This window comes from Xenopus laevis, chromosome 8L (assembly GCF_017654675.1).
Source record: "Xenopus laevis strain J_2021 chromosome 8L, Xenopus_laevis_v10.1, whole genome shotgun sequence".
Lineage (NCBI taxonomy): Eukaryota > Metazoa > Chordata > Amphibia > Anura > Pipidae > Xenopus > Xenopus laevis.
This window is the reverse complement of record NC_054385.1, coordinates 85,431,022-85,503,110: the sequence shown is the minus strand read 5'-3', so window position 1 is coordinate 85,503,110 and position 72,089 is coordinate 85,431,022. Positions and strand designations below refer to the sequence as shown.

The 72,089-nt window shown below is 38.2% G+C and overlaps 4 protein-coding genes across 4 annotated transcripts; 1 reads left to right on the top strand and 3 right to left on the bottom strand.

Moving 5' to 3' along the window:
- Positions 1-854: 854 nt before the first annotated feature.
- gnpnat1.L (glucosamine-phosphate N-acetyltransferase 1 L homeolog) lies at positions 855-9,098 on the top strand (the record flags this gene model as incomplete). Its single annotated transcript, NM_001086365.1, is given in 6 exon segments — positions 855-899; positions 4,757-4,929; positions 5,280-5,342; positions 6,345-6,472; positions 7,085-7,146; positions 8,727-9,098. Coding segments are annotated over 5 exon segments (555 nt in total). The 3' UTR covers positions 8,875-9,098.
- Positions 9,099-13,076: 3,978 nt separating this feature from the next.
- styx.L (serine/threonine/tyrosine interacting protein L homeolog) lies at positions 13,077-29,108 on the bottom strand. The gene is given in 10 exon segments (NM_001096064.1): positions 13,077-13,804; positions 15,747-15,840; positions 16,638-16,710; positions 17,452-17,542; positions 18,886-18,922; positions 20,411-20,471; positions 23,330-23,427; positions 23,553-23,606; positions 25,314-25,346; positions 28,910-29,108. Coding segments are annotated over 10 exon segments (672 nt in total). The 5' UTR covers positions 28,967-29,108; the 3' UTR covers positions 13,077-13,730.
- A 4,987-nt stretch (positions 29,109-34,095) lies between these two features.
- psmc6.L (proteasome 26S subunit, ATPase 6 L homeolog) lies at positions 34,096-48,547 on the bottom strand. Its single transcript, XM_018230521.2, has 14 exons — positions 48,393-48,547; positions 46,795-46,874; positions 46,671-46,710; positions 46,247-46,299; positions 45,417-45,484; positions 44,564-44,678; positions 44,228-44,315; positions 38,770-38,831; positions 38,389-38,512; positions 38,044-38,105; positions 36,726-36,846; positions 36,547-36,627; positions 36,009-36,080; positions 34,096-34,571 (listed from the first exon to the last, which is right to left on the bottom strand). The coding sequence occupies exons 1-14, from the start codon at positions 48,517-48,519 to the stop codon at positions 34,453-34,455; spliced, it is 1,212 nt and encodes a 403-aa protein (XP_018086010.1). The 5' UTR covers positions 48,520-48,547; the 3' UTR covers positions 34,096-34,452.
- Positions 48,548-52,850: 4,303 nt separating this feature from the next.
- Positions 52,851-64,669, bottom strand: XB954544.L (galectin-3-like L homeolog). Its single transcript, XM_041573047.1, has 6 exons — positions 64,639-64,669; positions 63,560-63,606; positions 62,276-62,297; positions 59,985-60,073; positions 54,879-55,035; positions 52,851-53,297 (listed from the first exon to the last, which is right to left on the bottom strand). The coding sequence occupies exons 3-6, from the start codon at positions 62,288-62,290 to the stop codon at positions 53,142-53,144; spliced, it is 417 nt and encodes a 138-aa protein (XP_041428981.1). The 5' UTR covers positions 62,291-62,297; positions 63,560-63,606; positions 64,639-64,669; the 3' UTR covers positions 52,851-53,141.
- Positions 64,670-72,089: the final 7,420 nt, after the last annotated feature.

Genomic DNA, 72,089 nt, shown 5'->3' with positions numbered 1-72,089 from the left:
GACTGCAGCCCCATGTTGATCTGTTATTCCGATTAACTTTTTTTTTTTTTTTTTTAAATCTTGAACTAGCTGGTTTTGGGAGGATGATAGATTTCTGGATTTGGAGATCAAAGGGCATGTTTGATAACAATATTGTGTAAGTCTTGTACAATGTCATCTTTGCACATAGAAAACAGTACGTAACAATGTTGGCGATATTGTGTAACATTTCTGTGGTACCTCATTGCAGCCGTTTGGGCAAATAGTTTTATCTCCATTGAAGTCTGGTTATGGTTAAAGGGTTAATTGTATAGAGGTGAATGAAATGGTGAGTTGTAAGAAGCTGATGTTGCTGAAGCCTGTTCCTATATAAACACGGATGTTATATGAGCCTATGAGTGGTGACTATACAGGAAGCAGACTGCGGGGCCCCGCTCATATAATGAATATATTTACTGATGAGATTTTAGTCACATAGTTTAGAGGAGCCCTAAGATGATTTTGCTGCAGCTCCCACTAATTTATATTCTATTTACTCCCCTAGCTCTAGTTTCTCTGACTTTCCTGTATCCATTCCTAACCATATTAGAATCCTATTCACAGTTCCAGATGTGTCCCCCACAGGAAAGGCAAAACCTAATCACCCTTACTAACTCCACTGGTAACCATAGAGATCAGCTAGCCTGGGGAACGGACGATTTCATAACCTACACATTCGCAGTGGGTAACGTCATTTTATGGGCGGGGCGCGACATAGACGCCTAACTAACCATTCATTGATTGGCTGAGAAGTTAGGCTCGTCCACTGGGATGTTGACGTCACGCCACGTCGGTGTTTCTGCCAGTGCCGAGTGAGACGCAGGGGCCTAACAGCAGGAAGAGGTGTGAGCAGCACCGGCATCTGATTGTCGCTCTCCCGGGTGAGTACATCGCCGTTAGATTGTTAGTTATTTAGTCTTTTCGGTCTTTCTCTGAGAGAAGGGCAGCCACCTCGTTTGTAGTGATTAATATCATTCAGCGCAGTGGATATTCTAGGCTCCATCAGCTGACAGTCTCCTTACTCTGTGGTGGCACTTCCATATTCCATACACGTGATGTTAACAAAGTGGCGAGAATTCATTCTCCTCCTTTTATTAGTGTCTCCCGAGTATAACAAGTTCCCCCATGTGAAGTATTGTGTCTCCTAATGTCTGTCCATTGGCTGAGCCATCCCTGACTGAGGAGTGACGTGCTGTTCTGCCCCCTAGTGGCACCAATAGCAATATAAGCCTCTCAATGAATGAATGAATGAATGAATGCCAACACACACACAAGAGCATTCAAGTCTTTCAGTTAACTTTTAGTATATTATTGAATGGCCAATTCTAAGCAACTTTTCAATTGGTCTTCATTATTTATTTATTTTTATACTTATTAAATGATTTGCCTCCTTCTTCTGACTCTTTCCAGCTTTCAAATGGGGGTCGCTGACCCCATCTAAAATACAAATGCTCTGTAAGGCTACAAATGTATTGTTATCGCTGCTTTTTATTACTGATCCTTCTATTCAAATGGGGGTCGCTGACCCCATCTAAAAAACAAATGCTCTGTAAGGCTACAAATGTATTGTTATTGGTGCTTTTTATTACTGATCCTTCTATTCAAATGGGGGTCGCTGACCCCATCTAAAAAACAAATGCTCTGTAAGGCTACAAATGTATTGTTATTGGTGCTTTTTATTACTGATTCTTCTATTCGTATTCCAGTCTCTTATTCAAATCAGTTCATGCAATCAATTGGAAACTGGAGAGCTGCTGAGTAAAAAGCTAAATAACTCAGAAACCACAAATACAAACAAAGTGCAAGTTGTCTCAGAATATCATTTTCTACATCATGTTAAAAGTGAACTCCCCCTTTAAGGCTCAGTGATCAGGTGTGGCTGCTGTGCAACTTTCCGGGGTAACCCCCTTTATCAAGCATATCATGCTTGATAAAGGGGGTTACCCCGAAACGTTGCATGCTGCAAATCATTCAATAAATCAGCAAGGGTTTACCCTGCTGGCTGTACCTGTGTGCCAGTGAATTTTCTTCTGATCCGACATTACAAGGTGGGACTCCATTGCTGTGCACCAGGGATTATCCTAATTGAAGGCCGGGTGTGCGAGTGCAACTCGATTATTTTCGTGGTTGCAGATAGTCCCATCCCTAAAGCCATGCCTTTGTTAGATGTAGTAATATAGACTATATATTATATGGTACCATTTAGTACATTTCTACAGTTGTCTAATAGTCCCCTTCCAGCCCCAGAGATAATCAATGCACCCGTGTATTTGCTTAGCATTTTATCACTGGCAGATCTGCGAGCCCCCATGCTTCCAAGCCTTAAAAATGCATTTCTAGTGTTACACGTATTCTAATCTGAAGTAGACTGTGACAAAAGTGCAGGTTTTACTGGTTTCTCCTTTTACATGTGTTTTTCAGTCTTCCCGATTGCACAAAAAGTAGATACATTTTTGCTTTATGTCCTTTCTCTAGATTACAGTTTAGTAATATAATCACTGAATAGGAAACAAATGACTTATTTAAATCGCATGGGAACAGACAAATACAAAAAAAAACGGCTATTAACACTGGGGGGCACATTCGTTAACTTCGAGTGAAGGATTCGAAGTAAAAAAACGTAGAATTTCGAAGTGTTTTTTTGGCTACTTCTGCCATCGAATGGGCTACTTCGACCTTCGACTACAACTTCGAATCGAATGATTCGAACTAAAAATCGTTCGACTATTCGATAGTCGAAGTACTGTCTCTTTAAGAAAAAACTTCCCCCCCCTAGTTCGCTACCTAAAAGCTGCCGAACCCAATGTTAGCCTATGGGGTCGAAGGATAATCCTTCGATCGTTGGATTGAAATCCTTTGATTGAAGGATTTAATCCTTCGATTGAACGATTATTCCTTCGATTTTTTGCGCAAAATCTTTCGACTTCGATATTCTAAGGATTTTCATTCCCAGTCGAATATCGTTAATTAACCCTCGATATCCGACCCTTGATGAATTTGCCCCTGAGGGTTAGTTTATATATTATAAATAGGAAAAGGAATGATTACAGATTGCCTATACAAATAGCCTGGAGGTGTCCTTGTGGCATTGTGTATGTGGCACTTTGTTTGACATCACTCAAGGCTGGACCTGTTTATCATGAGGGAGGGGACACTAATGGAAGGTAACAAAACAGGACTTACATCTTGTTTGTCACAGGGGCGTAACACTGACACACAGAGCTCATACACTTTCCAGGCCTCCTGTTGCAAAAATGAGACCTTTTTTGTAGAGAAAAAAATGAAATGAAATTGTACAAAACAGTAAAGCTTATTGTAAAATAAGCATCATTCATTTTTTCCTCGTGAAAGTATGCATCTAAAACTTACTGTTTGCTGTTATAAAAGCAACTATTTTCTATATAATTAGGTCATTAAAAAAAGCAACTATTTTCTATATAATTAGAGATTTCTTAATTCTGAAGGTGAAAAACAGGACGTGAGTTTGCCGAGCCTCTACTTGCTGCCCTTGGCATGTGAAATACTACAAAACACCCCTAGGAAATTAATGATCTTAAAGAGGTGGTTCACCTTTAAGTTATCTTTTAAGATGTTATAAAATGGCCAATTCTAAGCAACTTTTCAGTTGATCTTCATTATTTACTTTTTATAGTTTAGTAATTATTTGCCTTTTTCTTCTGACTCTTTCCAGCTTTCAAATAGGGGTCGCTGACTCTATCTGAACACTCAAAAGCATGGTACTGAGCATTTGTCACTTGACTCCACCTGACAGTTGCAGGCAATTCCAATTTAAGGGAATGGGGGTGTACATTTTATTTTGTCCTCCATACACATTGCTATGCTTGGGTGACAAGACAATTTAAGTTGCCCTGTTTGCCATTACCCTAAGGTGGCCATAGATGTTACAATTACGATTAGGCGGGGATGCAATGAGCCTGTGACCACAAAATACATATAGACAAATACAAGAGTCCTCTGCACTCAACCCATAATCAATATATTTAAGACAGAGACATTTTGTGCATACTGCTACTGAAAAATGCCTTACCCTTTAAACAAAACAGGGATTGTTTGTCCATATATTGCAATATAATACACAAAAGCCATGAATATCTTGTAAATTATATCCTTATAAACGGTGAGTAGTGATGTCATCAGTTATAAACGGTGAGTAGTGATGTCATTTCTGTCACATGACTCACTAAAATTTGTGTATTATAATTAATAAAGTACCCCCAGTTGTAAAATATGAGGATATTATAAGTTACCTCGGAGTTCCATGACCTGTATAAAAACACTCGGCCTTCGGCCTCGTGTTTTTATATGGTCATGAAACTGCTCGGTAACTTATAATATCCTTATATTTTACAACAGGGGTACTTTATTCACTATATATTTAAGCTGGCCAACTACGTCAAAGTCATCCCATATCTGGCCAGTCCTATATCTATATAAATCTATATATCTCTATCTATCTATCTATCTATCTATATATACACACATACATTCACACATATGGGGCTATGTAATATAAGGCACTATGTTTGCCCAGGTGCAGTAACCCATACAACCATCATCAACAGACATTGGCTATGGGTTACTGCTCCTGGGCAAACTAAATGCTTTTTATTACATATAGGGGATAGAGCCTTTTCTCTCTGTCTCTAAACTCTGAAATTAAATGCGGACATGACTCTTGTTTTGTTATAGTTCTTTTTGTTCCTCCTGCTGACTTTAGGACTAGCCCTTGTATAAGCATGATACCTGATGAAACGCCACTGTTTGATCCTCGTCTACTGGAGGAACTTGACTGGAGCCAAAATATGGTGTCATTTCATCCCGCTATTTCTCCTGTGTGTCCTGGGGATGGACTCATTCTGCGACCTCTTTGTACAGCCGATTATAATAGAGGTATGTTTGTCCCTTGCACTTGTACTACAAACTGCCTGTAATTCATGTTTGACTCCTGAGTGTGCCAATGCCCACGTGTGGTATGCTGCAGGAGTTTCTAACAGTGTGACACATATAACAATATTAGATTGTTTTGGGTAATAGAAAAGAAAAATAGTTAAACCATTATTTAAAATATAAGGATATTAGAGCTCAAAAGCTATTGACTGCTTAACGCACACTTTATAATATAAGGATAGTAAAAGCCGTGTGAAACAACTGACAATTGCTAAACACTGTTTACAAGGGTATAGGTTGTTCATGATTGTTTAATATAGTAATATTCTAATGCAAGTCTTGTTCCTTTGCAGGGTTTTACCAGGTACTTGGCCAACTGACAAAAGTAGGGGATGTTTCTTCAGAGCAGTTCATCAGTAAGTACAGGGTCACATTTAGGAATCCGAACCCAATGTCCTTAATAAGTTAAAGGGGTGGTTCACCTTCAGGGTAACTTTTAGCATGTTCTAGAATGCCCCATTCTTAGCAACTTTTCCATTGCTCTTAAATTTAATTTTTTTTATTTGTTTGAATTATTTGCATTTATCTTTCCAGCTTTCAGATGAGGGTCACTGACCCACACTGACCAAAAACCTATTGCACCGCAAGCTACAGTTTTAATGTTTGTTGAAACTCTCATATATATTCAGGCACTCCCCTTTTCATTTCCCAGAATTGTATTCAATTCAGTGCCTAGTTGCTAGGTTAGATTGATCTTTAGCAACCAGATAGCTGATAATGCCAAATAAGAAGCTAAATAATTAACGTAAAAAATGAAGACTAATTTCATATTGACTCAAAATATCGCTTTCCACATCATATTAAAATTTAAAGGCGAACAACCCTTTAAAGCTCACTACAAGTATTCTATAAACTTTGAGAAGTGCTGTTAGAAGGTATATGACTTGCCTAGCTGGGCTTCTTCAAGAGTTTACATTATACCATATATTAAAAATATGTGCAAGACCCCTTAAAGGAGAACTAAATACTAAAGTTAAAAAACCCTACCGTATATATACACCCCTCTATCCTAAGTGTTACCCCAGGCAAATGCCCCTAACGTTTTACTTACCCCTCGGTGCAGAATTCTGCTGGAGCAGCACTATTAACTGATTCATTTTGAAAAAAAATGTTTTTTCTCATGACAGTATCACTTTAAGTTTATGACCTGGTGAAAGTGTTTAAAGTGACACTGGCACCTTTAAAATCCATGGGAACTTGTCAGTATTGCCCCCCCCCCTCGGCAGACGATCGTTGGAAACCACCGAGGCTTCAAGAAATAGAATCATCAAAGGAATAAAGCAAGGAAGAAGCAAATAGCTTAGGAGCGACTGTATCTAATTATTTACATAAAGAAACATATTATTTTTACTTTACAGAAAAATTTGACCACATGAAGAGAAGCGGTGATTACTTTGTAACTGTAGTAGAAGATTTAAATCTTGGCCAGATCGTAGCTACAGCCACTCTTATTGTGGAACATAAATTTATACGTGGATGTGCAAAGGTATGTCTGACTGTCACACTGATAGAGTATCCTTAACCACCTATCTTTCATTAACTTGCTGGTGCACTTCAAAGTGATTAGAATTATATACTGTATGTGTAGTATTATCATCATCATCATCATCATCCAGCTGTAGGAAACACCATTTCTCTGCATTCTGAATTACTCAATGAGATAAACAAAACAAATGAAATGGTTTCTCCTATACCCTGCTAGTGCCATGGCTTGTTTGGATTATACTGATAAATAGTCTCATTTTAAACCCACAGATCTGTATCTATAGATTGTATAACTGAAATGTACAGTCTATTGCTTGGGGTCACGTGTAACTAGTCAGTTAGAATACACCCCATTGTGGTTTGATTGCAGCGCTATCCAAGAGAGGCTTGAGAAAGGGCCCCGTGAGGCCGAAACGCTGAACCTTTTTGTCTACCTGCACATGAGCTAATAAAACCACAATGTTGAAAGTGAACTACAACTAACAGTGTGCTGCAGTCATTGGACTTTGTATCCATAGAGAGAGAATCATTGGCAACTCTCTTAAATCCTGCAGTGTATTGCATAGTGCTTGCTTTGTGTGATTATGAATAAAATACATGAATACTTTTGCAGAGAGGGCGCATAGAAGAGGTTGTTGTCAGTGATGAATGCAGAGGAAAACAACTTGGCAAATTGTGAGTATCCTTAATATACAAGCAACTTCTATGTGCGGTGTATTGTCACTCTATTAAAACATATGGGCACACTTACATCTTCCACAAGAACCTTATTTACATGATTATTTGGCTTGCTGTCAATAGGACAAAGGCAATGAAAGAGTGCCATATAGTCAGTACCCAGATGATTATGAAAGATGGCAGTATTCTGCACAAAACATTCTCTAATAAAGGAGTGATTTCTTGTGTTTGTGTGTCAAGGTAAGAGGGAGTCTAACTGTATTCAAGACTATGAACAGTGGCTAGTAGCATGCGTGCCAGCAGCACATCTTTAACAATCAATTTCTAATATAGAATGATTTTGCTTGTTCTCCCATTCAGCTGTATAGACATGAATTGGAATCTTATACTCGGCCTTGACATGTTGTAATTGAACTGGGCCATTCTGAATCACTCTGTTACTTTGGCCTTGTGCAGATTGAATCAAGTTTTGCCTTCGGTATTTCCATTTATTGTGACCCATCCGTCCTTTCTTATATATTTAATGCGATGCCTAGTTACTGCTGATGGAAAGTCTCCCCACAACAAGATGCTTCACCTTTATTAACTCTGCATGACACTGGCCTGTATGGCAGGAATGCCCACAAAGTTCAGTATGGAAGCACATCAGTATTTGCCGCTATAACTAGCACTGAGTATTGTTGCACTAGCATCATGCTGTGGGACTGCTTTTCAATAGCAGGGGATGGGTATCTTGTAAATGGATTGTGCCAAATGATCCCAGACACAAAGCTACAGTTACACAGGAGTGGCTTAGGATCATAAATGGCTGGTCTATGCTCTAGGGATGCACCGAATCCAGAATTCGGTCTTTTTCAGCAGGATTCGGTTGAATCCTTCTGCAGGCCGAACCAAATTTGCATATGCAAATTAGGGCGGGAAGGAAAATGCATGACTTTGTCACAAAACAAGGAAGTAAAAAATGTCCCCCTTCCCATCCCTAATTTGCATATGCAAATTAGGATTTGGTTCTGTATTTGGCCAATCTATCGTGAAGGATTCGGGGGTTCGGCCCAATCCAAAATAGTGGATTCGGTGCATCCCTACAATGCTCATCTCATTCTGTTTAGGAATCTGTGGCATTGTTAAAAAACTGTGGTGGACAAACATCATCCAACTAACCTGAACTGGGAGGAAATCTGCCAAAATGATACCAGAATAGTGTGCAAAGCTGGTACTCACCCTTAAAGCTGGTTTTGTCTCATTTTAAATCATGCTTTCTGTTATGGACAAATATAAGTCTGCTCTTTACTCCCTGTCACTACCAACCCTGTGTGTCTGCCCCTCTTGTGCATGCACTTCTGCCGAACAGAGGCAGCCGCAGGTCTCTAGCTGTAATTCTGTAGGAAATAAAGAAAAAGACACGGTTGTAAAAAAAAGTTTTTGCCTGCCTTCCATTATGTATAATTCTAGCATTGAGGTTCAGTGCTTGGAAAGTTTAGGAGATTTCAGTGGCATCTCTCCAGTGGGAAGCAGTGCAAATAGAACTTGGGATTTTTCTGACATGTTCATGGTTTAATAAGCGGCTGTCTTTGCAGGTTACTCTCTGTGCTGACACTGTTGAGCAAGAAACTAGACTGCTATAAAGTGACTTTGGAGTGCAAGCCCAAAAATGTTGCTTTCTATGAAAAATTTGGTTACGCTGCATCAGATGAGACCTACATGCAGAGCAGATTCTGTGATTAACCTCGCTGAAAAGTGCGACCCCCCCTCCAAGCAGGACTCCTGTGACGCTAGTAACATTTGATGTAACATAAAATCTGTAAATAATTCTTGCAATTTTACTTTTGTTTTTTTAAAGCGTAATTTGTTAATTGACTGTCCTTTATTGTAAATCTCAAAATATTTAAAGGGGTGGTTCTCTTCACTTATTGTTTTTCTTGTATTTTGTTTTTTTTTTAAAAAAAAAAGATCAGGACTGTCAAACGCCAAGAAAAAAGGTTTCTGCTGAGCAATAGCCCCGGGGCATGTTCCATAGACCAGGCATTGCTGCACCTCCATATGTACTGAGCTATGGAAAGATTTGCTTTGTACATATCATTTATTGCACATACCTCTCCTTAATAATAAAATAGCTTTCCCTCAATATGTTCAGAGTGAATGTTCTATATAAACATGTTACAGTATGTTTACAGTTCTTGAAGGGAATGTGGGTTTTTTTCACTATTTGTATAATCCTGTTCATTAGCAAATATTGGGCTTTATTGGCCTCACAGAAAAAAAAAATCCTAATTGGACATCTTTATATAATTCTCTGAAAGTACTCCTTTGTATACCTGACATTTTTCTAGTGGTGGATCAGTTATTTATTGAAATTTATTTAAGATAAAATAAATGATTTCTATAAATCACTAGTGTGTCTGTTTTTCTAATTGAGCGGTGGTAGGAATGACTTATCATATGAAAGGGGAGGAAATTGGTTAAGGTAATATAAATATATATCTGCAGATGATCAGTATTCATGTTATCCCAAGGTTCTCAGGTTCAGTGGTGTTTTTGTTGAAAAGCAAGATCCCTTGCACATTCTGACAGCTGCACAAAGCACAGGGATAATGAGCAGGATCATAAAAATACAAACAATAAAAGATGCCAAATGTTAGGCACCCCCAGTGATTATAATTACTTACCCGCTACTCCAGGCCAGTGCTCCTGTTAACAGAAAACTGCACCAACCTGGGAAAGGTCTGTGCGAGCACCACGGAGCAATCCTCTGCCTACTGCTTCTTTCTTTGCACTGGTGCATGTGTGTAAGAGTGAAAATTCAAATTTGAACCAAAAAAAAAAAAAAGCCAGCTGGTTTACTCTACTGCATAAGCACTCAGGTTATGAAACAAGAGGAGGAGATCACTGTGGTGCTAGCACAGACGTTCCCCAAACTGCTAACAGAAGCAGCAGGGTATTAGGTAAGCTATTACAACTAATAGGTGCCTAACGTTTGCCTTCATATTAGGAATACTTCACTTGATCATACTGAAATAAGACACTTTCTAAATATAATCAAATAAATTCTGTACCATTTCTGAAATAATCAAGTTATTCTTCACTCTTTCCCTCTGAGCATCTGTCAAGTATTCTCTTCATACAGGAGTGTTGGCTGTCAGATTTTGACAGATCGAATATATTTCTGGGGGAGGGGGCTCACTTTCGTAATATATGCTGTAGAGAGAGTATTTCTGGTGAATTTAAAAGTGAGCTCTGATATATTTTCTAGGCAAAAGGAGTCCCCCTCCCCCAAAGGTTGTATTAGACCTAACTGTAAAACAGACTCCTGCATCATAATGAAAAGACTGAAGCTGAAAGGGGATAGAAACCATATTTCAGATATGATTTCATTGATTCAATATGATGAGTTACATTTTCACAATAGATCCCCTTTAAGTCAATGCCTATTTCACCTTCCTTAGTTTAAATCTATTTACTTCAGAAGACTTTTAGATAAAGACACGTTATTTCTTCAGTCTCACGGTTGTAGTGGGTCTAAATCTCACCTTGACAACCCATTTTAGTCGTCATACACAGGTTGATAAAAGCTGTTGAGAGCAGGCCTATAGCGTAAGCCAAGCTTTACTATAACATCAATGTGTTTACATTCATTGTACTAGTATTTGTCAGCATGTCCATTAATGCTTTGCTCTGTTATACTTGCTTCTGCTACAGACATGGGAGTAAACAAAGTGGAATTTTGAAAGTAAAGTGTAGACATTACTGAAGGAGTTGAGTGCACAGCAGTTTCACTATGGTCCCACGTTATGTTTCAGGAGGGCACCGTGCTTACTCAAAGCTCTGTGCTGTGTAGTTCTTGTACATACATGAGCCTTTACTGCAGCAGTCTCCTGCCTTCCCCTCGTTGTTCCAGCATGAGTTACCTTTAGTACTAAGGCAGCCGGCTGGAATGGGAGCTTTGCGGTATTTTCCAAAGCTCAAAAAAAAAAGCTAATATAAAAAAACAAATATATTGAGGTACTCACAGGGTCACTTCCTCATCTAACAGGGCAGCAGCTGGATCCTAACTTCATAGGCTACTAACAAATCTCTATACAGTCATATGAAAAAGTTTGGGAACTCATCTTAATTCTTTGGAGTTTTGTTTATCATTGGCTGAGCTTTAAAAGTAGCAACTTCATTTTAATATATAACATGACTTATGAAAACAGTAGTATTTCAGCAGTAACAATGTTTATCGGATTAACAGAAAATATGCATCATAATAAAATTAGACAGGTGCACACATTCGGGCACCGCAACGGAGATATTAAATGAATACTTAGTTGAGCCTCCTTTTGCAAATGTAACAGCCTCTAGACGCCTCCTATAGCCTCTGGATGGAAGTATTTTTGACCATTTGTCCATACAAAATCTCTCCAGATCAGTTAAATTTGATGGCTGCCGAGCATGGACAGTCTGCTTCAAATCATCCCATAGATTTTCCATGATATTCAAGTCGGGGGACATTCCAGAATAATATACTTCTCCCTCTGCATAAATGCCTTTGTAGATTTCCAAGTGTGTTTAGGGTCATTGTCTTGTTGCAATATCCAACCCCTGCGTAACTTCAACTTTGTGACTGATACTTGAACATTATCCTGAAGGATCTGTTGATATTGGGTTGAATTCATCCAACCCTCGACTTTAACAAGGGCCCCAGTCCCTGAACCAGCCACACAGTCCCACAGCATGATGGAACCTCCACCAAATTTGACAGTAGGTAGCAGGTGTTTTTCTTGGAATGTGGTGTTCTTCTTCTGCCATGCAAAGCGCTTTTTGTTATGAACCAAATAACTACATTTTTGTCTCAGAAGTCCAAAGCACTTTGTTCCAAAATGACTGTGGCTTGTCTAAATGAGCTTTTGCATACAACAAGTGACTCTATGTTCTTTGTGCAAATTGCGCTGCATTGTAGAACGATGTACAGATACACCATCTGCAGCAAGATGTTCTTGCAGGTCTTTGGAGGTGATCTTTGGGTTGTCTGTAACCATTCTCACAATCCTCCGCATATGCTGCTCCTGTATTTTTCTTGGCCTGCCAGACCTGGGTTTTACAGCAACTGTGCCTGTGGCCTTCCATTTCCTGATTTCATTCCTTACAGCTGAAACTGACAGTTTAAACCTCTGAATAGCTTTTTGCAGCCTTCCCCTAAACCATGATACTGAACAATCTTTGTTTTCAGATCTTTTGAGAGTTGCTTTGAGGATCCCATGCTGTCACTCTTCAGAGGAGAGTCAAACAGAAGCACAACTTGCAATTGGCCACCTAAAATATCTTTTCTCATGATTGGACACACCTGCCTATGAAGTTCAAGGCTTAACAAGCTAATACAACCAAATTGGAGTTGCCAGTAATCAGTATTGAGCAGTTACATGCATTCAAATTAGCAAAATTACAAGGGTATCCACATTTTTGAACAGCCAGTTTTTCACATTTGATTTAATTTCATAAAACTGAATACTGATTCACTAAAAATCGTTGTTCAGAAAACACCCCAGTACTCAAATGTTCCTGGGAAATGAAAGACATGTCACTTATCTTTTTTGTTGAAAGTGGAGTAAATTATTATGCAGGCTGAGAGGGGTTCCCAAACTTTTTCATATCTCGGTCTGTCTATCTATCTCCTGGGGCCACCAAAAGATATTCTGCTAAGTCTTATAAAAAAAAAACTACTGTACATGAATTCTCATATGGTAAGAGGAGTTATTACAGGCCAATTAGGCATGATGCACATAAGCTCTTTTAATTGGCTGCTCATAAAAACCAATTACTTGGTGTGACCATAAGGAGGGTGCATAAGTTAGAGACAATCTATAAAGCTTCATGTGATTATTACTCAGAAGGCCCAGGCACATTTGTAAATCACATCGAAAAAAAAGGGACCAACCTTATAGTATACATTTAAATACAATTTCTTTGTTTATTTGGAAAACAACAGTTAAATTTGTTATGAATGAACGAGAAATCTTCGGGCCTAAGCCACAATATAAATTGCATATTAAAAAAGACTGGTATTTGGGAGGGATATAGGAACATTGTGTACAATCTGTTTCAATCATCAAGTATGCCTTAGTATAGAATTATTTGTTAAAAATTACAGAACTTCTAAACCTATAAAATGTATTTACAAAACACAAAAGTTTAGCAAACAGTTCATTACTAAAGACGTTTCTTATAAATTAAATAACTTTTTTTGTGTTTTCTTTTATAGAAACAGTCCTTTCTCCGGTCATTTGCATTGTGTTTCATGTAACCACGTTATCTTACAAATAAAGGAGAAAAAAAAAAAAAAAAGTTCAAGTATGAAAAAAGTGCATTATTGCAATATTACCTCTTCTCAAGTCCGAAAATATTTGGGGGTTTAGTAAAAGAGTTGTGTAAAACGTAGTAAAATGATCAGTGCCAATCACGCATCCATTAACAAAGCCCCATTATTGTCCATAAACTCCAAAAGCAGCAGAAACACGACTAGGCAAATGTGTATCTGGTGAGCGCTGTTCTTTTTTTAATCCATTCAGGGCTTCTGCTTCATCCTCTGCAATACTAACCATTGGTTATCCTTCATGGGCTGCAGACACCTGCATGTTTCCAAGTTCATCTTCATCATCAAGTGTCCTTTTGAGACTTCCTACATAGAACAGAGAATGTCAACTTCCAAACGTAAAAACTAGTCAACCAGTGGTTAAGGGTAGTGCGACATAGTGTCCTATGACTTCCTCGCTGCTACTAGCCAATCAAGGTCCTTACATTTTGACTAGTGTATAATTACCCATGGCATTCTATCCTGATTTCATGCCAGAGAGAGCCACGAGTAAATAAAGGAAAGCTCCCAGGTTATTGCTAAAGAACAAATAAAAGGCATTTGCATTAAAGGAATTGTTCAAGATAAAAAATAAAATCTGGGTAAATATATAGTAAGCTCAAAGTTATAAATGTTTCTCATACAGTTAGTTAGCCAAAAATGTAATGCATAAAGGCTGGAGTGACTGGATGTCTCAAATAATAGCCAGAACACTACTTCTTGCTTTGCATCACTCTCAGAGGGAACACACAAAAAGCCAAGCGTTATTGAATAGCCTTGATTCAAACTGCTGCTCCGTCACTGGCAACCACTGGAATAAGCTCAAATGTAGAATATGTAAATCAAAGGCTGATTATTGTGCATCCACACAACATGTTTCAGGCAGCAAGGGCCCTTTTTCAAGTGTTAAAAAACATGTGTGGATGCACAATAAACACTAATTAGTAGGGATGCACCGAATCCAGGATTCGGTTCGGGACTCGGCCGAATCCTTTTGCCTGGCCGAACCAAATCCTAATTTGCATATGCAAATTGGGGAGAGAAATCACGTGACTTTTTGTCACAAAACAAGGAAGTAAAAAAAGTTTTCCATTTCCCACCTTTAATTTGCATATGCAAATTAGGGTTCGGATTCGGTTCGGTATTCGGCTGAATCTTTCACAAAGGATTTGGGGGTTAGGCTGAATCCAAAAAAGTGGATTCGGTGCATCCCTACTAATTAGCAGGTCAGGGCCGGAACTAGGGGTAGGCAGAAGAGGCAGCTGCCTAGGGCGCAACGATTAGGGGGCCCTGGGCAGCTACCTCTTTTGCCTACCCCTAGACTGGACTCACCTGGAACTTTGCGTATGCAATGCGCCCCAAACGTTACTACGCATGCGCACCCGCGCCGTTACTGCGTATGCGCACCGGTGCGTGTGACGGAGGAAGGGAGGGGGCGAGCTGGCAGCTGGCCTGCCTTGGGCGCCCGGCTTGCCTGGCCCGCCTCTGTAGCAGGTACTCTGCTTCTTGCCTTTGATTCACATATTCTACATTTCAACTTCCTGCTTTGCAGCTCTCCTGGTTTCCACTGATTGGTTACCAGGCAGTAACCAATCAGTGACTTGAGGGGGGTCACATGGGTCATAAATGTTGATTTTAAAACTGAGCTGAATGCTGAGGATCAATTGCAAACTTACTGAACAGTTATGTCCGATGTGCCCCCCCCCCTTTCGAGTCACTGACTGACTCAGAGTTATAGAGCTGAAAAGCAGGAAGTTGTGTTCTGGCTATTATGTTAGACATCCAGTCACTCCCGCCTTTATACATTATATTTTTGGATAACTATATTAGAAACATTATTTATTTTGTACAGCCTATTTAAGCAGTTTTTATTTTTACACTGAACTGTTGCTTTAAAGCTGACACAACATGCCATTTAGCAGGGTTCTGGAGAACAGACACAATCACAGCTGAACATGTGTGTGTGTGTACGAGTTCTCCACAGGAAGTAGATCTCTTTGTGCTTAGATGTGTATTTGAGAAGGCCACAGTGACCAGAGTAAAGAAGTGCAAAGTGATCATGGAGAAGAGAGTGGGGAATAAATACCAGAGCAATGGCAACAGTAAGTAGAGAGTGAATGAGAAAGGCAAATAAATATGCAGGCACCAACCATAGGAAGAGAAAACAATAATAATATGAGTGTTTGTGGTATTATTGCTCATGGGTGTAGGTTTCCAATAGAGAGTGCATTAAAATGCCATTCGTTTAACAAAATAGTAGCTGCTTTACCAGTAGCACCAGACTGTATACACAACGGCCTTCCCAGCTGCAGAGGGGACATCATTTTGATGGTTAACTTTGCTAGATAGATGGCTTCATATTCCTAGAATAAATAACACAGGCCTCACATTGATAAATGCATCAAATAACTTAAAGATGAAATTGAGTTTTTGGGTCAGTAACGTTCATTCAAATTTTAGATGTTTGAGTTTTTTCTTATTCCAAAATATGTACATTCGAATTTATTAAATTAGAGTAAAAAAAAAAAAATCACAAATTCGAAATATGACCTCTGATGAATCTGCTCCTTAGAGTTAGCGAAAAATGAAAGTGTTTAAAGGAATAACAATATGATGTACTGTTTCCCTGCACTTGTAAAACTGGTGTATTTGCTACCGAAAGACTACTATAGTTTATATAAACAAGCTGCTGTGTAGCCATGAGGGCAGCCAATCAAGTACAGGATACACAGCAGATATCTGATAAGTTCTGAAGAATCCCATTGTATACTACAGAGCTTATCTGTTGTGTGCTGTGTAACCTGTGCCTTTTCTCCTTTTTCAGCTTTGAATGGCTGCCCCCATGGCTACACAAGCTTGTTTATATAAACTATAGTAGTCTTTCTGAAGCAAACACTTGAGTTTTACAGTGCAGCAAAACAGTACATTATATTTTCATTACTTTAAAATACTATTTTTTTGTGTTACTGTACCTTTAACTTCCATTGTTTCATCTGACTGCTTATTCTCTTATTTTCTGATGCAATGCATGAATGTAATTACAGACATATTGTAAGCATATACCCCCCAAGTCCTATTATCTATCACCCCTACCCATCATTTCTGCTTTCTGCACCCCCTCCCCATCCTTCCTTGTAAAAAAGAAAAAAAGTCAGGCTACCTGAAGCTGGTGAACAAATCCAGCATTGGGATTGATACAGAATCTTCTTTCCTGGACATATGTAAAGGCATCCCTTGATAGAAGGGGAGAAAGGCAGTTAGGTGCAGTTACATGAACATGTACACAATTTGGATTGCTCCGCCCTCAGGTTTGAAACACCTCTCAGTTGTGCAGAGGCAGATTACCCAGACCCACTAAGCCACCTGCACAACACTAGGAAATAGTAAAGACACAAGAAGTTGATAGGACCAGAGGGGGCTAGTAACAAATCAGTATATGTAACCTGAGGGATGGCACAAAAGTTGTCAGTCATCGTCTCAATGCCACCAATGGGAAATGCACTAAAGACTTGGAAATTAAGTAATCATAACAGTTTGATGTGTACATCCAGGCCTGGACTGGCAATCTGTTGAGTCTGGCAAATGAGTAGCTGTTAAAAGATGCAATAGACAGTCATTATTTATTGGGCCTGTGGGGGCTGTTTTGGCCTCTGTGTACTCATGTCGGGGACTATGTTAAGTCTCACTCCAGACCTGTGTACATGTAATCAATTTTCAAATATATACTGGCTAATCCTGTAACATGCAAAAATAAAGTATAAGGGGAACATGGGAGCTAATTTGGCCCACTGTGGCATGCAGTTGAATAATTTCTTCATACGGATTTGTCTGGGCACTAGAAAGCTGTGTGTAGAAGAAATTATATTTCTTGGATAGGGCCCCAACGCGTTCAGAATTAAGAAATATGTTGGTTCGTTTGCTATGTAAAATAACTGAGGGTGACCCAATAGGGAAAAGTGGACTTTTAAACATACCTGTATTTTATTCCAAACGTTTCCATTATATAAGCAATTACTAAGGCGGCACTTCTAGAGATCCCTGCATTGCCGTGGATAAGGACCTTTCCTGCACAAAGCAGACATAAGATGAATTCATGAGTTTGCAATCAAAATACAAATGCACAGAAACTGGTGCAATACCAGACATTAAGCTATCCTTTACCTCTAGACCCAGTCATTACCTCTAGACCCAGTCAATAAAAACTGTGTTTATTGTCGATAAATACAGTGTTTATTGTTCTTGCAGACTACTATTTTAGGCTTATACTGGATATACTAAATAATGTATAAAGATTAACTTCGGAATACATGTACTTTGTACAAAAAAACAAAACCAAGCCTCTAGATAAAACATGCATCTGAACAAATACACATGATATATTGTTTGTTCATGACCTGCCAAGATGGCTGTCCTTTCTTTTGAAGCTTTTGTTTATTCCTATTCGTGGGTTTCACCATTCTCTATGTTTGGGGGAAAATGATGTTGCATGACCCACAACACACATCTGTGAGTCACATGAGATGTCAGAATCTAGACCTCTGACCATCTACTGTATATAATTAACTGAATATTCTGTACCATTTCTGAATTAATCAAGTTACTCCCACTCAGGATCTGTCTCTCTACATGCAGAAGTGAGTCACAGTCAGTAGCAGTAGTATATAAATTGATTTTAATGAGCAAAAGGGTGTGAGAATATTGTTCAATGTTTCTACATGTGAGCAGAAAGCTCTTCAACCTTCCAAAGCACTTCAACTGCTTTCAGACAAGAGTATAGCTAGTTCTGTTCTATTAACAGTTGGATGGCCACATGAATCTAATAAATAAAAAAAAAAAACCTTTCTGTACACATTTTAAACAGTTAATTTGGTAGTGGCAGGGGTATCCTGTATCTTGTGCTACACTGTTGTAGCTAAGCTTGTCCATATGAATGGGAGTCTCTGACAAAACATCAGACAACATCCTAAAAAAATGCTAAAAAGAAAAGTGGCACTCCAACAAATATTCTTTTATCAAATTATTGTGCAAAACAGGCATTGTATACAAACAGCATACATACCAGTGTCAGTTCCACAATAAATATATAAAAGCCACCCACACCCAGCATAAACAGTAAGACAATGGATACTTCCAGCAATAGAATCACCCCAACGATTTGGCAAAAATCAATTGTCAAGGGGAATAACATCAGAAAGAGGCCATACAACTCAACAGAATACACCAATTTGATGGGAAAATAACTGCATTTGGGGTTGACGAAGGTATAATATATCCTATGCCCTCTGTTACTAACAGATATTTTTCATAATTATGGACAGAGCTGCAGATAACCAATGTGCTTAAACAGCTGTGTGTGGGTTTTGTTTCTATAGAAAGTACAAGAAGCAGTAAACTCATATGGGCATTACCTCCAGTTTGTAAACATCCATCAATAAATTCCTTGGACTGTATGGGGGGAAAAAGAAAAAATGATCATTTAGAAAAAGGATTTGATTCTTACAGATGTACAGTTATTAAATTGCATTTTAGAGAAAAGAACAGTTCAAAGGTGTAATGTCAACTAGGCGCAATGATATCGTACCCAATGTGGGTCCAGCTCTAATGCAATATGTCGGACAGCACTTCAGATTAAAGGGGTTGTTCACCTTCTTACACTTTTTTCATTTCAGTCTGTTTCAGATAGTTCACCAAAAAAAAAAAACTTTTTCCAATAACTAGATTTTCTATGTGTGTCAATTTTTCTAATATTGAAGTGTAAAGTTTCTTTTTTTTTTTAACCTTCCTTTGTCTTGCTCAGGGTTGGGGGCGACTTTTCTAAATTGATAAAATTCTTATCTTTGTCCCTGCTGAGCAGAATCACTGGGCTTCATTACAGGCAGCTGTTAGAATTGATACAATAGTTACTAATACTCCAGAGATGCTGCTGAGAAATGTATCAACTCAATGTTACAAAATTGTAACAGTTCAGAATCTGCACCTGAATTATTGAGCTGCCAGACTGAAATACCAGAGACAGGAACATTAAACTTAGATTTTGGGAAAAACGGTAAATAAAAAATGCAAAGAAATTGAAAAAGTCTTTATTTCTGGTGAACAATCTGAAACAATTCAACTGAAAGTGTGTTTGGAAGCTGAACAACCCTCTAAATTCCGGTCTCTAGTGTCTCGGTCTGGCAGCTCAGTAAACCAGGTGCAGAATCTAAACTGTTACAATTTGACACGTTTTAAACCAAAGACCTCTGCTTTGTCTGTATTACACATCCTCATTGTACCCCTGCCTAATGGTTTAAAATGTAGTGGTAAGCACAACTTTCCTTTTTTTGCTATAGTTTAAACAGTAGCCAGCCCAGGGGATACATAGTTGGTCAGCTTGAATATATTGCAATATATGGACAAACAATACCTGTTCTGCTTAAATCAAAGGGTATTTTTTAGTAGTTTAATGGACAAAATGTCTCAATGATAAACTTAAAATATTAGCACTATCTTCATTTTTACTTGATTATAAGAAAAGAATACTTGAATAGATGAGGCTCATCAAGCAAATCTCTGCATGTTGCCACACACAGGCCAACTGTTATTCAGCCGTTACCAAAATGACTGCCCACAGACAGTATCCACATTTACAAACCCTGTGGAATTTTTCATAATTGCAGTCAAACCTTTATGTTGTGTTTTCAGGGAGACACAAAAAAAAATAAAACTGCAGAAAAAAAATGGCAACTTCAATCAAGGTTTAACTATGGTGGGACCACAAAAAAAGTGGGAATCAAGCTGTAAAATGCTATAATTGAGGTTTGACTGAATCAACTAAGAGACAAATGTATTTTTCCTTAGTGTAAATTAATAGTCAGGCAATATGAAGTTGGGGTGGATCAGAAAGAAATAAAAAAACAACACAAATAATAATAATAAAAAAAAACAACAACTTACCATTGGGAAAAAGCGAATTATGTTTTCAACTGGATTATCGGCAATGTCCAGAACTAAGTACCTGGCAACAGAAATGGAATACAATAAAGAGGTAGCATTTATGTCAAACAAAATTTCACCTAGAACTATTGATGTTCCTTATTTAACAGAAAATGTAACAGGGTTTCAATAGCTCTGCATCTTGCAGTCCTCCTACAGTTCATAACCGTTGAAAAACTAGAAATTGGAGGTCAAAATTTGCTTTTTATTTTAGAAATTTTAGAAGAAAGGCGTACACATAAGCTAACAATTAGTATGAAATATAGTACACAGTTCAATAAAATAAAAAGCATTATTAATAAACATCTACCGGTATTATATAGAGATAAGATATTTAAACAATTACTTGAACCCGGTATCTGCGTTGTAGCGAGGAAGGCCCCTACACTGGGAATGAGATCAGCTCCCAGTATGTTTAGGGAAGAACAGAAATCTGGTACATGGTTACATAGCATTAGTATGTTCAGGTGTGGATCGAATAGATGTATCATTCATTTGAATGCAATGAGACACACAAAACATTTCAAATTAGGAATTATATAAACTGCAACACAAAGGCTGTGGTTTATCTAATAACCTGTTTGAAATGTCAGACAGTATGTGGGGTCCAATATTACAAAAATTAAAAACAGGGTAAGGGAACACCTCAATGCTATTAAAACTGGCAATAACGACCCAGTTTCGAGACATTTTAAGTAAAGTCGAGACATGAAATGGGTATCGGTGCAGGGCATAGATTATTGAGAACGGAGGTAAAGTGGATTTACAAACTACACACTAGGCAGCCGGAAGGGTTAAACTCGAGGTTTGATATAAGCTGCTACTTTTAGTTTACATGCACCAGGTGGATAATGGAATTGCTACACTGTTTAAAATCTTTCTAAGAAAAAGCAATGGTTGAATGTTACAATATTGTATCAAATTATCATGTGAGATTATGGAATGAAATATGACTGTTAAAAGTGCATACATACACTCAGAGCATGAATTATATTTAGATAAAAAGGATAACATATGTTAAATTCATATGAAATTAAATTGATGTATAAACTGACTATTTACAATGAACAGATTAACTTAATTGTTTTTAATTGATTTGTATTTTAAATTTGTCTTTTAGACAAATTTAAATATTTAACATATTAATGAGTAGGAGGGGTTTAAATAACATGCATGCCAATGAGAACTGAGGTCTCTGAGGAAGTGCGTAGACACGAACCGCATCAGACCTCAGGCGCTGAGATTTGTTAATCAGATGTTAAAATAAAGACTTGCATAATCTCAGAATCTTGTGTGTGCACCAGAATGGGGGACCCGATAGGCATAGAGGAGGGGCAGACAATGTTTGATTGACAGCTGAGATTTTTAAATGAGTTTACAACAGCTATGAATGCTTTAATAAAAAATAGAAATTGGATTTCATGTTTAATTTGAAAATAACTTTTATTATACAGATTTTTGTGTCTGGGTGACAGGTCCACTTTAAGTAGAATTCAGTTGTTTTATAAAAAAAGAATACAATCAAATAAACAGTAAAGAGGATCCCCGTGATAAACTACAGCATTCCCTTAAGTTTTCACACTGGTGAACATGTCTGCTTAACTATATATCTGATTTGCACTAAGAACACTTTCTTAATACAGGTATGGCATCAGTTATCAAGAAACCAGCTCCGAAAGGCCGTCTCCCGTAGACTTTATTATAATCAAATAATCCAAATTTTTAAAAACTGGATACAAACTAATATATAATTAATCCTTATGGGATGCAAAGCCAGCCTATTGGGTTAATTTAACGTTTACATGATTTTCTAGTAGACTTAAGACATGAAGATCCAAATTACGGAAAGATTCGTTATCCGGAAAACCCCAGGTACCTAGCATAAAAGGTCCCATACCTGTATGTATTTTACAGGGTATGTTTGTATAATGTAAGTACAGGTATGGGACCTTTTATCCAGAATGCTTGGGACCTGGGGTTTTCTGGATAACAGATCTTTTTATAATTTGGATCTTCATAGCTTAAGTCTAATAAAACATCATGTAAAAATGAATTAACCCCAATAGGTTGGCTTTGACTCACATAAGGATTAATTATAGCTTAGTTTGGATCAAGTACAAGATATAATTTTATTATTGCAGAGAAAAAAGTTGATTATTTTGATAAAATGGAATCTATGGGAGACTGCCTCTCTGTAATTTTGTAAAAACTGTAATGTGTCGATTGGAATATTATAAAAAACATTTTTTTCAAATATATTTATTGTCCCTGCTTGTAAGCTAAAAGGGTTTGCAGTGATTTATTTAAAACTGTAAGTTTGGAAGCAGATTTAATTTTTTGCACCCATGAAAATATTTTTCTTTTAAAAGTAATAGTGATAATTCTATGACTATTAAAGGAGTTCTTTCCAACAATGCATGCCCTGACCGGTAACCAATAAAATCATCGATGCAGAAGTGAATGAATGTGGTCCGGACATGCATAGTAGTGAAAAATAACTGCGCTGAGAGTTTTACCAATTGATGATCTTTGCATATGAGCTTAGGGCAAATGCTGACGGATTACCTGTATAAAGAAAGTGACTGATTCCTGTTTAATAAACGTATATGGGAATGTGCTTCTTTTGCAAAGTTCACCCATTGTGGAAGAACTTTGCAAAATTTGAACATCACATTAAAAATAAACGTTGAAATGGAAAATGTTTGATCAATGCATGTAGGAAACTTGCATACATATTATTTAATTATGAACTTTTTTTTTTTTTTAAATAGGGTAGAAACTTGTTAAAGAAACGAACAGCCTGCAGCCTTTTCTACTTCGCACTTTTAGACTGAAGCCTAAAAGTATATAGCATATGGCACTTCATATGAACAAACTTACCGAAATAACTGCTGAAAGTTTGGTTTAATAAAATTAGCTTCAATGTTTTGTCTGATGCAGATGACATGGGTTATGCCACATTTCTGAAATACGGAGAGCTGGAAAAGAAAGAAATGCCTTTTGAACACACCATTAGAGAAGCTTCAAACAATGAGATTTAGTCAGACATACAATCAGGAGTTAGAAACAGCTATAACAGAGTTTTAGCTTCTCCCTTCCATACCTTGCTTTTCATTGCTGCTGAATATGGACCCAAAAATAAGCCAGGTAAAATTTCCTTAAAAAGACAAAAAGTTGAAGAATGAGAACATGAGAATACATTTAATAGGGCAATTTTTAAAACAAAGTTTTAGCTGTTGTAGCTGGTCTCTAACAACTGCATGTAGGATAGAAGACACAGACCCTTAGGGATTAGAGAGTAGAAGGGTTTATAAGTGCCTGCTGCTGCTCCAACATTGAGAACCATCAAATTAAGGGGAATGTTTAGAGATAATTATGCACAACCCATTCTGTTTATGGACATGTATGAACATGCTGGACAGGCAAAGTTGTGGGTAATTATAAGCTAGGGCCAAAAATTTCTGCCCTACTACAGGCAGTAGCCAGTTCCACATTGAATTGACTTGGTGGGTTTCAGAGAAGAATAGCGAGTCTCTGCATTTTGAGCTGAAATCTATTTGCGACGAGCTGATTCAATGCGAAAGAAAGAGGAGGCTACTACCTGTGATCGGTCAGAAATCAGCTAGAAGATTGTGGCTAGCAATTTTTGGCCCCTGTGTGGCCCTAGTCTGATGGCTAAAGAAAAAAACATTGCATAAACACTGCTCAACTCTCCAATGCTTCAAACAGAACAATAGCGAAGATGATGTTGGAGAAGAATGCGGAAAGACATCAATAACGGGGAAGAGCACCCATGCCATATGCACATTGTATCGACATGCAGAACAACTATATCACCTGAGCTTACCAATCTAATGAAAAGGTAGTTTCATCATATGCTCCCCTTACCTGCTCCAACTAAACACTATCATATAGTCTCAAATTACTTAACCCTTCTCACAAGAAATCCTGTTAATGTCATACACATCTCTATTCATTATTGCATTCCTGTCCTTTCCAATGGACACTAAAACACTTTATGCCCAGGACTTCTTTCACTCCTGCAACTCTTTTTTAAGAAGTTGGGGTAGGTGTTCTCTTAACAACCAATAAAAACATTTCCTTTACCCCCATCCATCTAATTTCTACACTCAAGCTTTTTTTTCCCTTACTTCAAAATTCTACTGTTGTTGTGTACTTTTGCAATTTACATTCATTTTTTATCTTTAGCGGTTTTAGATGAGCGTTTTTACATTACTAATTCCAGGCTGTTGACTAAACTTAGAACTTCAACTCTACGTTAAGTGAACCCAGTCAGTGAATAGTCAGTGAATGGAAAATTACTGACAATCTTGGTCTTCAAGAGGGCTGCTGAGTTGAAGCCTAGCTAGCACAAAAAAATTCTAAAATGATAATCATCTTATAAAGCATGAATTTAAAAATGCAAAAGTGCTCAGAGAAACAACCTGAGTTAATTTAGATAATTTTTTTAAAAAGTTTACACCGCTTTAAATAAATAAATAAACAGAACATACTATATCACAAAAACATTGATCCCTCTGTCCAGCAAGTACTACAATCCCGACTTACAATAGTTTGGAAAACGTGTATGTTCATTGACTTATCTTTATTGGCTATATATACACACACATGTTCTTTCTACTGCCCTTCAAATTCCCCTTCCTAGTAGCGTGGTATTACTATATTTACATACAAGGACATTATACAAGAACCATGAGGTAATAAGTAATGTTGGGATGCTTTTGGAGCTTTATATGACAAATATGATATTAGCAGCATATTACTAATAAGAAAATTCCTTGCAAAAGGTGCAAGAATCTGACCGATAGTTTTTTGAAATTCTGTAAAAACCGTTAATACATACCTGCATTTCCCTTCTCATTGGATAGGCCCAGTCCTTTGGGAAAATAAACAAACAGCATGTAAATTGAATTGCAATGAATGTATAAAATGACGATAATAGGTTTAATAAAAATAATATGACCCAAAGCTCCATTTTGCATTAAAGTTTGTCCCATTAGCTTATGAGTACAAAGACTAAATATCATTAATATGAATGCCAAGGTTCTTCTGAATAATATAATTACTCAAGCATGTGGCATGTAGAGACCCCAAATCTGAACATTTTGCCCCCTGCAAACTAAACAGAGTTTCAGGTGTAGGTTTATTCAAAAGTTACAGAATTTAATTCAAAACCTGCAATTTACAAAAACCCAAACAATTTACAAATGTATGTAAGCAATGGGATTATTTGGGGGAACACGAAAATATGTTTAACAGCTCCTGACTACAGTGATACCAATTATCGCCAAGTAACTGAAAATGTGTGTGTGTTTCTAGACACACACACACAAAATTGCATTACAATTTTAATTTTGGCTACAGACACCAAGTGCAATTTTTGTGTGATATATATATAACAAAAAAAATCACACTCAACAGGCTCAGTTAGGGTAAATTATTATAACAGACAAGCAAAAGTAAATCCAACTTAGATCATATCATAGTGATCTTCCTCAGGGGGGAAAAAAACTAAGTGGTCTTTTTTTTGGTTATTTTGTACACATGTTTACCTGCACTCAGGCATTGTTTTGGTTTGGGGGGTACTAAGCACACTTTCTGAAACACTGGGGACAGTTAAATAATGTCCAGATTAATTGAATTTTTCATCCTTGAGGGAAAAGAAATGTCTTAAAATCCTCCTAAAATGTAGTCTTAGCAGTCAGTCTGGATAGCAAAATATAGCATAAAATATAATGAATAGAATACAGAAATATAGTATCAGTATCCTGTATATGTACAGAGAGACATTATTGGCATTTGACCTAAGTACATGTAGGAGGGTTTTGCACACCTTTACTTAAGAAGTCCCCATAAGGGGGGCTAGCCAATTGCTGGTCTTGTTTTGCATGGAAAATTGGAATTGTAGGCAGGCACCAATCCGGAACACCAAAGAGTAGAATCCAGGAGTCAAAGTGTTAGCTGGCAGTTCGGTATTGGCCAGGGGCGTTGGGTTCCCCAAGTCATCACCATGACTTTAGGCCCGATTTGCTGTTAATTGGTGCCAGAAGAGCCTGAGGTAGAGTAAGCCACAGTAGAAGTCAGTGTCAGGAAAGATCCTGTAATAGCTCACTCTAGGCGTGAAAGTTAGGATAAGGATATTTAGTAAATCAGTCAGTGAGGTTTAGAAGCCTCTGGTGTGATCCGCCAGTACAGGGACTTAAGCATTTAGGAATAGGAGATTCCTTAAGTAAGGCACCACTGTGAACATCTGCTAGGGCTTGGAACTAGTTCACCTATAAGTCAAGTACTACCTCTGGGCATTCACAATTGCTAGGCTTGTATAACATCATGTCTTATGATTAGGCTTGTATAACACCATGATTATGTCTTTAGTATGTGTAAAGTGATTGTTACTGTACCAACTGAAAAGTACCAGCAAATAGTTTGTTGAGAGATCCAGCAAATAAAGAGTTATCATTTGATGCAAGAACCAGTGGCACCCAAGCTAATGTGAGATCAGGGTCTGTGAGTGTGAGACTGAGTGGTTAAAGGGGACCTGTCACCCTAAAAAAAAAAATGTCCAAATCATTTTTGATCATGTTGGCTCCGAAAAATTAAGCTTACTTACACTGCATTTATTATTTAAATGTTTGCTTCAGTCTTGGAATTACACAATCACAGCACACAGGCAGGAGACATTTGGTGTACACTGATATTAAGACAAGTTGTGTAATCACCCAAAAATCTTGTGTATGTGCCTGAATGGAGGCCTAATACCCATACACATTGCCCTACACAATTATAGTGTGTGAGGAGGAAGGGGGGAATGTGGCCTCTATGCCTCAGGAATAGAGGGAGGTCAGGTAATATTTGATTGACAGCTCAGATATTTAAACACCTTTATAACAGGTATGGATGCTTTAATGAAAAAAAAACTATTTGGGTTCCATGTTTAATTTGCAAACGACTTTTGTTATACAGCTTTTTTTGTGTAAATGACAGGTCCACTTTAACTCTTCCCCCACAGCAAGGGCCTGAGAGAGTGCCCCATGCTATATACTGGGAGTTGCAGAGTCTTGTGCAGGCCAAGTCTGAGGTGCAGCATCTGAAGGTAATACAGTGTGAGCAACCCGTCTCCTAAACAGTGTTACATACAAAAAAATCTGAAAAACATAGAAAGCTCAGAATCATTGGACAATATGTATAAGCTGACTGGTTTACAAGGTGGGTCTAGGTCAGGTCCAGACTGAGAATCAAAATAGGCCCTGGCATTTCAGGTACACAAAGGCCCAATCAGCCCACACAGAGGCCCAAACAGCCCCCCATCAGCCCACTAAATAGTGACTTTCTATGGCACCTTATAGCATTTACCAGAACCCACAGATTGCCAATCCGGGCCTGGTCAAAGTGCTCATACCCCAGACCATTTTGCAATAGGGAGCAAACCACGAGTAGATGTAATAGTAGGCAGGTAACAATCCCAAACCTCAAGATGTAGAATCCAGGAAAGAATAATATTTGTAAATATATGTTCTTAATTTAAATTATGATTAGGCTGTTATTTTTAATCATAATGTCAACTTATTTTGATGAAAATGCCAGGCTTGTGGATTGTACATCTTGAGTTTCCATACATGTGCCTGAATACACAGTGTATTGCTCAGCAGATTGAAACACAGGCCACACGTCTATCTTCTCCTGGTAAGTACAGATCTGGGATTTGTTTGTGTATAGAAGGAACGCTTTTGTGTCTACTACTCTAAAAACATTTTACTTCTATATGGCTTTAGATACAGGTATTGGACCTATTATCCGGAATCATCGGGACCTGGGGCTTTCCGGATAACGGGTCTTTCCGTAATTTGGATCTTCACACCTTAAGACTACTTGAAAATCATGTAAACATTAAATAAACCCAATAAGCTGCTTTTATTTCGAATAAGGATTAATTATATCTTAGTTGGGATCAAGTACAAGCAACTGTTTTATTACTACAGAGAAAAAGGAAATCATTTTTAAAATTTTGGATTATTTGATTATAATGGAGTGTATGGGAGACGGCCTTTCCGTAATTCGGAACTTTCTGGATAACGGGTTTCCGGATAACGGATCCGTGTAATAGAGGAAGGAGTGAATGCAGGAGATGGCCAGCTGTGCATTAGTAAACAGCAACATGTGAGTTGAATTAAAGAGCAACAAATCGGCTAAACATGACTATCAGTAACAGAAGCCCAGTAATGGCAGCTCCACAGGCTGCAGCACAATCACACAGTTACAGGTTGCAGCCCCACTGCTGGAAGCCTGAGAGAAGTCACATCCACACACCGTTGCACAGCTAGAGAAATAATGGGGGAACAACTCAGGAAATCCTATATTGAGGAAGAAGAAGAAGGCTACAGAGTGGTCGGCTATGGGCAGCCCCTCCCTGCAGAAGCCGGCACAAATAACAGGCCTCACCTCAGCTTCTTCCTTGCACAGGGGCAGAGAAGGGAACTGCAACTTCACGTCCTCCATTCTCAGCAGCCTCAGCACTCGCCAGCCGGGAAAGGGCTTTGGTGTAGCAAGTGGCTCAATATGACAGACGCAACGCAACAACTAACCCGGCAATAGCATCACACTCTAGCGCCCCCGGCGCCATGCTGCAGCCTACAAACCGACGCGCACACAAAGCTCTCGGTGACGGGAGCGCGCACGTATAGTATCCCACGCTCAGGCGAGTTGCGTCAGTCTCTACATCAGGACTGTGAGCGGAGCCCTAGGCAAGCGATCAAAGCTAACCTCCCTTTGTGCTCAGGGTTGCCAGGTTGCCGGTTTTCCAGCCAAATGGGGCTACTAATTTAAAGCCAAGGCGGTTTTGAAATTACAAACTAGCAAAGGTGCGGATTTGGGCTACTTTTTGGGCCTTTGGTTACTTTGGAAGCCAGCCAAATAAGTTTTTTCTTGCCCTAATGTGCCATGCCTAAGTCTCCTCCCAGAGCATGTTGGATAATGTAGTTTTTGTGTAACAATTTCCCAACTGCCAAGTTTAATGTTGGACTATAATACCCAGCATGCAATGGGACGGACGTGTAGAAGTCGGGAGTTATCCGATTTTGGGATCTGTACCTAGGGTTGCCACCTGGCCGGTAAAACACCTGCCGGGGCCTGTATTGCAAATTTACCGGCAATGTAGCTGCCGGTAATTTGTAATACTTTTTACAAAATCGCTTGCCCGCCTATGAAAACTTACATTTTCTTCGGCTTCGGGCAGTGGCCCGCCTCTTTTGTGATGCTACCCTTGTGTCCCCTTTTGCGGCGCCCCTTGTCGTCTCCGCCCCTTTTTGCGTCACGTCCCGCCCCTTTATTTTCCACCCTCACCACTGGCCGGTAATTTTTTTTTAAGAGGTGGCAACCCTATCTGTACCCCAGTCTCCTGCACATTTTGCAGTGACTTTCCTCAATTTCAGACAATTTTGGAGCAAAAATCTGCTGGCCACCAAAATATCTGGAGGTTAAGCTGTTTTACCAATATTTATTGAAATTGTATATGTATTAGGGTTTTATGGGACCCCTATACCTCCTAGGCCCCCCTCTGTAGTTACGTCCCTGGTGACTCGTCCCAGCTTGCTTCATGGAAAAATTTGCGAATTTTCTAGGGATGAACCGAATCCACTATTTTGGATTCGGCCGAACCCCCAAATCCGTCGTAAAAGATTCAGCAGAATACCGAACCGAATCCTAATTTGCATATAAAAATTAGGGGTGGGAAGGGAATAAACATTTTTACTTCCTTGTTTTGTGACAAAAAGTCAACGATTTCCCTCCCGCCCCACTTTGCATATGCAAATTTGGATTTGGTTTGGCCGGGCAGACGGATTTAACCTAATACTGCTGTAGTCCTGGGTTTGCTTCCTCTGTAGTTACACCCCTGATGCTCCCCACCTCACCCCCAATTTTCTTGCAAACTTCTGTTAATACTAATCGAAAAAAGGTTTATTTGCCCTTATTAATTGGCTTCACGGAATCTTGTTTAGGTCAATCTTCACTTCTTTGTCATGGCAACAGGCCCTGCAACTGTAGAAATCTATAGGGGTTGGGGGCATGTTCTCTTTGCTACCTTCCTATTGTGTCCATGTGACCTCTGATGTATAGTGATCGTGATCTCTGATCATGGTGCAGGGTCCTTCAATTTTTCTGGGAACTCGCAGTACTACCCTGATTAGTGTTGCTTTCAGTTAATATACAACCAGTATACACTAATGGAGAAAGAAATCTCAGGTGTTGCAGCAGGCCTGCCATGTTTCACTTGCTGTTTGTCTGCCAGCTTGGGTTCACGTGCTTCTTACTTTACCCAATATATTCAGTCTCTGACTGCCCAGCTCATACTAATCTACACCCGTCAGCAGTTTGGCATGCAGTGCCAAGAGTTGTAGATCAGGAGCTAGTGTTTCAGTTTTTAGTATTGTATCTATACCATTATTATTAACAAATATTTATAAAAAATTAACATATTCCACAACACTGTTCAATAAATATTACATAAAAAAACAATACAAGAAGTAAAGGAGGCCCTGCCCAAACAAGCTTTCTCAAGTTATAGAGTAGAATTTCAGGCATTGTAGATTCTATGCATGTAGCTTCTAGCTAATTTTGTATGACTGTATGACTTGTATGCTGACTGCAAGCAGTGAAATGAAGGCACACTTTAGACTTGGACACAAAAAGCTCTTTCAAGAAACGTAAGTACTTTCTGCTGCCTCAAGCTACATGGAAAGAACTGTGTTATGCTGCTCCATGGTCAACTATATCTACCTTTGCTCGGTTTTAAGAACTAGATATAGAAGTAGCAAAAAGGGCACCCTTTGGTCATAAAGCACTGTCTTCAGTCTTGTCTGACTCATGTTTTAGTCAATTACTGCTGGGGTATATCCCATTGGTGGCCACTGGCATACAGAAGAACATCATAAACAGAAAATTCTATCCACAGTTAACTCTGTGGCTCTTCCTAACATTTAGTTGTTCCTCTCAGTAAGGTGGTTGGCCCAAATGGAACAATATTAAGGTAGCCATAGATGGGCATGGTTCCTTATATGGTATCTGTTTGTCCAGAAAATATGTATGTATGTTTAACTTTATAAGTAAAGTTCTTTATTTGTAAAGAACTAAACCCTAAATACAAATATGGATAAAAATGCAATGTTTTGTATTCTAAACTTATTGCACCAGCCTAAAGTGTCAACTTCTCAATAGCTGCAATGATCCAGGACTTCAAACTTGTCACATCACAGGGGGTCACCATCTTGGAAAGTGTCTGCGACACTCACATGCTCAGTGGGCTCTGACCAGTTGTTGAGAAGCTTAATTTAGGGGTTATTACCTATTATCTAGCAGAAAATTGGGTTGGCCTGTAATATAAGCTGACATTACAGGGCTGATTATTAAATTCTGATGCTAGTTGCACTGGTTTCTGTGCTGCCATGTAGTAATTATCTGTATTAATTACTAATCAGCCTTATACTGTGACATTTCTATTCTATGTGCACTGTATATTGTGAGTTGGTCCCTAAGCTCAGTAACGGACAGCAGCACAGAGCATGTGCAGTGAATCAGCAGAAAAGATGGGGAGCTACTGGGGCATCTTTGTAGACACAGATCTTTACTGCTCAAGGGCTGTGGTTGCCTTGGGCTGGTACAGAAGCACAAAACAATGTACAACATTTCGAGCCTTGTTCTTTAGTTAGGTTTTAGTTCTCGTTTAAGGAGCTGCAGTGCTGTACAATGCATAAAAGTATAATATATATATATATATATATATATATATATATATATATATATATATATATATATATATATTATACACCGGGCAGACAAATCACACAATGAATATATACAGAGCTCATATCAGAACAAAGTATTTAAGTGCTATGTGGTAAGAGACACAGTCCCTGCCACGTGGAGCTTACAGTTTACTAGGTTGGCCTGTACATAGCCACCTTTAATTACATCTAATCAATCAGACACTAATAAGTGCTCTTAGTAGGACTATACTAATTGCGAAGTAATCAGTGCAGCCCTATCTGGATTTTCTAGAAGCATTCCCAATTTGTCTTGCAATTCCTCACCAACTGGGTCAAATCGACTTTTAAAATATGAATAGCCATACATGTGTATGGCCACTTACCTTAAGTTTCTTTTCAGTCAGAAAGATCAGAATAGCAGAAAGCAAAGAGTTTATTTGCAAAATTTTATTTCAGACAAATAATTCTCAATCCGCTTGAATGCCAGGATTATATGTTGAAAAATGACCCTGATTTGCCATTTATGCCCAGATGCTTGGGCAGTATGATCTAAAATGGGTCTAAACTTCCCTACTAAATCTGGGCATGTATGGCCAGCTTTACTGGAGGTAATTTGCAAGTGGCAGTCTTGGCTACTGAATAATTTATTATTTAAAGGGGAACTCCGGCTTCCAAACCAAAATTTGGTTAAAAGAGGCCCACATAACACAGTAACCCCTAATATACCTGTTTCTTCAAAAAGTATGAATAAATGCCATTTTCTCTGCTGAAATCCAGCTGTTTAACAGTTCTTCTCTTTCTGCATTATTTGAAATCCTGGCAGGGAAGTAGGGACACTGATGTTACAAATGGTAACAACTTCTCCACATTTTACAGACCGTATGCAGGAACTACATAACCCAAAACGCATTGCACTGGGATGTTCTGTTCCTTATTGAAATCACATTTGCAGGGAATTGTGGGATTTGGAGGATGTAGTCTACGGACAGTTGGCTATTGATACAAAGTAACAGTAGTCAGCCAGCTCAGTAAAGTAGTAGACAGATCAGCAGAAGAGCAAGGGGCTAGGCTTATGGAACTGTCAGAAACCAAATATCATGAAAAGTCTGCATATTTTTAATTGATGTATATTACAAAGTTGCATGAAATTATGTTTACGTTTAAAAAAGCTCAAGTTATGTTTTTGTGGAGTTCCCCTTTAAAGAGGAACTATGCCAAAAGTGAAAATTTAATATAGGCTTCCTCACACCGAAGTGAAAAACTTTCTACATACAATCAAGTAAAATTCTGCATTGTTTCTGAAATAATCAACTTTATATTCACTATCCCTCTCTCAGCATCTGTTTCTCTTCATTCTGTCTTCATGCAGCAGTTGGGTGTCAGATAAATGATCCAATATATTTTATAGGGGGGCTCCCCTCTCCTAGCAGATGAATTGCAGCTCACTCAAATAACCGATTCCAGTACAAACAAAATAACGGGCTTTTGCACAAATTCTGCATTTTGAAAGATAGAAAGGATTTCTGGTGATTTTTTAAAGAGTAAGCACTAATACATCTTCTAGGTAAAAGGAGCCCCTCCTATAAGATATATTGGTTCATATTTAGAAAGTGTCTTATTTCAGTATGCCGATACCAATATAAAATTTTCATTTTTGCGATTTTTCCCCTTTGATGTACGAGAGCCATCAAGAGAATAGCACAACACCATGTATGTTGCAGGTGGGGAGCTTACCCCTTTTATTTAAAGTGACCACCTGTGCATCAACGTTTCGGGGGATTAACCCTCCTTTCGTCAGGATCTACACACAGCCATCATACAGCCCCATAGAATTTGAGTGAAAAGAAACACAATGCACACAAGTGGCGCATTTAAATGTTTATTTGAGTTTGGAAAGAAAAAGACAAAAGTCGGTTGATATAAAATACTTCTTACGAAACACAATAACTTTCCTAAAATCTGCTATGATGTTTCCCTTTTAGCACATCTCTACCTTGATCACCCAGTGTTTTGCAAAGCAAATCTTTCTGTAACAGGAACTGCAGTGGATGCGCAACTAGTGGAATACAGACAAAATAAACATTTTGTAGCAGACTTGTTCCAAAAATTACTGGATTACTAAATCTGACAATGTTTTATGTACTTTTAATAAAGATCAGACCCAGGAGGAACATATGAACCTCTTACATAACCACATATCACCCATGCAGTCTTTTGTCTATCTTAGACAGGTTTGTAGTCTAGTTTTGACTCTAGTTTCTTAGAATCTGCCACTTTTCGAACAGCTTTCATGAAGTCTTCCTGGACAACAAAGTCATGGTCTGCTCGGATTGCAAACATACCTGTTGGAGATCAAAATAAAGTAAAATATAGTTTAAAGTTCACTTTTAAGGCAAATGGGATTCATTTTTCCTTTTTTTTTTTATAGTTTCTGGATTATTTGGCTTCTTCTGCTGACTCTTTCCAGCTTTCAAATGGGGGTCATTGAACCAAATTAAAAACAAATACTCTGTAAGGCTACAAATCTATTATTGCTACTTTTTTTTTTTTTTTATTAGTCATCTTTCAGGTCAGGCCCTTTCTTATTATTCCATTCACTTATGCAAATCGATGCATGGTTGCTAGGGTAATTTGGACCCTAGCAACCATATTGCTGAAACTGCAAACTGGAAAACGGCTGAATAAAAAGCCAAATAACTCAAAAACCACAAATACAAAATGTCTCAGAAAACCTCTCTCTACATATGCTACACGTTACCTCAAAGATGAGCATCCCCTTTAAAGCAACATTTAAGGGAGGAATGAGTATTCCTTTTCATATTAAGGTGGGATTCATTTATAAAATATCACATTGTACACCATACAAGGCTCTGTCTCAATATCCAACGTAATTTTTAGCAGATAATATATGCTTTAACAGCCTTAAAGGAACAGTTCAGTGTGAAAATAAAAACTGCGTAAATAGATAGGCTGTATAAAATAAAGAATGTTTCTAATATAGTTAGCCAAAAATGTAATGTATAAAGGCTGGAGTCACTGGATGTCTAACATAATAGCCAGAACACTACTTCCTGCTTTTCAGCTCTCTAACTCTGAGTTAGTCAGCGACTTGAAGGGGGGCCACATGGTACATTTCTGTTCAGTGAGTTTGCAATTGATCCTCAGCATTCGGCTCATATTCAAAAGCAACAGATATGACCCATGTGGTCCCCCCTCAAGTCTCTGATTGGTTACTGCCTGGTAATCAGGGTAACTATTCAGTGTAAACCAAGAGAGCTGAAAAGCAGGAAGTAGTGTTCTGTCTATTATGTTAGACATCCAGTCACTCCAGCCTTTATACATTACATTTTTGGCTAACTAACTATATTAGAAACATTTTTTATTTTGCACAGCCTATTTACCCAGTTTTTATTCTTACACTGAACAATTCCTTTAAGAGATATAGAAAGCTAAAGCTTGGGTGTCTTGAGACAATACAGGAGAAGAATATGCAGACATTAACTACTGCTTTTGTAGGAGAGGAAATGTTGCAAAATTGAGTGATCCAATAAACGGTGCTCTATATATTTCTGGTCATCTTTAAAGAGGTATTTCACCCCTAAATGGTGAACTTGAGTGGTAAGGTGGGATTGAGCAATTAGGTTGAAAATAGTTGGCTTCCATACTATATAGCTCAGTGGACATCTTTAAAACAAAATACCTGGGTTTATAAGCATCTTTAAAAAAAAAAAATAATAATTGTAGAATGCCTTTTACTCCTTTCACAAAATTATTCTTACCCGCTTCTGTGCAGACATTCCTAAGGTCGGCTCCATTAAAACCATCTGAAAGCTTTACTATGGCTTCATAATCTAGAATAGATAAAAATGAACTTTCATTTCTAGCATGATTGTAATTTTAAAAAAAATTATAAACGTTGAAATCGAACCTTTTATTATTGTTATCATGTATTTTTAGAGTGCCAACACATTGCGCAGCGCTATAACTTTAACTATGTTTTCCCCCCCTTATAAACTATTAAGTATTATAGAAGTGAGTGAAATGGCAGTGGATACCATATGAATACAATGGCGTTTATTGTGCTAAAAACGAATTTACCACATTAGAGTGCGGATACACACCTGAACCCCACACCCACACCCACACACACACCCACCCACACGTGCTAAATTTAGTATTTACTTTTTCGAAAATAATATCAGATATATTACAAGGTACAATTTTTACAATTAAAGAGATTTAAAGTGTATGCATAAAGGTTTTTAAACAACGCATACAAGAATTATTTAATGTAAAAAATGAGTTTAAAGTACTTACCAATTTCACCATGTTTTGTTATGGGACCAGCATGGATTTTCAAAATATCTAACCTTGCCTGCTCATTGGGCAACTCAATATCTGCATAACGATTAGAAAAGAAGATACAAAAAAACATTAAAAACCAGGAGAAAAAAAAACCTTCAACAATACACAGAAACAAAGGTTTTCAAACTCACGTATTTTTCTGTCAAGTCTTCCAGGACGCAACAAGGCTGGATCCAAAGTGTCGGGCCTGTTGGTAGCCATTATCATTTTTACTCTATGCAAAGTATCAAATCCATCCATCTGGTTCAGCAACTAGGGAAAAAAAAGCAAACTTTACAGACCAGTATAGCCATAGTATTGACTTGAAGGAGGAACTTAGAATGAAGCAAGCGATGAACAACATATTGTAGTGCTAATATACTAAAGCTGCATACTTCGTGTTGACATCAACTGTTTCCATATGGTGGGGAAATTATTCACTATACTACATGTTTGGGGGGCGAGGCAAATTATAATAAAATTCTCTCATCCAAGGTGGTTACTGGAGCTCTTGAACAAGTTTGGCCATATAAAATTTCTTTGGAGTGCCAGCTGGGCTAAGAATAAAAGTCCTGTAAGAATTTTGTTTACTGCAATCTAAGACAAAACCTTGGAGATCAAAGCATAGTTGCACAGCAAGGTCAGTAATATTAACAGTCAGATCTTGAGTATTTTAGTGCAAATGCAGAGAGATTCCCTGTTTGGTGAGTGGTTCTTCATAAATGCACTGGCAGGGTCCAGGCAATTACCATTAATGGTATTGAATGCAAAATGTAAGAAACGCAACTGCCCTTAAAGGAGAACTAAAGCCTAACTAAAGAAGTATACCAGAAATGTTGTACATTACGTTTTGGACTTCTGTATCAGCCCAAGTCAACCACAGCCCTTTAGCAATAAAGATCTGTGTCTACAAATATGCCCCAGTAGCTCCCCATCTTCTTTTATGCGGATTCACTGCACATGCTCTGTGCTGCTGTAACTTACTGAGCTTAGGGACCAACTCACAATTTACTGTACACATAGAATAGAAATGTCACAATATAAGGCTGATAAGTACTTAATACAGTTAATTACTTCATGTCGGCATCAGAATTTTTAGAATCAGCCCTGTAGCATCTGCTTATTTTACAGACAAAGCTCATTTTCTGCTTGTGAATTTGCAATTACCCGTTAACTTAGCTTCTCAACAGCTGCTCAGAGCCCACTGAGCATGTGAGTGTTGCAGACTTTTTCAAAGATGGTGACCCCCTGTTATAAGATTGAAGTTGTGGATAATCGCTGCTATTGAGATGCGGAAACATTAGGCTGGTGCAATAAGTTCATTAAGTAAAATATGGCATTTTTAACCATATTTATTTTTAGGGTCTAGTTCTCCTTAAGGGGAAGAGTTTAGAAACAATGGTTTGCTGTACCAATAATCCAAAGAGTTATACATACACCTATAGAAATCAAGTGTTCGTTTAAGATTACCTCCATTAGAGTTCTCTGAATTTCTCGGTCAGCTGAGGTCCCCTCAGAAAACCGCCGCCCACCTTTAAATAAAATAATATTGTTGAAATCTGAAAATAGTTTACTCCTACAGATGCTCCCCCTCATACAATTAGAGTTATAATCAACTTTTTTTTATTCTTAAAAATATATACTTATAACGATCACAACACTACCCTACTAAAAAACAAAAACATTACCACTCTTCAGAATGGAGACAATAAACACAAAATCTTGTATAATCAAAAGATACATTTAATTATGTTTTACCCCAGCAATCTCATTTCACATATATTGCAGATTTTAATAATATTTTAAGTGGCTTACCAATGGCATCAATTTCATCCATAAAAATTATACATGGCTGGTGGTCCCTGGCATAATTAAACATTTCACGAATGAGTCTTGCACTTTCCCCAATGTATTTGTCTACAATTGAACTAGACACAACCTGAAATAGCAAAGATGAAAGTTGTTTTTAAATAATTTAAAAAAGCAGCACACAGGAATGAGTGGTATAAAGCAGCCTTATAAATTGCTATATAGACATTCATTCTGGTCCCATACTGGAGCTAATAAACCACTGACTAGGTTTTGAGTGGTGAAATCTTCTAATGTTGATCTGCGTATGGCTTTGTTTACAAAGAACACATTTGACCTGTTGATATCAAGTTTTTATTTAAAAAAAAAACCCAACAGTGACTGTACCTTTAAGAAATTGCAATCCAGTTGGCTGGCAACAGCTCTCGCAAGAAGAGTTTTTCCAGTACCTAATAAAAACATTTGGTATCAATGGGTTAGGTTGGTTACTTTAAAGTAATAGATAATGTAGATAAGTGGATAAAAAAAATGTTAAAGGGGACCCGTCACCCAAAAAAAATTATTCCAAATCCTATTTTATCATGTTAGTCAAGCAAAATTAACTTTAATTACACTGTATAAATTATCTGAATATTGTTTCCATCAGTCTGGGTGGGAACTCATAATTATAGTAACCAGGAAGGAGCCATTTTGTGGACACTGTTATTAAGGCAAGCCTTGTATGATCTCACAATCTTGTTTGTGCACCAGGGGACAGGGACCCAATGTTCATCCCCATGCCCTGGTTACACAATTAAATCGTTAACAGAGCTGGGGGAATGTGGAGAGAGCAGTGACATCTAGGAAGTGCTGAATGGAAAGTGAAAGTAATTGTTTGCCCCGCCTCTATGCCTAAGGAATAGAGGCGGGGTAGGCAAAATTTGATTGACAGCTGATATTTTTAAATGAGTTTACAACAGCTATGAATGCTTTAATAAAAAAAAGAAATTGGCTTTCACGTTTAATTTAAAAAGGACTTTTATTATGCAGATTTTTATGTCTGGGTGACGGGTCCACTTTAAAAGGGCTCAACATAAACACTAAAACCCTTTGAAAAGAATTGAATTTGACTACTTCAAGCATTTGAATTAATTCTGACAAAGTAACACACAAATCTGACAAATGTGTCAATTTCTAAACTTACTTTGGGCCACCCTATTTCCCAATTTCAAATACTTATACTGTATAAGGAAGACCTAGTTTCTCATCCATTAATTTGCAGTAAACCCTGAAAGAACTGCGGAGTTATACGTCAAGCCCACACTACATGCCCCAACATACATTCACTGCAAAACCTAGAGAGCTTCAAAGAGGTTATAATACTGTATGGTGTGGAAAAAACCGACTTGTAATGCAATGCATATTGATGTTTTTTCAGTCAAATTTACCTAAGTCAGCTTACCATTTGGTAAAGGCTTTATACAGTCTTCTACCCCTTAATCATAACTTGCACAAAACTTCAATTGCTTTAATCAGGTCTTCCTACCTTGTGGTTTTTAATCGAATAGTTTGGAAATTGTGACTATGCCTGATGTATTTTTGCCAGTCAAATACAATTTTATAAAATGTGACTTTTGTCTCACCAAGGCTGCAAGTGAGAAAACATTTAGAAAAATGGGAATCTAGGTAATACGTCAAATGGGTATCCCAAAAATACTTGGAAGAGAACAAGGTGCTCCAGAATGAGATATAAAGTGACTCACCGAACAGTGAAAGTGGTCCGGGTGCTCCAGCCCCAGACCCCCAGCTTTAGGGAGCGGTACAGCAATGAATATGGAAGCAGAGCTGACCGGCACTCAAAACGGATCCACAGGACCAAAGGAATTCAGTTAAAAAATAATTTTATTTGTAGAAAAATTAAAAGTATATTAGCATCTCCATCTACCCTACGAGTTACGCAACCCCACAGGGCACTTAGTCATGGGCTCTGATGTCAGCCACAGGATTTGAGCATATATAAAGCGACCAATCAGAAAAATGGGGGGAAAAACAGAACAAACATTTTTTAAAGAGACAGCACCTCTAAAGTCCTTTAGGAGGTTAGATATTGCAGGAAATGTGTTTAACATCATTTATCTTTATATAAAAAGATATATATAAAGAGAGAATATGGTGGAAAAAGAAAAATATATAATTACAGTATATTGACATACATAATAGTATCATAGAATGCACAGAACAGAAGAATATATATAAAATATATCTGAATACATCGAATTCTGAATTCATGCCATATCTGCCCATATATGAAAAAAAAGTGATACTTTTTCGGATAATATAAACAGTAGAATATACAAAATGAAACAATATATTAACTGTAACACAAAAAATGTGATTTATTTGATTACGTCTGAAATGTCAAAGTCAATACGTAGAAAAAACTTCACGTGAATTGAAAGAAAGAATTTGAGAGCATAAAATCGGTTATTAAAACCAAAAAAAGAAACAAATGTTTCTAAACATTTTCACTTATGCAATTCCGGAGATCTGAATTTCTTCAGTATTCAATTTATAGAAAAGGTACATCTTAATAGTCGGGGAGGTGATCTATCCAAAATTCTCGAAGGGAAGTATACTGGATTTTTTACCTTAAAACTAGAATACCATATGGCATGAATTCAGAATTCGATCTAACATGCTACTATTCTTGAGAAACTATCAACAAATCTGATAACATGATGTAACGTTGATTGAACAGAAATATCTATATGTATACAGATATATTTTATATATATATTCCTCTGTTCTGTGCATTCTATGCATTCTATGCAGGGCCGGACTGGGGGTTAAAAGCAGCCCACATGTAAACACGCGATGGTCTGACTTGTACACATTCACTGCCTTTTTCACTTAATTGTAATTCATGTAAAATATGTTATAAATTCTGCAGCCTTGTGCCTTTATATGGTCACAGAACAACCCCTCAGTGACTTCTAATATCCTTATAATTTACAATAGGGGGTACATTATCCCTTATAATACATGAGTGATACTCAGAGTTCCCTGTATAACTCAGCCTGCAGCCTTGTGCCTTTATATGGTCACAGAACAACCCCTCAGTCACTTCTAATATCCTTATCATTTACAGTAGGGGGTACCCTAAATCATTATGGTTAATATGGAAAAGGCCCCCATTACTGGATTCTTTCTGAAATAAAGATCAAGGAATTAAATCTTATGTTTTTACACTGGTTCCACTGATCGCTGACCTGTATATTGAACTTGGCATTTATCACACACGCACACGCGACCCCTCACCTTTATATTGGACTATGGCTTCTGTCTGGCACCCTGACCTCTGATTTGTGCTCTGGACTCATTTAATAAGCAGGTTCTACTCTCTGTCATTCTTCCACACTGCAGACTGTTCCATTACCCACCTTACGCAGTCCGTGGGCTCTGTGCCAGCAATACCCAACCACTTCATTGTCAGGGCCAGTCTTACCAACTGCGGGGTCCAATTAGGGCAACTTTGGCAGGGCCCCCCAGATTTAAAGTTGTCAGAATATTTCTTAAGGATTTTTATAGAATGTTTATTCTGTAGAAGAAAATAATGGGGCTTTGCCTCAGGCAATCACCAATGTTTGGGGACCTTTTTTGTTATCTCAAGTCATATTTAGTTTGCAAATAAGAAGTTAGACTACTGGGATAAAAAGATGGATCTACAATGAGCACTGAGAAAAGAGATTACACAACTTCATCTTTCAAACCACTGCAAAACTAAACAGAGAATAAAACATACCTTATTAACAAGATGAATTTAAAAACTAAATATTTTTGCTGCTCGCTTTGCACTAATAAAAGATGATAATGCAAGTACATATTATATGCAGCCTGACCTGACTAACTTTCTCCTGCCAGTCATGTCATGACTGTGTGTCGCATGGCGGGAAGGATAGTTCAGCAGGTAACGGTCCTCAGGGTCCATTCCTGCGTCATGCGTCCAATCCTGGTGTGTGCAGCCATGACACTATATAGCCATTTGGACCAGACCATGTTAAAAAATGAACGGGGGTGTACTGGATCGCATAAGGAAGGTTATTAATGGGGTTGTACAGGATCTAACAAACAAGGACAGGAGGGTTTCAGGGCGCGGGGCCCAATTGCGCCCAATCAGCCAAGGCCGGCCCTGGACATACGCATGTCCATCTCTTGGATTTTGCCAATGGGAGGTTGAATATTAGTGATTGGCGAGCAACATTCTTGTGCCAGCAGGATTAGAGGAGAAATGTACCAATGTAGAGCTACAACAGGTAGTGTAATGCTGAACATTAAATGGCAATGTACCAGTAGAAAGTAGTAGTAGTGCTATCCATTATGTGCCAACAAGATCTCAGCTTTATAAGCCACAGTGCCACCAGGAACACTGTCTTAGCTATGGAGTTAAGGCAGTGGACAGTCACAAATATGCTCTCAGCCCTTAAACACAGTATAAAAACACAAGGTACTGAACTATTGTCACCAGCTAAGTAACCCATTAGCTGCTCACTTGCTTTAGCTTGAGAGGGGACTGAGAACCTTTAAGCAGCTGCAGTATCTGCTGGAGGCCCTGCTCATCCAACTTCCACACACACAGCACGGCAGCAGCAGCAGAACAGCGACAAGTGGGAGGGACGGAGCTACAGTGGGAGTTGAAGGAGCGGCCCTAGAGCCTGCCAGACGCATTAAAAAGGCAGTTTCTTATTAGGAGTAAAGATCACGAGCGGCCCACTTAAAGGAAAATAAGAGCGGCCTCTCGGGCAATCGCCCGAAGAAACAGATTACCAGTCCGGGCCTGATTCTATGATACTATTATGTATGTCAATATACTGTTATTTTAATTGTTCTATTTTTCTTTTTCCACCATATTCTCTCTTTATATATCTTTTTATATAAAGATAAATGGTTTTAAACACATTTCCTGCAATATCTAACCTCGTAAAGGACTTTAGTGGTACTGTCTATTTAAACAAAAATTGTTCTGTTTTTCCCCCCATTTTTTCTGATTGGTCGCTTTATGTATATATGCTCACATCCTGTGGCTGACATCAGAGCCCATGACTAAGTGCCCTGAGGGGTGCGAAACGCCTAGGGTAGATGTAGATGCTAATATACTTTTAATTTTTCTACAAATAAAATTATTTTTTAACTGAATTCCTTTGGTCCTGTGGATCCGTTTTGAGTGCCGGTCAGCTCTGCTTCCATATTCGTTATCACAAAAATACAACTTTGCCAAAATTCTGTATCTCCTTGTGAAACTAACTCACTTGTAGCATTTTAGGGCCTGGCAGGCTCCTTTAAAGTACCAGTAACATCAATTTATTTTATTAAAAAATTTGTTAGTGTAGAACGAAAAAAAAAAAAAAATTAAACTTTTAAATCACTAAGTCTTTATTAAGAAATAACTTACCGAAACTCCGCTTGCGCTCCTCTTCAGAAAAGGCAACACAGTCACGATCCATCGTGCGGCGCTTGATTTCTCCTCCCCGCTTTCCTTATAGGAGATGGCCATGGAGGAGAAATAAAGCGTTGCATGATGGATCGTGTCGCCTTTTCTGAAGAGGCACGCAAGCAGAGTTTTGGTGTTGATGTTACTGATCCTTTAAGTATGATGAATTCAAACGCTTTAGGGAGAAAAAAATTGCAGCTAAATGTGTGTTATTTCCAAAATCATGTTTTTTTCCTACAGTCATATTTTTTTTTCCACAGTTTTCATATTTAAGAAATATCTTGAATTGCTTAATCTTGTAAAAAAAAATATCAATCTAACCTGCCTCTTTAATCTTTTCTCAGCAAAACAAAAGAAAATCAGAAAGCCACTACATACCTGGTGGGCCATAGAGAAGACAGCCCTTTGGAGGTATAATACCTACACGCTGAAACAATTCAGGGTTTGTAAGTGGCAGCTCAATAACCTGAAAATATGGGAACGAATGAGGGATGTTAATTGATTCAAAATAACATGGAATAAAATGCAATTACATTTGGGAACTTGTTTGTGAAACAGTTACACCTAGTTTTCAATGAGAATCACTTTGCATTGCAAACTTCTAACTGCAACATAGTCTCCCTGGGTGACAAGACCTTCAATGATTCAAAGAAAAGATTTCTGAGGCCCACATCAATATGATACATTATTATATAATATACAGTGTAAGGATACCTCTCGGAGTTCTCGGATCTGTTCTGAAAGTCCACCTATTTCAGAGTAAGAAACATCTCCAGGGTCCTCATGAGACATGTTGTACACAAGGGGATCCACTTCTCGTGGTAAATAACTGTATGAAAACAGCAAACAAAAATATATGTAAAAAAGCATCTAAAATATACATATAAACAAAGCACCCTGAGCTGTAAACAGTAAGGACAGTAAGAACCCACAACATCCCTTTAGCAGTCAAGACGGATTCCCCTCCTTGATGACTTCCATTTTACAATGGGGGGGGGGTGAATGATTCCCTATATATATACACACACAATGTTTATATTCAAAATAAAATTCAAAGTACTAGTTGGATTATTAATAGAAATGTAAATACATGGCAGCAAAAAAAAACAGTGCATTCTGCATCAGAATTTAATGTCTGCATTGTAGCATGCGCTTCTTTGACAGTTATCACTTTCTGGTGATATGACTATATTCAACATCCCCTAAGATTAGTTTATCACCAGCACATTGAACATGTGAAAAGCCACTATGAAAATGATAACATAAGATCAAAGATGGGGAGCTGCTGTGGACATATTTGAAAGCATGAAACATACTGTTAAAAAGTCACTGAACCTTGGACCTGGTAAAGTAAGTTCTGTACATAAAATAAATAATTTCTAGCTTTCATATGTGACTATAGTTTTTTTAGCTTTAAGCTCCAACACAACTCTTTACTAAGTCACACACACACAACACTATATATATATATATATATATATATATATATCTATATATATCTATCTATATCTATCTATCTATATATCGATATATCTATATATGCTAATACTAATAAGGGTGATCTTACCGCATTATAGTCAGAGTAGTCATATCAAGTGCAACTCTTGTTCCAGGCTTCAGTTTACTTTTATCAAGCTGTATTTTTAAGAAAGCAAAGCAACCCATTTGGATGTAAATTAAAAGGCAAACAAACCATCATCACAAAAAAATCTGAATTTCTAGCTTCTGACATCAAAACAATGGTCATTTTATTCAGGTTTCTAAATGTTTAAAAAAAAAACCTCCTGAAAACATAGGACCCATTTTATAACTTGGTGTAGCTGCACTGAAGTTAAAGGGCACTGATCCCCGAGTTCATATTCCCAATGATAAACAGCAAAGAAGTGCTGTAATTAAGACAATTCCTCGTTTTTTACCAGCACAGTGATGCAAGTCTAATCTCACCTTCCCACCTGCTAGAATCTAAATCGCTGGCGGGATGGCAATTGGAGTGTTTCGTTTTCCAAAGTCGCCAAAAGTTTCCTCATGAGGACTTTGGGCGACTTCCTAGTGCCATCTTGCTGGCAATTAAGATTCTAGCTGGCGGGGAGGCAGTTCGGGGAGATTAATCGCCCGAAGAAGAAGCAATTTGTCGCTGGGCGAATAATCTACTCCAGTAGCTTTGTGTGCCCCTGCCCTTAGCATTAGAAACTCTGACAGGTTGAGGAGACTGGCTGTTTTTGGAACTTTAAGTAACAATTAAAAAAAGCAGACATATTAATGAAAATGATCAACATGACCTATAGGTAAATGTTAATGCACATTAATATTTTGAAGAGTAATTTTTTTGTGTTGGTATCCCTTTAAGGTGCACAGGGAACTGTATGCAGTACAGAAACGACAAAAAATTAATATTACCTGCCGACGACAACCAACGACATATCTTGGCCCATTTGTTGCTTTAACAATGACTGAAAACACAAAACCCAATTCTGATTAAAACTTCTATAAAAAATGCCAAATTTTAATTGTCGTGTTTTAAAATGGAACTCCTTACAAAATGTTTTTGTTTTTGCACAATAAAAGATAATTTGATTCTAACAAATGTTCAAATATACATTACATTTGTGTGACATGCTTTTGAAGTAATTTGTGAATGTTACTGCTGCAAATGAAAACAGTATTTGTTTATCCCTTTCTGCTCCATGGTTTTGGGTGGAGATTGCCATTAATATTTGCAGCTCTGAAAGGTCTCCTAACACATGAAAGTGCAATGGTGGAAAATCTGTTTGGGTGCATAAATCATTTACATATTATTACTAATAATAAAAAAGAAACTTACATTTTTCTTCAGTTAGCTGCTTCAGAACTTCCCCAACAATCTAAAATAGAAGAAAATGAAATGATATACTCATACCTAATATCATACCTAATCAATATTTCCGCATAAAAAGATTCAGCCGTACCTGCCCAACACTCTGCAGTGCTTTAAGATCATTCTCTGACTTCTCATACTGTTTGGTGAGCTCCTTCAATTGTTCTCTTACTGCAGAAAAATAAAGTAGAGTTGCTATTTTTCCTCTTTAAATGGAAACCTAAAATAGTTGTTTCCCTTCCCTGTTTTAGGAGAGCTCCTGCTGAAAAGGCTTCAAAAACAGCAACCTGGCCACTAGTTAGGATGGCTGGGCGAAGTGTTAATCTGACATTTCCATTTGCAACTGCTTACAAAAGAGACCAAGTGAGGTTTCAACATCATTCACAATAAATATAGGAACTAAAAGTAGAGTAGGTATCGATATTCAAATTAGAAAAGGACTCAACGACCTATACCAAGAATCCCCCTTTAATACAATTAAATGACAACTACCTGTACACAAAATAACTATGTACTCCAAGCAACTTATTCCAGCAATGATCCACCAGTGCAAATGACTGTGCTGTGTGTACTAGGGATGCACAGAATCCAGGATTCGGCCTTTTTCAGCAGGATTCGGCTGAATCCTTCTGCCCAGCCAAACCAAATCTTAATTTGCACATGCAAATTAGGGGCGGGGAGGGAAATCGCGTGACTTTTTGTCAGAAAACAAGGAAGTAAAAAATGGTTTCCCCGTCCTGTCCCACCCCTAATTTGCATATGCCAATTAGGGTTCGGATTCGGTGCGGTCGAATCTTTAGCAAAGGATTCAGGGGTGCGGCTGAATCCAAAATACTGGATTTGGTGCATCACTATTGTGTACTGTACATTTCTACCTGTGTTAGAGGGGACTGACTTGAGCTTTAGGATGCTAATGTTCTAGGCATGCTGTTTTATAGAATATATATGTGTTATAGTTCTGCTGTCCCACTGGACTGAAGCTTTACAAAAACAATAATGTAAGGGTTAAGTTGACCTTGAATAGAAAAAGTATGGAGTTTACATAAGTGAGAAACAGAAGCCAAAACCCATAAAAATTCTAAAATGATCTGACCATTGGTATTAAAAGAAAAGAGCACAGGGATCTGGTATTAGCAAGCAATAAATGTGACAGATAGGAGGTGGATGAACACATCCCAATGTAATCACTGGAAAGTGTGAGTGTATTGAGGGAATGTAGCCTCTAGTGACAGCAGTGATGGCTGTCAGGCAGGACCAGTCATTCAGTGACAGAGGAATAATTGGGGAATAATTAGGGTACAACGGGGCAGTTCCTGGATTCCTGTGGGGAGACTACTACATGGTAGCGCTAAACAAGAAGCCGGTATCCGGTTCCCACAGCGTTACTCTATTGACAGAATCACGAGCAGACACACGCACAACTCGCACCTCTTCAACACAAAATGCGGCTTTATCGGATTAACAAAGAGCAGTTCCGTCGCATGTATGAAGGCAAAGTTGTCTGGAGCATGAACAACCCCCTCAGATAACATATACAGCTGCTGCCACACGGTGCTTCATTCAGATAGTAGAAGGCCCAAGCCGCCATGACAAAGCGACTTGGGGCATGAGATATATGAGGCGCTCACATACAATTTCAGCTTAGCTTTTCTCATCTGAGCCGTTGCCGGGGCTTCACCCAGCACTTACATTCCTTCAGCCGGCCGTCTATCTCCTTGTGCTCCAACAATTTCTTCCTGTAATCCTGCAGCGCCTTCTCCCGCGGGTCCGCCATGATGAGAAGCCGCTGCTCATAGGGAATGCCGGGAAGGGCCATAGCCGCTAGGGGAGCTCAGCAACAAACGAGAAGCGAATCAGTGCGCATAGGCGGCTAGAGAGGACCCTCAGTGGAAATGTTTGTCACTGCTCCCTCTCTGGAAGGAGGTTGCATTACAGCACAAGGAAAAGGGCCTGAGAATTCCCAAAACAATATCCTGTAGACGAGACATCACGGCCAGACGGCATCTCCTCAGGGACATAATAGTGCAGTACAGCGGCATTGCTGAGACATGACATAGTGTTGCTATCAGTGATCCTTCTATAATGAGCGAGCACACAAATTGTAATCTCTGTGCAAAAATGAGTACAGTTTAGTTACCCCTGCAGGATTGTAACTTCCTTTACATCAACCTTTAGTACATTCTACAGTGACCTATATACTAGTAGCTGAAAAGCTATTGCTCTGTGAGGCTACATTTTCATTTTTATTGCTACTTTTTTTTTTTTTTACAGTTAAGCTTACAAGTCTTATATACTGTTCATATTCAAGTCTTTCTCGAGCCACTGCCTGGTTGCTAGGGAGAACTGGACCCTAGCAACCAGATAGCTGCTGGCATTCCAACCAGAAGACCTGCTAAACAATGAGCTAAATAATTCAAAAAACACAAAATTAAAAAATGAAGACCAACTGCAAATTGTCTCCGCATATCACTGTCTAATATCATATTAAAAGTTAATTTATAAGGTGAACAACTCCTTTAGGGTGGACATACAATGGCTGATCCCCTGCATTATCCATCGCACATGAATACAGATGCACCATATGTGCGCTGACATGTATTTGCAGATTCATGTATTTGCAGTTTTAAGTTTCAAATTTGATAGATTATCTACTATCTGGCACATTTGCACCAATCTCATGTACAGAGGGGTAGGAGGGGGATACCTACATGCCAATCCCCTTACCAAGCCTCATGAATAAAGAGGTGCTGCTGAATGCACTGTATTCATGAGAGCAGCCATGATAAACTTAAAGGACCATCAAATTAAAAAAAAAATCATTAGTATACCACGAAAAAAACCCACCAAGACTAATTAAACTTTAAAATCACGCAGCCTTTATTAAGAAATAACTTACTGAAACTCTGCTTGTGCTCCTGTTCAGAAAAGGCGACCCATTGTGCGGTGCTCAATCTCTCCTCCCTGCCTTCCTTATAGGAGATAGCCACGGAGGAGACATCGAGCGTCGCTGTGTCACCTTTTCTGAAAAGGAGTTTCGGAAAGTTATTTCTTAAAAAAAGGCGATTTTAAAGTTTAATTAGTCTTGGTATTTTTTTTCGTGGTATACTAACACATTTTTTTACATATTTTTTTTGATGTTACTGATCCTTTAAGGGGGTCATTTACCAAAGTCAGGGCTGTGGCAGTTCTCTTCAATTTGAAGATTTTAAAATAGGCGGAACACATGGCCACTCCTTAATGAAGCCCAAAACTCCTCCCACAATCCACCAAACCCCTTCCATTCAAGTCCCATCTTTTTAGCACCCACAAATAGGGCTTTCCCATCTTGGGGCCCTCTTGGGGCCCTCCCTTGTCATAAGTGTAGTATCTCCTGTGCTATACATGGCAGCACTGAGTGTAAGGACCAAAGTGGAAATAGATTCAGGGTAGTGCCATGTTTTGTTTTGATTTTATTTAGAAATGGATTAAACTATTTTATAAAGACATAAAGAATGTTTCTGTTAAGTAATCCATAATATTACTAGTAATAAATACAAGGCCAATTACATGGAGAACATTGACTCTCTGTATGAAATGTGGCCCGGTTGTTTGGAGAAGCACATTCATTAAGTGGCTCTTCTGTTTACCAATATTTAATATAGAGCGAGTATCCAAATCCAGTGTAGGGGGTAAGCTGAGTATCTATAACTACGACCTAGGCTTCAATTCTTGTTGTGCTGGTGATTGGAATAATAGGCTTGAGTTATTTAGAACATCTGCCAATGTGAGCAAATTTGTCAACACACATACATAGCAAAAGAGTCACTTGTAGGATGAAAAAAACCACATGCCTATTGAGTTCAATGCTTTATCAGTGTTCTTATTTATCAAAGGAAGAAGAAAAACCCCATCTGAAGCCTCCCCAATTTGCCTCAGAAGGGGAAAAAAATTGTTCCAAGACTCCCAGTCACTGGATCAAGTTATTTCCAGTACCACAGTTTTTTCTCACTTTCTAAAGCGACATCCAACTCCTTCTTGAAGCCATCTATGGCAGGGGTCACCAACCTTTTTTGGACCGGGGACCGGTGGCAAAATTATTTTTTTCTCGGCCCAGTGCGGGAGTGTCCGTAGCCCGATTCTGGCCCGCGGCAGGCGGTTGGGGACCCCTGATCTATGCCACGTATCTGCCGATACAACTGATTCAGGGAGAGAATTCGCTCTCACCGTAAAAAACCCTTTTCAAATATTAAGAGCTAATTGATGTCCCTGTGTCTGCTGTAAGGAACTATCGGTAAATAAAGCATTGGAGTTTATTATATGGTCACCTTATATATATATACAGTATATACATAGTTATCATACTCCCTCTTATGTGTCGCTTCTCCAATACAACTCATTCCGCCTTTCTAAATAACTGAGAATTGCCATACCACCGTATAGTCTGAGCTGTAAACAGCACAGACATAGAGATGTTGTGCCTGCACACTGGACTGTCTGTGCTACCCTGTGCAGTTTGTATGTATTGTTCTGTGCTCTTGCGCAGCTTGTACTAGCAGTAATGCAACAAACAGAACACACAAGAGAGCACATAAAATTAGTCCTGCATGTGTTTTTGGAAGTAGTCATTCTGGTTGTATGTCTATGAATTTTTTCATTCATCCAGGTCATCTAGCAGAAATAAATCTAGAGCAACTGGGCTTGCTGATTAATAATTGAAGAAGTTTCACTATTCATCAGAGCAGCTTGTAAGGGTAGCAAGGGGTTAACTCTGTTACCATGGAAACCACTCTTCTTCAATAGATGGAAGTCCACACCACTTATTATAAAAACATGGAATATTTATTGTAACAACTTTAGTAACATCCTTGTAAGCATTGTAACATCCCAGGTCACATGCACAACTGTAAATTACTCCATCTCTTGCAAGGTGTTTACTCTTCAGTTCACGACCCCTCTCCAAGAGTCAACGGAACATCCGTTTGCAGGATCACTCACCTCCCGGTCCTAGCAGCCCGATGTATGCACTGCGTCCTCCTGCCCTACTCCGGGTAGGATTTCCCTTTTCACCTTCTGGTCCTACCAGTCCGGCATACGTCCTATGCCCCTCTGGCCTACTCCAGACAGGAATTTCTTGCCCCTCCTTCAGGATGTCTGTGTCTCCAAACACTGCTGCCCTCACTGGCAAAGCCTTGGCTCCTAAGCCGCTATCTCCTTGTTGGGGTCAAAGCTATCCATGCTAGATGTTACCTCACTATCTCAAGTACCTAGTACGTAACACGTATCCTTAGCACTAACTACTTCCAGCTGTCTTCACCAACCCCATGAATGTGGTTCCCCTTTTTATACCTTTTCTCAATTAACCATCCCTTTTACATTTACCTAGCATGTGCTGCTCCTACCTCTGTGCACGTGCCTTCCCTCTGTTAACCTCATGAAACCTCCCCAATTCACCTCTTTGACACCACTGCCATCGTGTGGTGATTCTGCACATTACACGTTAAACAATCATTCAACATTTTCAATCATTTTAACATTTTACATCATTCAAACATTTACTTAACACATACAATGTACACATATTCAGCACACAACCCAATCACCCTCTTACAAGCTTTATTCAGTTCAATTGACTGGTACGGTAAATAAAGCATTGAGGAGTTTATTATATGGTCACCTTATATATTTATAAATAGTTATCATACTCCCTTTTATGTGTCGCTTCTCCAATACAACTCATCCCGCCTTTCTAAATAACTGAGAATTTCCATACCACCATATAGTCTGAGCTGCAAACAGCACAGACATAGAGATGTTGTGCCTGCACACTGGACTGTCTGTGCTACCCTGTGCAGTTTGTATGTATTGTTCTGTGCTCTTGCGCCGATTGTACTAGCAGTAATGCAACAAACAGAACACACAAGAGAGCACATAAAATTAGTCCTGCATGTGTTTTTGGAAAAAATCATTCTGGTTGTACGTCTATGAATTTTTTCATTCATCCAGGTCATTTAGCAGAAGTAAATCTAGAGCAACTGGGCTTGCTGATTAATAATTGAAGATGTTTCACTATTCATCAGAGCAGCTTCTTCAGTTCAACTGACTGGTACGGGAAATCATTCTGGTTGATGTGATATCTCTATGAATAAAATGTTTCAGTGAACTGACATCTAGTGGGCAAAAAACAGTGCCTCCTAGGCTTTATTAATCAGTTACTTTTGAACAATGACCCACTCAAACATGGGGATACCAGGGTTTTTCTCAATAAGAAGAAAGTGTTTTAGGGTTTAGGCTGGTCTAACACTGCTCCTAGGTCCTTGTCCATTATGGATCAGCCTAATGGAGTCCCATTAAGGGTATATTAACATACACATTATGTATACAGAACATAAGAAACTCATCCAAAGACAGCCTTTTTTCATAATATATTTTGCAAGTATTCAACCATTTAGGTTCTCAAGTTTACATGGCTGTGACACTAATGTCATCGACTATAGTATCTGATACGACCTTGATTGCTGTAATGGCTGAGATAGGATGCATCCGAGCCTTAAATTCCACCAGAAATGTACCATTTAAAAATACTTTGAAGAAATTTTCTTCACATTGGAACTCAAGCTAAAAGAAAATAAGGTATAATTTTAATATATAGAAAGATGTGTTAAGAAACATCATAGTTGTAAAGGAACAGTAACATCAAAAAAGAAAAGTGTTTTAATGTAATACAAATATAATGCAGTGTTGCCCTGCAATGGTAAAACTGCTGTTTGCTTCAGAAACACTACTATTGTTTATATAAATAAGCTGCTGTGTAGCAATGGGGGCAGAAATTCAAAGGAGAAAAGGCTCAGGTTACACAGCAGATAACAGATAAGCTCTGTAGAACATAATGGTGTTATCTGTTATCCACTATTTAACCTGTGCCATATAGCCTTTTTCAATTTCCACAGTTTCTCCACAGCAGCTTCTTTATATGAACTATAGTAGTGTTTCTGAAGCAAACACATCAGTTTTACCAGTGCAGGGCAACAGTACATGATATTTTTATTACTTTCAAACACTTTTATTTTTCGGTGTTACTGTTTCTTTAACTACACAATAAATAAAATTATCAATAAAAGGTAATATAAATATATTATTAGCTACATTTTGTAACTTATAGCACACACTCGGAACACCAACAGACAACCTTAGCACACTAAGGGGGAGAGTTATAAATAATCATAGTTGCAAATCATGCAAAACTGCTGCAGAAAAAATGTGACTGCATTTTTTTCTGTAATTATGATTCTTGATTTGCTGCATTTTGTACCATTTATCAAATAAATTGTGAAAAATTACAAAGCACGTTGTCCTGTATGCAGGCAAAGCCATACCCCTGAATAATAAAACAACATTTAGGGGCCCATTTACTTAGCTCGAGTGAAGGAATAGAGGAAAAAACCGTCGAATTTCAAATGTTATTTTTGGCTACTTCGACCATCGAATGGGCTACTTCGACCTTCGACTTCGAATCGAACGATTCAAACTAAAAATCGTTTGACTATTCGACCATTCGATAGTCGAAGTATTGTCTCTTTAAGAAAAAACTTCGACCCCCTAGTTCGCCACCTAAAAGCTACCGAAGTCAATGTTAGCCTATGGGGAAGGTCCCCATAGGCTTTGGTAGCTTTTTTTGGTCGAACAAAAATCGTTCGATCGATGGATTAAATTCCTTCAAATCGAACAATTCAAAGGATTTAATCGTTTGATTGAACGAATAGCGCTAAATCCTTTGACTTCGACGTTCTAAATCGAAGGATTTAACTTTGACAGTCGAATATCGAGGGTTAATTAACCCTCGATATTTGACCTTAAGTAAATTTGCCCCTTAAAGTGAAGGTGAAAGGGGACATATCAACTAATTTGCACTTATGTGAGTGAACACTCTATTAACCCTTTAAGTGCCATAGTAAATATTTGGAGACGGCCCTAAAGAACCAAGATCAAAAAGTGCTGGCACCAAAAGAGTTAAATAATCTGGGATTTGCAGCATACCAGAATCTGTAAACCACATTTTGCCTATTATATAGGCAAAAACAGCATATATTTAAGATAATCCCCCAAAAGGTATTCTGTAATATAATTGGGGCATTTTAGCCTTCAGGTAAAGTAAATATCTCACTCCATGGTGTTGCTACCAGATTATGGAGGATTTACCTTAAACTTGCTGCCTTGTTTTATTGGGTTTCCTTTAATCCTTTCTTCAGTATTCCATATTGTGTTCTCACGTGTGTTAAGTACTATAACGTCTTCATAGTAGCGTGGATTGAAGTGGAAGAATATATCATCGTCTCTTATAAAATTGACTGCAAAGCTAGAAATAAAATATAAATCGTTGTTAGAAATGACTATACTCTCATCACATAAATATCGCCAGCATGTTTCGTTTTTTTTAATCAGTTACAGCGAACACACAAAACTAAACCTCAATTTTTTTCTGGTCAAGGTTTTTTGAGGGGATAACTTGAATGTTTAGTGAAAAAAAAACCTAGGATTTTTCAAGATTTCTTATACCCCAAAGCTTCTTAAAGTCCGAATGCCAAAATCCACCATCCCAAACCTGCTGAGGTCATGTATAAGTCAATGGCAGATGTCCCTTTTTACAATTTGAAGACATCGTGATCTGCGCTGGTTTTTGTCCGATAACCCAAAAAATGTGGGGTTTTTGGGCGATAACCTAAAAAAGCCAAGCTATTCGGGTGTCAGATCCCAAAAAAATGCATGATTCAAGTTTGTGGTCGATTGTATTGAGTCTTTTTCAGCAAAACATTTTTCAAGGGTTTTTTATTGATACATAAGTTAAAATTGTGGATGGGAGTTGGGTTGCGCTTGGTTTAATAAAAAGATGAGATACATTTGTGTTTTAGTAAATTGATTGTTTTATCCCATTAACTATTTGCAAAAATTTTCACATGAACTTTTAAGCAGACATATTTTGTGAAAAATAAGAATGTGCCAGTACAATATAGTCTCTTTTCCCAGGCTGTGCAGAGGAGCAGGGGCGCTCCACCAATGAGGTGAGTTGAGGCACTCTCCTCAGGCGGCAATGCTCCCCGTCCCGGTCTGTAAAAGTGAGTGCCGTGGGGAGAGGGGGGGGCAAAATGAAGCCTGCCTCAGGGTTTCACAGTAATACAATATAATAGTAGATGAGACTGAAAAAAAACTAAGGGAAAGTAGCCTGCGAACTGACCCAGAGGATAGGGGAAAATACATTAAATGCATGTATGTTGCAGTCTAAGATGTGATACAAATGAAGGCAGCACTCCAGTAAGACGGAATGGCATAATTATTTGGTAGGCAGTTAAGAATACAAGGCTTTTAGCCCCTTAAGGAGACTGTCACCAATATCCAATCACAATGGTTCTATTGAACTTTTCAGGTAGGTGTAGGCTGAAACTCACAGAGGTGTAAAGTTGTGATCTGGACCCGACTGCATCACACCTTCACAGTTTCAGCTAACACCTACCTGAATAGTTCAATGGAACTACCATTGACCGTTTTGTGCCACTAACCCCTTGCAATAACTTCTTCTAAAACCACTTATCCAGGATCAGTTCAGATGCAATGTAAATGGCCTACAAAATTAGGTGTTTTTAATTTATCCTATATGTAAAAACTTGATATCAATAAAATACCAAAATCAAATAGCTTTGTCTGTTTCTGCACATAATCAGCCAGAGCAGTATTATCTGTGACCGCATTAAATGTAAAATAAAATAATATGCAAAACACAATTTTTGCAAAGTTTGTTGAATTACTAATACCGTACCTACCAACACTGCCAAACAACTAGTCATTTTTGATCAGTCTCCACTCTAAACAATGCCCAGTTGGCAGTAGGGTACAAACAAAGCTGCCCATAACTACGTATGTTTCAGAAATTCAGGATATTTAGCAGGATTAACCCTTTTACATTTGGGATGCTAAACTACCCATTTTGCTGCATTAACAAGGTGGGCTCTGTTCATTCAAATGAATTAAATCACACATCCAAATATCCACTGTCTGCAAATATTCTTGTTTCCTGTGGGAACTTCTAACACATTGGCTTCTGTATTGCTCTGTGTCCTGAAAAGAAAAGCAGAGACAGAGCCTCCTTCACTTTGTTCACTGGTTGCTTCTAAGCATGGGAACGTTTCCTTACAATCTTTTCTAATGTTTGTACTATCTAGTATAGGTAAATCTAAAATAGTCATAATGGTGGAACTGTACCACAGGCATGTGGTTAATGTTGCCCTTTATTCTATGGGACAAGACTTTGGGGCATGTTTACTAAAGGGCCGATCGATGCCAGCTACCGCTTCACACACATCACACCACTTCACCAGGCGCAAATTCATTACCACTACGTTAATTCACTAATATGCAAAGTTGAGCCCTCGGCACCGAACGATGGCGACTTTCCGCTAGCATTACTTCGGCAGTGCAAGCACTTCATAGTGAAGATGTGCCTAGCGAAAATTTAGGAGTGACCTTGCGCTTAGGTCAATTTGCATACGACAGGTAATTTAAAGTAGTATGGAGGTCTTTATTATAAATGTTGGTGCAAATGCTTGAAGTTACCACTTTTTATTACAAATGTCCAGGGAACCTTAATAAAGACATGAGAATTTATATAATGCCCTACACATGAGCCCACTGTAAAATGAATGATCCATATGTTAGGAAATGTCTGGAGAAAACCAGTTACCCAAAAAAAGTTTGTTAGGACGTTTGCAGCCAATCCCCCTTAAAAAAAGGAAATGACTAGAGCGTTTTTTGAACTTTGATGCATTTTCGGCACAAGGGTATGATGATAGAGACAGAAGATTGAGGAAGATCTAGCTTCTTTTAAGCACTTTGCCTGGTCTGAGGTGGCGAAGTCAACTCTGGCGAAAGAGGTAGCGTTCAGTAAAATTCACACTTTAGTGAATCTGCGGAGTAACGATCGTTCGCCAGAGTCCGAATGAATGCTAGAGACAGTCCTGCTCGCTAGCAAATCGGCGCCTGCACCTGTTAGCGAATTGGCGATGTCCCTGCAGGTGGCAATGCTTTCGAAAAAGTCGCTAGCGTTAGCCACTTTGCCCTTTAGTTAACCTTCCCTTATATACAGATAGACAGTGGAAAATTTGCAACTGAACAAATGGTAAATAGTGTGTGAATCTTGGACCACTACATGCCATGGCATCAGATGCAAGCACGTGGGAAATTATGTAATTTTGAATAAACAAGTGCACTCCTCCCCATGTGATGTGTTTGTCAATGAGCTTTTTTTATATTATATGCAAAATTCACAAATTCCAATTTTGATAAATAGGGCCTATTACATCCTTATATTTTACAATAGGGGGTAAATGATTCAATAAATATATATATATATATATATATATATATATATATACAGCTTGTAAGACTGTTGCACACACTTCAAAGGAGGATCATGCCCTGGTGCCAACAGAATATGTATATATAAATTCTGTAAAAAGAAGAAAAAGGGACTTTTGTCTGAAGGTAAAAATTTAAGTTTCTAAATAAAACTTAAATTTTTACCTTCAGACAAAAGTCCCTTGCGTGCAACAGCTTTCTTTTTACAGAATTTATATATATATATATATATATATATATATATATATATATATATATATATATATATATATATATATATATATATATATATATATATACATATACATATACATATACATATATATATATATATATATATATATATATATATATATATATATATATAATAGTAACAGCACTCACGCACAACTCCTTATTATGAGGTGCTCATACATATAGACACATACAAGTGTCCTCTGCACTCAACCCATTATCAATATATTTAAGACAGAGCCATTTTGTGCATACTTCTACTGTTTTTTTTAAAGGGTAAGGCATTTTTCAGTAGCAGTATGCACAAAATGTATCTGTCTTAAATATATTGAAAATGGGTTGAGTGTGCAGAGGACTCTTGTTTTTGTCTATATGTATTTTGTGGTCACAGCCTCATTGCACCCCCGCCTAATGGTTTTAAAAATTTGTGGTGAGCACAACTTTCCCTTGTTTGTTATAGTTATACAGGAGCAGTGACCAGCTCCATGTTGTAGCTCCCATCCTTCCCAGCTATAGTCAGGTGATCCCACTGGTGTCTAATAAAAAGGGCAGCCAAGTTTGGGAGTTTTACTTTGAAAGCAACTAGTAAGTTGCAGGTAAAACTTAGTCCCTTTGTAAAATGTATAATGAAGCAATAGAATTCTTAATGAATCAGATGAAAATTAAGCATAGGACTGGCCAGATATGGGATGACTTTGACGTAGTTGGCCAGCTTAAATATATTGCAATATATGGACAAACAATCCCTGTTTTGTTTAAAGGGTAAGGCATTTTTCAGTAGCAGTATGCACAAAATGTCTCTGTCTTAAATATATTGATAATGGGTTGAGTGCAGAGCACTCTTGTATTTGACTATATTTAGGGGCAGATTTATCAAGGGTCGAAGTGAATACGAGGGAATTTTCGAAGTAAAAAAATTATTTTTTGGATACTTCGACCATCGAATAGGATACTATCACTTTGAATTTACTTTGAATATTTCGAATATTCGATAATCAAAGTACTGTCTCTTTAAAAAAAACTTTGACTTCAATACTTCGCCTAATTAAACCTGCCTTCGGCCTCGTGTTTTTATATGGTAATGAAACACCGTGGTAACTTATAATATCCTTATATTTTACAAGAGGGGGTACTTTATTCACTATATACACATATTTTGTCCAGAATATATTGTCCAGAAAATATCCAGAATGCTCGGGACCGGATAATGGATTTTTCCATAATTTGGATCTTCATACCTTAAGTCTACTAGAAAATCATGAAAACATTACATAAACCCAATAGGCTGCTTTTGCTTCCAATAATGATTAATTATATCTTAGTTTGGATCAAGGACAATGTACTGTTTTATTATTACAGAGAAAAAGGAAATAATTTTTGAAAAATTTGGATTATTTGATTAAAATTAGCTCTATGGGAGACAGGTTCTCCGTAATTCAGATCTTTCTGGATAACAGATTTCCACATAATGGATCCCATACCTGTATTAGTAATGCACAATGTATCCACAAATCTTTTCTATTGTAGCTATGTCAAATTACAAAAGCAAACACTATTACACATATTTTAGAATTTGTAACAAAACAGTGTACATTACAGTAACAAATACCCTGAATAAAATTGTGCTATTTGCAATTCACTAAGAATACAAAATGAGATATTTACCTACTGGCTTTGGGTTTCACTTGTCCTGTAACTGTTACTAAAGAATGTGGAATAAATCCGGAATCAAGATCGAATATTACGTTTTCGTTCTGTAAACACAAAGATTTTTTTTATTTTAAAAAATCAATCAGGAGATATGTATAAGTTTTTGTTCTTACGGGAATATTTATGAAGATGCTATTTTTTTCTATCTGCGGTTACCATCATTTTAATCCAGTTACATGTTTGTTATTTTCTAAGGGCCAATTATTCAAGATCAAATATGAAGTAGGGAGAATGTAAGTCTTAATAATCAACTCAGAGTTCAGTAATTTATTTCAGTCAAACTGAAGTCTGACATGTTTCCTAGGAAACCAGAGTCCACGTATGTGATCCTTTATCTGGAAACCTGTTATCCAGAGAGCTCCGAATTAGGGGAGGGTCAACTCCAAAAGACTCTTATTTTGATCAAATAATTTACATCTTAAAAATGATTTCCTCTTTTTTTCCCTGTAACAATAAAATAGTACCTTCTACTTATTTCATAACTAAGCTATGTGAATCCATATTGGTGGCAAAACAATTATATTGTCTTTATTTAATGTTTAGATCATTTATTTTCAGCAGACTTCAGGTATGGTAATCCAAATTACAGAAAAAAAAACATTTTCGGAAAACCCCAGGTCCCAAGCTTTCGGCATAATTGATCCTATACCTGTATAACATGTAGTTAGGCAACATAGTGCTCACATTGTTTAGAAAAAAATGCTGACAGTTGTTAATTACACAATATAAATTATTTGAATCTTGTTTCCTTCAGTCTGGGAATTCATAATTATAGCAAGCAGGAAGGAGTCATTTTGTGGACACTGTTATTAAGGCAAGCCTTGCATCATCTCAGAATCTTGTTTGTGCACCAGAATGGGGGACCCCGATGTTTATTCCCATGCCCTATGGTGAAGAGAACGGGGGAATGTGTGGAGAGCAGTGACATCTAGGAAGTGCTGAATGGAAAGTGAAAGTAATTGTCTGACCTGCCTCTATGCCTAAGGTATAGAGGAGGGGCAGACAATATTTGATTGACAGCTGAGATTTTTAAATAAGCTTAAACATCTATGAATGTTTTAATAAAAAATAGAAATTGGATTTCATGTTTAATTTGAAAAGGACTTTTATTATACAGGTTTTTGTGTCTGGGTGACAGGTCCACTTTAAGGGGCTGATTTATCAAAGGTGGATTGTTAGACCTTAGATGACCTTGAAATTTTAATGGTATCTTATTTAAGATGAAACTTGAATGACTTGATTCTGCAAGTTTGAGTCCCGCAACCCGAAAACTCAAATTGATCGAATCAGGTTCTCAATTCCAGTTTTCAGCCAAAACCTTCCAAAAAAAAACTTGAACATCAAACAGTCTGTTAACCTCTACAAATGGTTCCAGGGACCTCTGTCATTAACAGCTACAGAACTTCGACAGGTTTTAAGTGGTGTATTTTCGGATTTGAGCTATCCTAGGGATATTACGGCGTGACAGGGAGTCCTATTTACTAAAGGCAGTGGCCAATGGGGGGATTTGTCACCCTCAATTTTTTATGATCACTAAATCACCCAAAGTTTCCTCTGGAGGCAACTTTGGGCAATTTACAAGTTGGGCATATCGCCAGCAATTTCAATTGTTTGCAATGGAGAGGCATTTTCGGGGGAGATTTGTTGCCCACAGTCAATCATAAAAAATTGCAAGCGACAAAAAGGTTGAGTTTTAGTGGTATTAGAGCTTTTAGAAACCACAATTAAACTCTTGCTTTAAAATCACGAATACCATAAAAGTTATTAAAAAAAATCCAAATAAAAGGGACGAGTGAAAATAGCTGTCGGAAAAAAATGTAAACCCCCAATTTTTTCTTGAACAATTAAGGATTTGCTCTCCAAAAACCTCTAATACCACAAACGAAAAGTTGATCTTTGCAAGAAAAGAAAGGGGACTTCCACTGACTTCTACATGACATCAAGAACAGATTTTACTTGCTGTACTTATGTACTTGTAGATTTCATGGTTTTAACACTTCTAAAATACTGTGGATTAAGTAACTATACAAAAAATTCATTGGTTTGCTGTAAAAAGTATGATTCTGAGAAACTAATGTTCTATGAACTTCAATAAATTGGCCCATGTTACTGGAGTACATCTCCCAGCAACCTAGCTGAGAGTTTGAGCTATCTACATCTCATTGTCACCTATCAACATCAGTTTAAAAAAAGAGAGATTAATGTGATACACTGTGCAAATTTGCACATGAGTGATCCATACTTACTTTAGCACTTGACATGATTTAACTAAAAAAAAAGAGAACATGTACCGGTAAGCATAATACACAGATTTACACATTGAAGATTCAAACTCCTTTTTAACATACTGGATTATTCACTTCTGAGCACAGCGTTGTCTGGGAAATTTGATATTATATCGTCACAACGATAAAATATTTGTTTTCAAAAGCACTCTGCATTGCAAAACAATGTGTTGCTGTTAAGTTATCTAATATTATGTAGTCCTGAGATGTCAGTGGTCAGATAGGCAGGCTGGCCTGCACATAACTCTGGCTGGTAAGCAAGTTAGTTTCTAGGCAAAGACACTGCATAAACAAAGTCTGCATATTTGAAAACCTCTATGTATATGTTTTCTCCTTTGCAACAATGAACTGCTGGGTACTGATACAATGGCAGAATCTCATTGGTAGGTTGGCAGGAGTTTGATTATGGAGTCAGCTTATAGCAGATGAAAGCTTACCACCTTGGAATACAAAATGTTATTATCTGATTGGTCAGATGTGCAGACATAAAATTTTGCGGTAAACACAAAGAACATTGAAGCCCAGCAACCTGGAAAACCCCTTGGTAGTGCTTGTTTCCGTTGGCACCATGAGTTGTTCTACAATACAATAAAAAGGGCCATTCTGATGGTCAGATGAGCAAGTATGTTATTTTGGGGTAAACGGATGGCAGAATGAAGGTCTTCATCTTTGACAATCTGTATCTGCATTTAGTTATGGCATGCTAAATCTGACTGGTCAAATAGAATGTTGGGGCAAGGTTTTCTAAAAAAGCAGTTATTCTGCACCAAAAAAGTAAGTAACCTTTAAGATGGGCATGGGCACATTTTTTGTTGCCTATTCATTTTGTCTATCTTATCTCTTGATAACGTCTCAGTTGTTCCATGAGGCCCCTATCCTTATCTGTTGATAACTTCTTAGTTGTTCCAAGGGACCAACACCAGAGGGGTAGAGTGGAAAACACTTCTATAAAAAAAAAACAAGAGATTCCTTGGCTCACCCTTACCTTAGCAAGGGGTGAAACTGGACCTGGGTGAGATTTCCTTCCTACTACTGCTGGCAGAGGGTGAAGTAAACAAAGGAAGGTTATATCATCTTTGAATTCCCTATATGTAACCTCTAGTCTGGTGAGCAAAGGTTAGTCTGGAGATATAATATTAAAAACTCTCCACTGGGGCAGTGGTTTAAACATAATAATGAGACTAATTTTCACTATTAACCCCCCAAAATTTAACAACCTACCCGTTATTTTAAATTCTTGTTTACCTGTAAGGGGATTCTCCTGGGTAGTCAACCAAAGCTCGCAATCCTTTCTTAAAAACAAAAAGAGCATATAAGCAAAGCAACAACAAAGTAATGTCCATGCAGAATTGGATTGCTGGGATTAGAATAAAGAGCGTGACCTACATAGAGCTCTGACTTCAACCCAATTTGAACGTGATATCAGTGCCAAATCTCTTACATTACATGAAAGAAAGAAAACCCTAACAGCTATTGGAAATCCTTCTCAGAAAAGTAGAAAGTTTTAGTAGCAAAAATCAATATAAATATCCTTTGTTTAGGAGTAAGATGTTGAATAAGCATACATACATATATCTTTCGTACTAGATGAATTGAAGCAGACAGGTGTTGTTGTACTGGATAAAAGCTGTAGAATTTGTTATTTTATTTTTGCAGACACACAGTAGGTAGGCTAAACAGCTCAATTTGATTTGTTACACTGTTGTATTATCCCATACCATCAGTGGTGTAACTTTGCTTGTAAACAGTTGTCTTATACACAATGCTGGTGTTAACTACAGAGTCATGTAGGACTGTAGTATGAAAGTTAGGAGCACAAGACAAAAAGATAAATTCTGAACTGTATTTGCAGAATGGCAAAGTAAACATTATTACTACCATATAAATATCTCACATATACAAAACATTTCATTCATACTGCTAACGCAATATGGCTAATAAGAAATGTAAATTGTTAAACATGTAGCTTTAATTATATTCTTATTTCTCTATGGCCTTTAGCTGGTGATCAGTAGATCTCAAGACACTGTCAACAAACAGCTTGACTAAATTACCCTTCTGTTTCATTCTTTTTATACAGATATTTATTCTGTTAAGGTTACATAAGAAATAGTTGCTTTGTAAATAAGATAAATAATTAAATTCTTAAATATAGCATTCTAACTTTTCCCATAGATCAATATAATAATAAGTAATAAATCCCATGGAACAGAATGCTAACAATGCTTTTATGGATGTAGATCATAATGGGACAACATCACTAAAAGTAGACCCCGCATTAGTAAAGTATGGGCACTCCTGCTCTATGGGGAGTGATTACTTACCACTGCAATCGTCTCTGGTAGCTGTGGAAGCAGCAATCAGAGATATTTTATATCATTTAAAGTACCTAAATCATGTTGAAATCTATTTGTTTAAACATATTCTCATCTGACTGACGCTGAGTGAGTAACACATGATTAAGAGAAGCTTCTTGTAACGATCTTGTTATCAGAACCTTGCGTGATGAGTACACTCAGTTGAACAGGTTAACCCTGCAGTCTCCAGTGTTCACCGACGGCCTTCGATGACCTTCAAAATCTTCCATTCCTCTACACCTCACTACAACTCTTCTCGTGTTTCCATGAGGCAGATTTACTAAAGGGCAAAGTGGCCGCTAGCGAAAATTCTGCAGAAATCCCAGCCTCAGGCACATCACCAATTTACTAACAGGCATAGAGGACATTTCGCTAGCGAAAGAGACCATCACTAGCGTAGTTTCGCGCCCTATGGACAGGCAAATTTTCACTCAGGCAAACGATTGTTACTCCACAAATTCACTAAAGTGCACATTTTTTTTTTGACAGAGTTTTATTTTAAAGTGGGATTGCCTTCAAAAGTTGTAACTATTAAAGATTTTTGTGCTAATATTTTTTTCACAACCAATAATAAGTGGCCAATTCAAGCATATACATCAACTTCTCTAATAAAGACATCTATACAACCTACATGTATCTGCCTATTTCAAATTGACCTAAGCGTAAGAGTACTAACAAATGCTCTCAGAGGGGTGGTGACATGAAGAAATTGCTCCTCCAACAAGAGACAGTGTGGATTAAGAGACTAAACAGTCTGGTCCCCTTCAGTTTAAATGATTATTGGAGCATTGCACCATTTTTGTGATTACTTATATTGTGTTCCTCTTTTTCACATATAAAATAAACAGAAAATTCTGCTGCCCTTTCTAACGATTAATGAAAACCTACAGTGCGGTAAGACATAGAAGTAACATAATTGTTGGGCAGATAAAATATTTAAACAATAATCTTTATAATGTTGTTTTTGATGTTGACTTGTGTTTAATGATGGATTTATTACAGCAATTGACCCTTTAGGTAGGCCAGAATGGCAGTAACTGGGAGTTGTACATTCAAAGACTTTGCAAATACGCTATGGACTTCAAACTATGGACTTTATTCTATGGACTTGATTTATCCACTCCAGCTTCTTGGTGGTCACTTTTTCTATAAATTGTTTATTAAAGTTGTTGAAATATATTACAATTAATTAAGGGCTAGGCTTATTATGTTACTCCCCACAGCAGTGGCCCTTCCCATGTAATTACACTAGAGGGCAGGGTCGGACTGGGGGGCCCGGGGCCCACCGGGACTGCTGTCCAGGGCCCCCCCTCCGGCCCCCTACTAAGACGCGTCGGCTCAGCAACAGCACCGCTCGGCGAGCATGTGCAACAGCGCCACTCGGCGTGCAGCACCGGAATTTTTTGCGATTCGAAATATCTGGAGAAGGGTTCTGGCCCGGCGGGGGCCCGCGAGGGTCAGGGCCCATCGGGTTTTTTCCCAGTATCCCACCGGGCCAGTCCAACACAGCTAGAGGGTGTGGTTTACTCTTTATATTGTATGTTTGGTTGCATTGTGGGTATCACTTGAGAAAGGGCTTTGCCTGAAACATGTCGTGAAATAAAACTTTTTGCAGTAAATCTGCAAGTGCCTGGCTCTACTTCACTTATAATAATATTTGGAATGTCATCGCTGTGTGCCTTTGTCATTATAAAGCAGTTGTGCCAAGCAAGGGACACTAAAGTTAATTGATTTCACAAGCACGTGCATACTGGCACAGAAAAAGCAATGTTACCCACCAAGTAACAGAGTGACCATAAGGCCCTTTACAAAGTCCTTTAAACTTTTATTAACCAGATTGATAATAAAGTCCTTTAAACTTATATTAATCACATTGATCATAAACTACTAACTAAACTACAACTAAACAGCTACATTAAAGTTACCCTGCAGACACTACACTCATTTACTGTATGTACCATTTATGGGTGTCAAAGGTTCAGTGTACAACAACAAGGCCTCTTGCATGCTCTTCATTCAAGGGACCACGTGTATTTTCAACTTGAGATGCAGTCCTCGTACCAATTATAATATTGTTCTATCATATATTTTATCAGATCATGCCTTACAAAATCATGTGTTTGTCACTCATAATATCCGAGCTTCATCACCAGTGCCAAGACAACCCAAATACATAAATAGGCTTATAATTGTTTTTCTTCACAAGATATTTTAATTAAATAATGTTTAACTCCATAAATAATCACTTTACCAGCTGACTCTGCTTACTTTCAGTCTATGGGATAACAATTCCACACAAAGATAGAGTGCTCTACCTGTTATTTGATCAACCTATTCAGGTGGTATGTCCTAAACAGCCTACATGACCCCCTGCTCAGGGTCAGAGCAATCTATAAGCAAGTCCAATGTCGATGTAGCACACTGATCTGTTTGATGAATGCAAAGGTGATTTAATTGGCTCAAATGTAGACATAAAAGCATGGCAACGTTTCTGAGCCACACAGGGCCCTTTATCAAGGCTTAATAAAGGACCCTGTGTGGCCCGAAACGTTGCCATGCTTTAATGTCTACAACTGAGTCAATAAAATCACCTTTTCATTCACCAAACAGATCAGTTTGCTACAGCAACCTTGGACTTGCTTATAGGTAAACAATCCTTAATATGCAAGAAGACTCACCTTGGGCATTTGATTACAACAACCGGTAATAACGCAAATATACATGTATGAAATCTCTTATCTTGAATACTTGGCACCAATTAGTTTGGCCACTAGGTGACAGTGCTTCCTAAGTTGAACTGCGAAAGTTGTAGGTACTGAAAAGTGAATAAAAGACAACAGGAAAAGGAAACAGGGTGGCCAGTCTGGCAGTGATAGAGGAAGGGACAGCAGTCTTTGTTAGGGAGAGGTGAGGATAAAAATTGTGCCGCTGTCTACCTGTTATGAAAGAATCACAGCACTCAACTTCAACTGTTTAAGAGAAAGTCTTCCATACTTTGTGCCTTATGGTTACATACTACACAAAATAGAGCATGAAGTAGGCCTGCCTTAGGGTTCAGTTTTGGTGATGTGCTTGTTAAAAAGGCACTGAATTCTGATTTTGTCCAAATGCTGAATCCCCCAGAATTAAATTTTGCTGAACACCAAATTTATTCCTAAGCTTACTTTACATATTCAAATTTGAAATAAAAGAACAAATGTAATCATTGGCGAACAAAGATTTGTCACATTGAGTTGTCCAGAGCTTTAGGGGCAGATTTACATATGGTAGAATATCGAGGGTTAATTAACCCTCGATATTCGACTGCCGAACGTAAATCCTTCGACTTTGAATATCGAAGTCAAAGGATTTACCACAAATAGTTTGATCGACCGTTCTAACGAAAAATCAATCGTTCGATCGAACGATTAAATCCTTCGAATCATTTGAAGGATTTTAATCCATCGATCGAATGATTTTTCTTCAACCAAAAAATAGTCAGAAAGCCTATGGGGACCTTCCCCATAGGCTAACATTGCACCTCGGTAGTTTTAGGTGGCGAAGTAGGGGGTCAAAGTTTTTTTTAAAGAGACAGTACTTCGAATGGTCAAATATTCAAACGATTATTAGTTTGAATCGTTCTATTCGAAGTCAAAGTAGCCAATTCGATGGTCGAAGTAGCCAAAAAGACCATTCGAAATTCGAAGTTTTTTTTATCCTATTCCTTCACTCGAGCAAAGTAAATGGTGCCCCTTAAAGTCTCACAGCCTTAGATTGAAACTGAATCTAAATCCTAAACTTTCAGACAAATTTGTATAGCTTGTTACTAAGTGAGCTGTCTGGGACGATATTTAATATACCATAATAGCCACTGTCCCTGCACTACACTACTGTTCCCTGAATTGAGTGCCACACAAGTGAGGCAGCACTGGTGGTGCATGCTGCATCTAAACCATGTGCTTACATCTTGCCAAGTGGCAGGCAATAAGAACAGGGCTTCCTTATGCATAATGGCGAGGCACTCTGCATCTTGCAGCATATTTTTTTGTCCTTTATGAACAGAGCAAAGCCAGACCCCAGACACAAGTGCTTTTTTGCCCCTAATTGCTTTTGTACTATTGGAGCGCAGGCCCGGACTGAGAATCTGTCTCTTCGGGCATTTGCCCTAGGGGCCGCTCTATATTTTATTTAAGTGGGCTGCTCCTCACCTGGAAAACAGCATTGATTGCGCAGAAGCTCTTTCAATTCAGCCGATGGGCTCTAGGACCGCTGCGCCATCCAATCTCTCTCATGGCTCTGCCCCTCCCACTCCTCTCTGGTCTCACGCTGCTGCTGCTGCCGTGCTGTGTGAGTCCCAGCAGCTCAGAATGGAGTACACGTTGGTGTAAGTAAGGCCCCACAGTATTTATATTTCTTATCTGAAGAGCAACCAGTGTCTGGCATTACCTTTTATTTTAACTGTAACCATGTACATTAAATCCAGTTTTAGTAATAAAGCTATGCATAGAATCATTTCCATTGTACAGTCAGTTCTATTGGGGAAATCAGAGCACAATAATAAAAGCCACATAAGTTCAGTCTGGGGATCCAGCCAAAGATTCTATTGGGAGATGCAACCAAGAACTTTATTAACAGTGGTCCATCTTGTTAAATCAATGCTTATTTAACCTTATATTGCTTGTTATTAATGAAATAAAATGGCAGTTGCATTAAGTTAATAGAACAATTCTGTGCCTGTACAGATAATATTGGTTTCTCTGTAGTCAATTCAAAGCTGGATGTGATTGAGAAAGGTTCTGCTAGTATGCCAGTGCCATCTGTCAGTTAAATCTATGGGAACAAAATAACTTTACTGTCCTAGGCCAGAGAAAAAAATAAAATGTGAAATAACAGCAAAGGAGCAGGTTTTAGTTAAGTGTGGGGGGAGGCTAACAGATGCTGCTTAGCTCAGGCTTTTTACAACTGCACAGTGAGGCCCCCGTTTCCGCAGATCCTACTAGGGGCTGTCCACCTTCACCCAGGACACATCCTGGCCTCCCTGGTAGCAATGGCCAGGATGGAGGGAGAGCAATAAGCACTATGGGAACAAGCTTTGTGGGGCCTTCAGGTACCTAGGTGAGGGATTAATAGCAAGCTACTGGCATGATGTTCCCCTGGGCATGTGAAAATCAGCTAGGAGGAATGTGCCACTGAGTTTGGGGAGAGTTACTGGAGGAGAAAGGCCATGACAGAAGCCTGCATTTTTCTCTATAACAGGGAGAAATTGTGCCTATAGTAACAGTGGATAATAGTCTCTGGGAAGGGAGTGTGACTGTGGGATAGCAGGTATAGTAGGGAGAGATGGTGCCTATAGTAACAGTGGATAATAGTCTCTGGGAAGGGAGTGTGACTGTGGGATAGCAGGTATAGTAGGGAGAGATGGTGTCTATAGTAACAGTGGATAATAGTCTCTGGGAAGGGAGTGTGACTGTGGGATAGCAGGTATAGTAGGGAGAGATGGTGCCTATAGTAACAGTGGATAATAGTCTCTGGGAAGGGAGTGTGACTGTGGGATAGCAGGTATAGTAGGGAGAGATGGTGTCTATAGTAACAGTGGGATAATAGTCTCTGGGAAGGGAGTGTGACTGTGGGATAGCAGGTATAGTAGGGAGAGATGGTGCCTATAGTAACAGTGGGATAATAGTCTCTGGGAAGGGAGTGTGACTGTGGGATAGCAGGTATAGTAGGGAGAGATGGTGCCTATAGTAACAGATACCCTACAGTATAATAAGGATATTAGAAGGGGTTCTGTACCATATAAAGACACAAGGCTGCAGAATATTTAACATATTTTACATGTATTACACTTAAGTGAGAAAGGCAGCCCTTTATGCACATAATTCTTTGCAGTTTTATCCCAATAAATGAGTGGATGTGTACAAGATGATCATAACTTTACACGTGGGCTGCTTTGATGTTTTTGCCCGGGCTGCTTTTTACTCCCAGTCCGGCCCTGTTGGAGCGTGGTGCTCCATGTGAAATGCGTTAAGGATCAGGAGCAGTTTTAATTGTACAACATTCTCAATTTCATGTTATTTTGTGAGTATGACAAGTTGCTGGGGTACAATTTTAAATAAATACGTCTGCACTATCATATGTTTCTTCTTTTTATGAACATGAACGTGAATACTCGAGGACACCTTGAAGTCAGCACCAGTTTGCTTGATGCGTACATACTTTGAAAATCTGGTGAGTAGGCAATTTCACCAGAGGTGGGCTGATTTACCATCCTTGGTCTAACTTACCTGAAGGGTCTACAGCACATGGCACTTTTTAAACAAGTTTCACATAATTAACACAGGACAGTGTGTTGCACTTGGCACTTTAATATACAAATTTAAGGGTACTCTACCATAGTATCCATTCTTGTGCTTCCCTAAAATTACCCTAATTACCATGGCTTAATTAAGAGACTGGAATGTGAATAAGGGAGGACCTGAATAGAAAGATGTGTAATAAAAAGTAGCAATAACAATACATTTGAAGCTTCAAAGAGCATCTGTTTTAGATGGGGTCAGTGATCCCCATTTGAAAGCTGGAAAGAGTCAGAAGAAAAAGACAATTCATTAAACAACTATAAAAAATAATGAAGATCAGTTGAAAAGTTGCTTAGAATTGGCCATATTAAAGGTTAATTTAAAGGTGGACCACCCCTTTAAGGAATATAGGCACGGAACATAGTACTCTACCATGTGGTTGAAGAATACAGTAGGTTACAAAAAATGGTGGTAAATAGAACTTTTGATAATTGAACCAGATTGTTAGTGGAGTACCGCAGAGGTCTGTCCTTGGTCCTTTGCTTCTTAACCTGCTTATTAACTGTTTCTATATTTGCTGAGGATACTAAATTGTGCAGAAATATAAGTTCCATGCAGGATGCTGCCACTTTGCAGAGTGATTTGACTAGATTGGAAAACTGGGCAGCAATCTGAAAAATGAGGTTCAATGTTGCTAAATGCAAGATTATGTGCTTTGGTAGAAACAATATTAATGCAAGTTATACACTAAATGGCAGTGTGTAGGGGGTACCAACATTAAGAAGGATCTGTGGATTTTTTGTAGAAAACAAGTTGACTAATTCCAGGCAGTGTCATTCTATAGGTACTAAAGCAAATAAAGTGCTGTCTTGCATAGAAAGGGGATAAAAGCATTCTGCCTCTTTATATGTCTCTTGGTAAAGCCTTGTCTTGAGTAGACAGTGACACGAGTCCTAAAGAAAGATATCAATGACCCGGAGACAGTGCAGAGATGTGCAACTAAACTTAGTTAAATGGATGTTGTAAACAAATGCCCAAGGATGAAATTAAATTATTAGGTTAGTAGACGGTCAAGATTGGGGTTGTTTTCTCTGGAAATAAAGACGCTTGCAAGGGGACACTATTACTCTTTATTAGTACATA

Bases quoted from the DNA above. Each gene is read 5' to 3' on its own strand.
- psmc6.L (XM_018230521.2), bottom strand. From the start codon at position 48,519: ATGGCCCTTCCCGGCATTCCCTATGAGCAGCGGCTTCTCATCATGGCG. The intron at 46,711-46,794 runs GTACGGCTGAAT...CTTCTATTTTAG, and splicing joins CACTGCAGAGTGTTGGGCAG to ATTGTTGGGGAAGTTCTGAA. The intron at 36,081-36,546 runs GTAAGTACTTTA...TATCTATTCTAG, and splicing joins AACAAAACATGGTGAAATTG to ATTATGAAGCCATAGTAAAG.
- XB954544.L (XM_041573047.1), bottom strand. The intron at 55,036-59,984 runs GTAAATATCTCA...TTTTATTTCTAG, and splicing joins GTGAAACCCAAAGCCAGTAG to CTTTGCAGTCAATTTTATAA. The intron at 53,298-54,878 runs GTAAATCCTCCA...ATTTTCTTTTAG, and splicing joins AACAAGGCAGCAAGTTTAAG to CTTGAGTTCCAATGTGAAGA.